Here is a 72,089-nt window from a genome sequence, read left to right on the forward strand (position 1 = left end):
CCTATGAAGGTCAAGTGGCAGTGAATGGAGGTGAAAACAATGTGTTAAGTAGTGATGGTTAACCCAGACCTTCACTTGCTACGTGGAGGCAGGACTTGCCAGAACTACCACTAGAAATAAAGCTCTGAGGTCTCTGCATAAGCTGTGGGTGGAGGCTTGTCTACTTATTCCTCACAGTATCGAACAATCAATGCCTATGAATCAGGAAGCAAGAAATTCAATGTACAAGTACATCAGAAGCAAACCATGGGTCAGATTGTTGCAAATTACACAAGTTACTTAATGGGAGAAGATGAAGCTGCTTATAAGAAGCAATTGTCTCAATACATAAAGAACAATGTAACTCCAGGCATGATGGAAGAGATATCTAAGAAAATGCATGCTGCAATCAGAGAGAAGCCACCCTGTGAGAAGCCTAAGAAAGAAGTTAAAAAGAGGTTGTGGAACCATCCCAGAATGTCTCTTGCCCAGAAGAAAGATCAGGTAGCTCAGAAGACAAGCCTCCTCCAAGCTCAGGAGTGGGCTGCGGAGAACCAACAAACCAACTCATGAGATTTTTCATTAAAGACAATACAATAATAAACTTAGTGACCAAGAAAAAAAAAAGTAATTCCTACAGGAGGTTGATAATCCTGAAAGAATTCCATCCACATAAAAATGAAAATAAGTCCTTACTTAACTCATATACAAAACTTAATTCAAAAAGGACTAAAGACTTGATTAGAAACCTGAAACCATAAAATAGTTAAAAGAAAGCATAGGTGATACACTTCTGGACATCAACTGCAGCGATGCTTTGGGGGTGCATCTTTTAATGGCAAGAGAAACAAAACCAAAAGTAAACAAATAGGACTATTATCAAGCTAAAAAGCTTTTGTATCTCAAAAGAAATCATCACAGGGGCCCTCTCTGGTGGCGCAGCGGGTTAAAGCACAGCACAAAGAAGCTTAAGCCACTTCCTCATGAGTTCGATTCCCGCCTGCCCTGAGGTGACCACATGGCGCTGCAGACCTCTCCTGACCCGCCCTCTGCTCCCCTTAGCAGTGTACTTCGTCGATCTGCCTGTTCTGCTCCCCACTCTGTCTCTGGTGAAGCCTCCCACCACCACTGAGCCTCTGGCCTGTACCCCAGTTCTGTATGCACAAATAATAAGTCTTTAAAAAAAAAAAAGAAATCATCACAAAATCACAAAGGCACTGTACAGATTAGAAGAAGGCATTTTACCTCTATAGAAATGGTATGGTGAACCCTTGGAAAAGTGGAAATGGAAATACCACATGATCCAACATCACTACAGATAGCTATTTACCCAAAGATTATAAAATGTTAATACAAAAGGACAATCACACTTCTATGTTCATAGTTGTATTATTCACAATAGTGGAGTCATGCAACTAACCTAAATTTCCACTGACACATGTGTAACATATACTCAATGGAATATTACTCAGCTATTAAAAAAGATAAGTTAGTGCCTTTGGGAATTAAATAGGTGGGTGATGAGGTGATTTTATCAAGTATTTTAGAAAGTGAAAGACAGATACAAGATGGTTTCACTTATTTGTAGAATATAAATAATGAAGGAATATATACTGGCAGCAAACATAATTCTTAGATTCAAAAACAGACTGGTTACCAGAAGGAATGGAGGGAGGGGAGAGGAGATGGGAGAAAACGGAATTGGTCATTGGCCAGGAGTAATGATAGAGGGTGAGTGAAGCATGTGCATGAATGGAGATGTCAAAATGTACCCTCAGGGTTATAGAGATATGTAAATTATTGACAAATTAATTTTTTAAAAAATGTTAAGGTTGACAGCTGAGAGCCATCTGCCAACAGATGCCTAGCAATGTAAGAGTCCTTATTTACTGAAGGACTGAGTAGTGTATCACACCAGGTATCACATCTTTCTTTACTTCAGAAGTCTCTTGACATTTCTTGGTTCTTTATTTTTATGGATGAGCTTTAGGGTTATCTTGTAAAATCTCAAAAAACTATGTTGGAATTTTTGAGTTAATATAAAGAATTGATATATTTTTAAGATTTATTTATTTATGCATACAGAGCTGGGGTACAGGCCAGAGGTGCAGGGGTGGTGAGAGGCTTCCCCAGAGAAAGAGTGGGGAGCAGAACAGGCAGTTTACGAAGTACACTGCTGAGGGGAGCAGCAGGCTGATCAGGAGAGGTCTGCCACGCCATGTGGGTCAACTTCGGAACGGGGATCGAACTCATGCTGAAGTGGCTTTAGCTTCTTAGTGCTGTGCTTTAACTCACTGTGCCACCAGGGAGGGCCCAAGAATTGATATTTTAAAAATATTGGATCCATTGAAGAATTGGATGGTCTCGTTTCATTCACTTCAATAAAGCTTAACAATTTTTTTTCAGTTCTTCAATCCCTTTCTATTGTGCCTTTCTCTCTTATAACAAAAATTTATTGCATATTTATAACAATGTTCATTGATATATAGAAACGATTAATTTTTGTATTTAATCTTTCATCAAGCAACACTGCTGTATTACTTTAGGAGCTCTAGATTAGAGATTTTCTTGAATTTTTCATGGATATAACCATGTTGTCTATAAATAATGAAAAGTTACTTATTCCTTTCCAATAGCCTTTGTTTTCCTTTTTGTCCTATTTTTTTGGCTGATGCTCTATGTTAGGTAATAAAATCTGGAGTCCTTGACTATTTCTTAACTTCAAAGAGAATATTACTAACATTTCACTATTAGGTATGATATTTATTTAGACTTTAAAATGACCCCTTTATTAATATTCTATAATGAAAGTATTTTCTTTCTTGAGTCACAAGAAATATAACAAAATATTGACACTGGTTAAAACTTGACAGAAGATTGTAACAGGTAAAAAAAAAAAACTGCAGTTTTTTTATACTTCTCCCATAAAGAGTTGGAGTCTAATTCACATTCCCATGAATCTGTGCTGGGTTTACTAACATGCTTGATCCATAAAATGCAGGATAAATGATGTTACAGAAAGCTCTGCAGATACTACCTGGGTCTCTAAGGACATTTGCTCTAGGAATCCTGAGCTGCCACATAAGAAGCTAAGCTACCCTAAATGTGAAGCAGAAAGGCTACAAGAAGTGTTCCACTTTATAGTTTCAAATGAGTCTAATTGTCAAGCTATATTCACGAAGGTGCCAGTGAGTGAGGCCCTATTGAAACATCCAGACCAGCCCTTTGATCTGAAGAGTCACCTCTTTTGACATCAGCAGAGATAATTTGTTGTCCAAATTCCTGAATATCAAAAATTTTGAGATGGCATAGTTGTTTTAAGCCTAAACCCTTTAGTATTTGTTAAGCAGTGATAATCTAGAACTTAGGTACAGAAGCTTTTCTTGTTGTTTGTTTTATATGTTATAATTGAGTCAGCTCCTCATTGTGGAGTTAGGCTATTTTTACACTGGTTAGGGAAAATAATGAAATGTAAGGCGAGTACAGTCTTGAAGAACTCAGAAGATCAGGTCTGCATAACCAGGGCTACTAGTCCGATATGAGTGAATTAGAAAATGGTGGATATCCCACTGCCGGCTCATCATGTAGAAATGGAACCTGCATCTTATACAAATCATAAAAAGGAAAAACTTTCTATAGGCATACACAGCCTGGTCCCATACCTTGATGAGGAAATTACAGGATGGACCCACTTTGAATTTCTTATGTAGGGAACAATAAGATTTTCATAACTTAAAATGCAAGGTAACATTTCTATATTTGCAAATGACACAAATCATTGTGGGTGGCAATGAACTAAGTTAGTGAGGGTGGAAAGATCTTGTAAATCTGTATAAGTGGGCAGAAATGTGGGAAATGAGTGCATTAAGTATATGTATGAGCTATCAGTCACAGCTAAGGAGAAAGAACTAGGGTTACTGTAGGTAGTTTCTGAAGATAAATGCAGAGGCTCCTTCTGACAGAAAAGGAGCAATCACTTGATTGAATCATAAAGTACCATTTCCCCTGAGAAACAAAGTAGTTCCATCCACTCAATTGATGCTTTGATGAAAGTTGAAGAAGGCAGAAAACATCAGAAGAAAGAGTGGAGAAAAATTAATAGCAAGAGGATTCTGAGGAAATAGGGACTTTGATGTTCTATAAGTGGTATAGACAACTAAACAGGTTCCAGCGGAAGTAGCCACAATAGTGTAATTAGGCATGATAATGTTAATGAGAGAAGCAGAGTCTTTCTGGTGTTGGCAGCATTAACAGCAGTTGAGTTGTTATCTCAGTGGCTACCCGTGGCTTTGGACAGCAATGGTGACACCAGATCATTAATGTAGGCAATAGTAATAGAGATAAGAACAGCCCCAGTCAAGAACTTGTTCAACAAACACTTCATTAATCAGTACTGACCATGTGCCAGGCATCATATTGAGTAAGTAAATGAGATAACAAGCATCCATTATTGTCCAGCCTTATGATGGATATGGGAGTACGAAGATGGTTACAGTGTAGTCCCCACTTCTTCAAAGACTCGAATTGAGTATGGATAGCACAGTAAGAACAAGAATTATGTGGTAACTGTAGGGAAGAACTAAAAACTACTGTATGGTCCAATGCAAATGAAAGAAAACATATTTATTTACCTTGACATAGAGATTACAGGAGCACTGTGATAGGCACTGTATAAGATACAAGATAAATTAGACACAGCTTCTGATCTAGGGTGCTGACACATCAGTAGAGGCAGGAAAAGAATAATTCTGTACAATAAGATAGAAGGGTGATATGCTTTAAGACAGTCACAGAAAAAGAATTTGGACAGTTTAGAGAAAAGCCTGCACATTGTAGGCATTCCAATAATGTTTTAAGAAAACAGAAATTCTACCTATATGACCTGAATGCCATTTTTTTCCTTTGACACTTTTAGTACAATGTTCATTTACTTAAAACAATTATTTATTGATTACTCCTATATACTGCTATGGACTGAATGTTCTTAACCTCACCTTCCCCCCAAAATTTTTTTTTATGTTTATTTTTAAATAATTGTGTGCCTTTTTCCATCTCAGTTGTAATCCCCTTGGGTTCCCATCACCAAATTACCCATGTGCCATCACCATAGTCCAGTGTACTAACTCCCCCCACCAGTTTTGATCCCATTCCCCATTTCACCCCCATAAAATATCTCTGGTATATAGTTGTTCATTATTATTATTTTCTCCCCTGGTCCTTTATACTCCTGATATGAGTGAAACCATCTGGTATTTTTCTTTTTCTTTCTGGCTTATTTCACTAAGCATGATCTTTTCCAGCTCCATCTATGTTGCTGCAAAAGACGTGTATTTTTTGATTGCTGAGTAATATTCCATTGTGTATATGTACCACATCTTTTTAATCCAGTGATCTATTTTTGGGCATTTGGGTTGTTTCCAAGTCTACCTGATTGTAAATGAAGCAGCAATAAACATGATCCTCCAAAAATTCTTATACTGAAGGTCTAGCTCCCAATGTGATGTTATTTGAAGATGAGGTCTTTGGGAGATAATTAGCATTAGACGACATCATTAGGATGTGGCCCTGGGCCAGGAATTAGTGTCCTTATAAAAAGAGACACTAAAGAGCTCATTTTCTTTTCCCTATATGAGCATAAAATAGAATTTATGTGAGATTAAAAATGGTAAATCAGAAATAGAGTTCTTAACAAAAACCAAATGGGCTTGAACTTTGATTAGATGAATATCAATACACACACACTTGTAAGCAAAAGTCAGTTGTTATGCATTGTTTTCATGTTTTTCTTTTTATGCCATCTGCCATTTCCCAGTTCAAATATGTGAAAACACAAGTATGTCTAATTTAACAGATACTCATTAAATAATTTCTTCTCTTCCTTTTTTCTCTTTCCCCCATTTTTTTTCATCTTTCCTAAGTGCTAGATTATTCAATAGCTTCCCAGCCCCTTGTACCTCTCCCCTATCTATCACTCTGTACTCATACTTAAAGTTCTAGAGCTATGTTGCCTAACAAGGTATCCATTAGCTATGTAAAGTTATTTTAACCAATTTAAATAAAAAATTTAGTCACACTAGCTGTATTTCAAGTGCTTAATAGTCACATGTGGCTAGTGGCTACATATTGGACATAATGGATATAATTAATTTCCAATATTATAGAGTTTCTGGACAGCATTTATCTGGAAAGTGGTCAGAGAGTAAAAGAACCAGCATAATTTATTCTCCTGAAATCCAAGGTCATTCAAGAAGGGAATGACCAATGTTTTCATATGTTTCAGTAAAGCATATGAAGGCCAGAAACAAACAAGGAAGTTAGTGACTTCAGCAATTTCTGTCTAGCAATAAAGGCATGTATGTATCACCTCAGAAAGGTTGCAGAACTAATGATGTTCTTACTCAGTTCTAACTTTAACCAGAAAATGGAGCAGAAAAAAGGGGAAAGAGTAAGCTTAAGAATGGAAATGAAATGTGTAGCAAAGGATAAAAATAACAAGAACAAACTCATTTACTGATGTCTATCTTAAATATAAAAATCAAATAAAACCAATTATTAAATAAAATGTTTCAAAATCTCTAGCATTGATTGCCTTTGGAGAGGGAATCTAGACGTCTGGCAACAAGATTTGGAGGGAGACTTTTCATAAAAATCCTCTGTAACTTTTAAGTTGTAATCATTAACAGTCTACTACCAATAACAAAATTTTTGTCTATTATTAAATGTTTTAGTTCCTACAGTAGTCTAACTACTAGCACTCTACAATCCTCTGAGGGAATGCAGAAAATTGAGTATCTCAGGAAAGAACGCATCTAACTCTGTTCAAAAAGGCAGGAGAAATATTATGTGAAAGGGCAGAAGACTTGCTTTTGGAGGCTAGAATTCAGGAATGTAGCCAACAGGCTGCAACAATCACTGTTTGATCTACTCAATTCTACTGCTATTATTTTTAGCTTATCTTTTTAGTCTGTTGCTAAGGGAACCTATTACCCCAAAGCAATCTATTAATAGAAACCTCCATGAAGCAATAGAAAAGCAACGATCCTGAAAATTTCAAATTAGGCCATTCTAATTTAGTCTATTTTGGTATCACTTAATGAGCCATCTCCTTTCAATCTTTGTGTTGCCCTACAGTGATGTTGAAAATCCTGGTATACCCAAAACCAAAATGACCAATTTGTAAATGTTTAATACAGGCTGTGCAGACTAGTGTACCTAAAATGGGTGACAGGGAGTTGTGACTCCCTATTAACACTTATCTTCTTGAGGCAAAGACAGTACAAAAACCGTGTGGCAGTGGGTCTATCAGACCGCGGAGGACAGGAGTACTCCAGGGAGCCCGATAAGTGCTGGGGTGTCAAGGTGGAATCTAGTGAGTCACAAATACCTATAAAAAGCTGTAAACGATTTGGAACTCTTAGGGTTCATGTTTGTAGCAACTCAGTTCGAGAACCTCGTAACACAAACTTCATTGCTTTTATATGGCGCAAACAGCGAGCTTCAGAAACTCCAGTGTTCATGTCTTTTCCACCAGAGGCAACCCAGACTTGCCAGTTTCCACTCAATTTGGTTTTTGCCATCTGCCGTCGCCTCCAGTGGCCTCAAACAGCCCAAGTAAAATCTAGCCATGGTAGAAGATCGGTGATACAGGAGGCTATCTTTAGCTTTGGGCTTTTCCTCATACCTCTTTATAAATCCTTCTAATCCGTTGGTTTCCAAGACCCGCGAGCGAACTAAGGCTAACTGCCGCGGAATTGTAAGAAACAACGTGGCGGTAACTAGCAGGGGGCCCAAACTCTACCAATAAACTGGGCCGCTGACCTACGCTCCGCCTCCCGCCCCTGCCAGCCAATGAACTTCACATCTCTTGCACCACTCCCTCCCACCTCTGGGCCCCGCGAGTCATCATCTCCGTGACGATCCGCACAGCGTAAATCCGTCTATACTGGCTGTGCCATTTCGCTAGACAAGAGCCCTCTGTCCCTTCTTTCTGCGGGGAACAAGACACCGGCTACCACCAGAGGCCCAAGACCCCAGAAGTCAGTCTTACAGACAAGCGGAACGAAAGGAGAGGGGCTGCCCAGACGCCCAACCTCCCGCCCAGTTTCCCTGACCCGGAAGTGATTCTTCTCTTCTTCCCCCACCCCCCTTTCGGTTGAAGAAGCTGCGTCGGACGGCAGGTCTGGCCCGGCATGCCCTGGGCTTCCGGTGACCTCTGGCCCTTTCCTGTCGTCCGCTCTGGCTGCTTAGCGTGCTCGCTCTCACACCGCTTCCCCTCGCTCCCTCCCTCCTGTGTCCCTTCGCACGCTGTCTGGTGACTGTGGCGCCCGCGACCGGCAGAAAGGCGGTGGCGGAAGACACTCGTCATGGCCGCCTCTAAGCCTATGGAGGCGGCGGTGGTCGCGGCGGCTGCGCCCGGCTCGGGTAGTGGGGTGGGCGGCGGCGGTGGCGGCGCGACGGCGGGCCCGGGCACTGGGGGCCTGCCGCGATGGCAGCTGGCCCTGGCGGTCGGAGCACCCCTGCTGCTAGGTGCGGGTGCCATGTATTTATGGAGCCGGCAGCGGCGGCGCCGGGAGGCCGGGGGTCGTGGCGACGCCAGTGGCCTGAAGCGCAACAGTGAGCGGAAGACCCCGGAGGGCAGGGCCAGTCCAGCACCGGGCAGCGGACACCCTGAAGGCCCCGGTGCTCACCTGGAAATGGTGAGAAGCAGCCCCGAGCCCTGGAGGCGGAACCTGGCGGGTTCAGTCTTTCCTTGCCGGGTTGTGACGGTCAAGGGGCTCTCCATCAGACAGAAACTGGCAGGCGGCAGCACGTGGGTCTAAGGGAAACTCGTTTCTGGCTTCTTTATAGGGAACGGAGTAGCCCGAGGTCACAAGTTAGAGACGTGCCTTTGACAGCTTCCTTTTGGTTTGAGACAAATTTGCATTTCTTAGTGACACAGCATTTATCTCTCTTGCCTTGTGGATATTGGGGATATCTGCAAATGCCCTTGTGAAGGAAGGCAAATCTGTAACGATTGGTACGATACGATATACATTGCTTTGGTGATTTTTAAGGTTTAGAGTTTAATCGGTAATAACCTTTCAGTAGTGAGTCACTCCCCTTTACCAAGAGTTTCTTAGGGTGGAGGTAGGTAAATGCTGTGGCTGTTAGTTGGTAATGAATAAAATGGTGTTTAAAGGCATCCGTTTTTTCGTCCTTAGGCATAAATAAACATTTGGGGTAGAAGCATCTTTTATTTTTAAATTTCACATGGAAATTTACGTGAACAAGCCTGACATACAGATATAGATTCTCTGATGTAAGGCCAAACCATCTGAGAATGTGGGAAACTGCTTTGTGTTGGCATTGTTGAACTATTAAATCCTTTTGTTATTTAACAGCTGTGGGGATTACTGTCCTAGGCTGAATTAATACAGGGGTGGAGTGAAGGATTTTATCAGCGTTTGGGATTGTACCATGATAGTTCTAGAGTAAATCAGAGTTCAGAGTAACCTTTGGTCAAGTAACTCCCAGTTACAATCATTCAGAAGTCATTTACACTTTGTAAAGATCAAAGAATTCACTAAGTTATCAAATTGGCTTAAAGGAAGTTTTAATGTGGGACTGAACTGCCATAGTTTAGTGCTTGCTATATGTCAGGCCCCATGCTAACCATGACAGAGCCAAACAAATGTTCTCATGGGTAAGAAAACATTGCCTTCTTTTTTTTTAAATACAGGAAAAAATTCATTATCCTAACAGTGGTGGACGGAACACTCAGATTGTGAGAAGATGAGTGTGCTTTATATTGGGCTCTCCAGTATATTTCTTTGGGAAATTCATTTATCTCTCCGACCTAATGTCACCTGAGTAAAAAAGAGGATTAAAATATTAAATCTGTTAGAAAAAAATTACATTTCTTTCATTCCTAAATATTGGTGATTCTAAGTGCTGCTAGTGAGAACAGTAATTAGGAAGGTTTTTTGGGGTTAGTCATCACTTATGTCATTTTCATATGTCTGAAGTTCTTTGATCATTTCCTATTTCATTGTTTCTAAATTTTAATCACAAAGGTAATATGAATGAAAAATAGATAAAAGTTCTATTGATGGAAAAACAGGTAGTAATCACCACAAATAATGATAGTTTCTCTACATGAGTATTTTTGAAGTTTACTGTGATTTCAAATATTACTCCACCTCACCTGTCTGGTATTTGATAGCATTAAAAAAAAAAAAAAGGAAATGTTTTCTCACCCATGAGAATGTCTGTCTCCTTGCAGATTTTATATTTCTTTAAACCCCATTTTCAGTTTTTCAGCTTTGCTGGGTCAACATTGCAATGGTTTTTAAATTTAATGGTATTCTATGACTTTTTGGTGCAACTTTAACTGCTTTAAAATTTTAATATTTTTGACCCAAAATAAAACTGAGCAAAATACCTGAATATACTGTGGTTTATCTTGTGGAATTACTTGTAATCTTATTTTGATTAAGTAGACGATTCTTTAGAATAGACACAATATTAATGTCTTTGCCATTTTTAATGGAAATTTGTCTATTGTTGGTGACCAATAAATACTAAAATACGATTTTTGTCGTTTTTATAGTCATGTCCTTGGGAGTTATTAGACTAAATATAACTGACCACTAATTGTAATTTGTTGTCTGTGGTTGGGGAAACTGCCCTATGTTGAATGGTACCTTTTAATTGGGTACCCTCAGGTTTTGTAAGTAAAGAAGCTTTTGTTTCAGCTGATCGAATAACTGGCAGAATTCTGATGTCTGAACAGTTCTTTTTCCCCTTGAGTAATAACTATACCTTTTAAGAGGATGAAGAATGAGCAGACATTGTTGGTTGAGGATTCACTATCAGTAAATAGAAAATCAAGTTTTGTTTAATGGAGACTTTAGGATTTCACTATAGAAGGATATCTAGCCATAGTTGATTTTAAGGTAAAGTACTATGTCACATAACATTTTGAGCCATAATAAAATTTACCATGCTGTGCTTGTTTTTTTCTGAGAATACTCCATGTCACTCTGCCTCATCTAACTAGTTTCCCAAACCAAAAACTTAAAAATCATTTTCTTTTTTACCTGTATCCTCATGTTCTCCATATTCAATCCAGAAAAAAGCATCTATGTGTTCCATATCCAATGTAGAAAAATTTCCCTCTTAAAGATGACTACTATATTCATCCTCACTGCCATTATTTTTAGATTAACTGCTGCTGTCATTGTCTTCCTCTTAATTCATTTGTCACTACCAAAAAAATTCCAACAATTCATGCTTAAAACTATTATGTGGCATTTTTTATCTGCCCATAACAAAGTTAAAAATCATCTTGATTTAGGACCCTCCATGATTTTGAGCCTGCTTAGCTCTTCAGCATCACCTCTTAACACTTCCTCTTTTCATCTTTAGATGAACTCTTCTCAGTATCCCTCCTTATTCTCAGTTCATGTCTGTCTGTCCTTTCACTTTTACTGAAACCCTTTTCTATCTAAGCACACCTGAATTTACATAACACAGAAACTTTCCATAGCATTTACCAAATAGTACTAGCATTTGCATTTTCATATCTTTCCTACTATACTCTTGAATCCATGTATGCTGGGATTGGCCCAGTCTTTCCCATCATTATATTCTTGGAACTTAATAATACAGTTCCTGGCACATGACAGGTTTTGAATGGAATGAACCAGTGAGACTTCATTCTTTGACATTTCTGTTTGTTTTATTTCTGTTAGTCAAATATTTTTTTGAAAATCTCCAGGTTTTGGGGGCCTCCCTGGTGGTGGCAGGGGTGAAAGAGACAGCCCTGGCAAGCTTATCACCAGACACCAGCATGAGTTTGATCCCTGGCCAGTCAAAGAGCTAATCCACATGGCTCAGCAGACCTGTCTTGCCTCCTGCTCCCTCAGCAGTGTATTTCAGTAGTTCTACCTGTTTTGCTCCCCACTATATCTTTGGTGAGTCCTCTCACCCTCCTCCCTCAACACCTCAGGGCAGGCCTATACCCCAGTTCTTATATGCATAAATAAATAAATCTTTTTTAAAAAAAAAATTAAAATTCCAGGTTTTCATTGTTACTCTACCAATTTTAGTCAATTGGTAGAATAAAATAGGTATAACAGATATAAATATATTTTAGGCATTTTTTTAAAAACGAATCACAATTTTGCATGAACTACCTACAGAAACAGCATTCTTACTAGTAGGTTTTTACATAAAGAGTATTATGATTTAATATGTGTAAAGTATGTTCTAGGTTAATCCTATGTGAACACTAATTTCATAAAAAGTAGCAGTTGGCTGATAAAGATATTGAAAGATTGTTTCTCATGCAGTGTTTCAGAGTTGATTGCTCCTGTAACCTGGGATTCAAATTTAATAACAATACTTTTGGAATTTGGTAAATTTTTAGGTACAAAACCATGTTAAGAGAGACTTTAGATCACTTCTGTATTCTCATGATACAACTATGCAATTATAGTAACAAATTACTGTATTTTCTCTTGTGAATTTCTCATTCTAGCTTACTTTTACAGTGTCTGAATACAATCATCAAGATACTATTTTGTAAAAACTTACTAAGAATTTACAGTGATTCTTTATTACCAAATGTATATCACTGAAAGTCTTCTGGTTAGACATCCCAGGCCTTTTTTAGTGGACTTGTTTTAGAGGTCTCTTTGGACTCCTGAATTTCTGTTTCTCTGCTGATCTGGGTTGTTTTTCCTCTTGGAGTTGTTATCCTGACTGCTTTTCCTTATTCACTTTCCTTCCAGAGCAGATTTTTGTCAGTACCCTGCACTGACTATATTAAATCCTGATTATTTTCTTACTCTGTATTCCACTAAATTTGCTGGAATTTGTCCAGTTATCTATATCTTTGGTTCTTAAGTAGTAACCATGTCTTCCTGAGTAGATTTGCCTCTGCAAGTAGGAGGGGGCAAATTCTTTTATTTTGCCTCATTTCTGACAAATTTTAGCACAGTGTTTGTTGAAGAGAGAGGACATTTAATATGTTTATCATTGTTTCCTTTTAGAGTTACTGCCTGAATTCTTAATTCTTATCCAAGTTTTTTTTATATATATGTTTGTGTATGCAGTAGTTTAATTCAGTTTATTGCATGCTGAATTAATATTTTTCTGGCTACTAGTTGTACAATTTACTAATCACCAAATGTTCACTTTTCTTAAGATTTATTTTTATTTAGTTATGCATATAAAAGTGGGGGTTAAGGCCAGAGGTATGGGGATGAGAAGATTCACTAGTGACAGTGAGCAGAACAAGTGGATCTACTGAAATCCATTGCTAAGGGGAGCAGTTAAGAGAGGTCTGCTGTGCCATGTGTTACTTCACTTCACGTGAAATGTATTTTTAACTAAAATGAATTCAATTATATTTGTTTGCCAAAAAAAAAAAAAAAAATCTGGTGCTAATTCTCTCTTCACTTAATCTTTGCCCTCGAGTTGAGTAGTGATCAAAATAACACCTGAATCTGTTTTCTTTGTTTCAGTTCCAGCATGTTAGCCTGTGTGTGAGTCTAAAGAATAAAGATTCATTTTCTACATAAAACCATGAATGACAGTCCATGAGGTATAATAGAAGTAAAGTTGAGATAAGTTGAAGTCAGTTTCAATGTTGCCTTAGGCAACTTTTTCTGTTTCTGGATTTCAGTTGCTTTAAATGTAAAATGGGTATATTTCTAGTTTAGTGTCCATCTAAAGAATTTTCAAAGTAATTTTGACAATGATTTTTGTTCCATGTATTAGCTTCAGGATTCCCTATTAAGATTTGCTCATAATATTTGTTGACTTCATTTAGCAGAATCACAGTCATGAAGTTGACTTTGCTGGGCAGTTTTTACTATGAAAAAATAAAATTTATTTAAATCTTTACTGAAAAAACTTGAGTCTAGTAAATTAGGTAAGAAATACTTTGTAACATACTAGGCAGAAATGAATGTCCTTCACATAGTTCATCTGGACTCTTACTAGTTTTCATAGATTTGCATTTATACCCAAGTATCAATCCTGGAAATAGAAGAAATAGTTTTTATTCTTTTCAAATTGTTTCCTTTTAGGAAATCATTAGTATATATATTTTTAACTCACCAAGGTTACATGTAAGAATCCAGATGACAGGAATGGATGTGGGAATTTAAAGTCTTGTATGTAGCAATGGTAATAGGAAGTTACTGGAGGGGTTCCAGCAGGGAATGCCATAATCCATCTACTTGTTATATAGAGCTTTCAGATTGATCAAAAATAAAATAGTATGTTAGAAGAAATGCTGAGGAAAGAAGCATTTTTAAAGAATTTTAGCATAAAATGTTATGTGATATTCAAGACCTTAAAAAGACTAAGAAAAACCAAGTGATTTCCAGTATACAAGTTGGCTTTATGATCTTTTAAATCTCCTTTGCTTTTAGATATGTAAACAGGCCATGTAAAAAGATACTAGCATTTCAGAATGTTCCCATTGTGTTTTAGATCTATATGTCCTCATTTTTCATATGTAAAATATGCTTTCAAAAATGTCTTTGGGCTTATTTTCAAATTTCAACCTTTTAAATTTTGTCAAGGTAGACGTGGAAGAGGGATGAATTTAAAGCAGTACTTTCACAGGATTCCTGTGAGATGATAAAAATCTCTTCTATTATAAAGAATACCAGTGCATTTATTTTAATTTGTATCTGGTTTTTCCTGACATAGTAGAAGGTGGTGTTGATTGATAAGTTGGGATTTTGCTAGCCAGTGTTCTTCTGAATTCCATCAGTGAGTTAAAATAGTTTTTCTATACTTCTCTTGTCATAAGCCACCATAATGCCATTCTTTCTCTGCATTTTTATTATTTTTAAAGATTTGATTTATTTATGTATGCAAGAACTGGGGTATAGGGCAAGGTGAGGTGGGGGGAGGTGAGAGGATTCACCAGAAATAGTGGGGAGCAGAATAGGTATATCTAGTGGGGTACACTGCTGAGGGAAGCAGTGAGACGGGAGAGGTCTGCTGCCCCATGTAGATTAGGTCCCTGGCCACCAATCTTAACTCATGCTCCAATGGCTGCATATAGCAGCTAGCTTGATAGCTCTGAGACTTCACTAGTCTAGGAAGGAGCCCCCTGCACTTTTATTAACAAAGGGAAACATTTACCAGGAAAGTTAGGGGATGATGAACAGGAGGTTATCACTGAGGACCTGCCCTCTTGAAAATACAGTTTGGCTGCTTTCTTAACTGGCACTGAAGGAGCAATGGAAGAAAATTTGCTGTTTGGTGCTTTCCCTATGTAATTTGATCCCTTAGTGTCAGTAGGAGCATCATTTTTGCTACAGTATAATAAGGAAAGGAAATTGACCAGAGTCAGATTTGAGCCTAGGGAATTAAAGAATTTGTAATAATATTAAAAAAGGAAGCTGTTTTTAAGCTGCGGGAATGAAGGGTACTGGCTAATTGAAAGATTTCTTTTGGTTGGATTTAGGTTAGTGTTGCTTTGCTAAATAAAAAGAGATATTTTATCTTTTTAAGGAGAGGAATCCTGTGTACCCATCTCACTGAATTCCTCTTTTGTTAGAACTTGTCAGCCCTAGCTGTGTCAGTTATCTCCCTGTGTGTGATATTAGCTTTACATTTCTAAGTTCATTGCCTGTTTATGCTAGTGAAGCAAGGTCACTATTCTGCCTGGAGTATATCCTTTTCAGTTAGCCTGCAAATCTAGTAAAAATAAATCTTCTGGCCCTCCCTGGTGGCACAGCGGGTTAAAGCACAGCACTGAGAATCTAAAGATGCTTCCGCATGAGTTCAATTCCCGCCTGCCCCGGAGGTGACCACATGGCGTGGCAGACCTCTCCTGACCCGCCCGCTGCTCCCCTCAGCAGTGTACTTCGTTGATCTGCCTGTTCTGTTCCCCACTCTGTCTCTGGTGAAGCCTCTCACCGCCCCTGAGCCTCTGGCCTGTACCCCAGTTCTGTATGCACAAATAGATAAATCTTTAAAAAAATAAAATAAAATAAAAAAAAATAAATCTTCAATAAATTGTTAGTCAGGCATTTCTCATACATGATTTCCTGTGTACAGTTTCAAGTGTTTTAGGTTGTATATTGGCCCTGTTCTCAAATGACTTAGAAACATTGTGAAAGAAGAGGAAATGTTTTTCTTTATATTTAATATCAAAAGTAATTAAGCTTCATTATTTTGAAATTTTGTTAGGCACATAAAGCTTGGAGATTATGAAATGCTTTTAGCTTGGAGATTATGTGCTTTGGGCACTATGCTTTTTATCAATAAAGCTGTACTTCCGTGCACCATCCAAGACTTTCGAATGATGTTTTGTCTGATACTGGCTTTTTGTTTTACTATATGCTTTTTGGAGCTTTTTTTTTTTTCCAGGTCATGTTTTATATTATAGGCAGCATGTAGTTTTTTGCCTATTTGAAAATTTAATATCAAATCTGACCTTTTCAAGATTAATAATGACTTTTTTAGTGATTTTTGTCATACGTATTTTGCTTCTTTTCTTATCCTCCCCTTTCTGCATTTTGTCGTATTGACCATTTGTCTCACTTTAGGATTTATTTTTAGTGCTAAGAAAGTTGAATACTTCTATTTCTTATGTTCAATATTAAATGCTAGTTTGGCTAGGTATAAGATTTTAACTTAAAATTATCTTCATTCAGAATTTTTGAAGTTGTTACTTTAATTTACTAGTGTCCAATTCAGTGACAGTCAGATGGTTTGGGGTCCTTCTCTCTCTCTCTCTCTCTCTCTCTCTCTCACACACACACACACACACACACACACCTTTGTAGGTAATCTAAAAACTTTCAGGATTTTTGTTTTGAAATTTTACTGTGATAAGTCCAAAAATGTATCATTTTTCTTTTATCTCGAGGAATTTTTCTAATGTTTTTAGAAGCTCCACTCCATACTTTATATTTATAGTCCATGTCATTTAATTTTTCTTTCAAACTTATTACAATCCTACCCTGTTTTTATTGTATTCAGACTTCCTTGCCGCTACCTTATACTTGTTAATTTGTTCCTCAGTTATACCTATTCTAGTATATAGTCCACCCAACTGAATCATAATAATCCTTTGACATTTTTAAGCTGTCTAATATGTGCCTTTTAAACACACCCTTCTAATGGCATAATACTATGTGTAATAGTATGTAAAACAATATGTAACCCATCCAACTGATATATTGTGTAGTATATGTTAATATATAGAGGTGGGTATGTTATATTGATTCATGTATTTTCATGTGAACATTCTTCAGTTTATTCTTTGATAAATTTTGAGTTTTCTGTTTACTACATTAACATCTTTTTAAAAGCAGGCATTTTTTAAAAGTGAGTTTGATAGCCTTTCATTTAATTCATTTTTGGTTTTATTGGCTTTGTTTATCCTGCTTTCTCAAATATTAGTTTTCTATTTATTTTGACTTCCTCTCTTTTATGCTATTAATACTCCTTTTTGTTTGCAGTTCTTGGCAGTGTGGTTGCCTGGAAGAAACCAAGATATGCTTGTTATTCTTGGGTATTCAAGATATGCTTGTTATTCTTGGTTATTCTCATTCCTTTTGGATGATACAACATTACTCTGTTCTGACTTTGCATCTCTCAGTGGAGTGGGAAGACTGATGAGGTTGCTTCAAATGCAGTTTTCCAGCAATCACTTTGATAGGTTCCCCCCTTCCCACCCAGCCCACAACTACATAAAGATTCCTCTTTGTATTCTACTGTGGAGCTCTTATGCTGAGGATTTTCTGTCACATTCTTAATATGCAGATGTGCAGATTTTTTGTTTTGTATGTTATAGTATCATTTTTTAACAGCCACTGTTTAGTAATCCATAAATGAAGTATTAGGGCTTGCTGAAATTTGATTATTTGTAAATTAACATGGTAAGAGAGGTCAGACATAATTGTTACTTTACTAAAGCGTCTTATTTTTAAAAGCTGCTATTGGGTGTAAGACTGTAGATAACTGGAATTCTTGAAAATTTTGAGAACGAATACACCCTTTATTAACATACAATGAACGTTGTTTTGGTGATAGTTGTGGATATATTTTTGTTATGTTTAAGGCTAATGACAAATATAAGACTTTAAATTCAACTGTTAACTTATTTGTTCTTTGTATCTTTTCACCCTCTACAACCTAGTTTTAAAATATGCATGTTTCTTATTAACAGGCTAGCTAAAACTAGCTGTTAAATTTCTGAATTTAACTTCTTACAAATCCTTAGTATACTATACTTTTTAAAAATAACTATTTGTTGTCAGACTAATGGAGAATGGAAAAAGATAAATAGAATAAAGCTAAAACAAAGAAAAATCAAGCCAGAGTAAAGATGAAAAGGAAGGCTGTTATCTTCTTTTTGAACAGCAATTTGACTTTCATAGCCCCTGTAAGTGATTGGGGGCAGCAATTGCTGCTTTTTTCAAGTTTGGGGTAAAAACATACCACAAAACTCCCAAGCTTGGTAACTGAAATCTGAATAACTGGATTTATCTACAAAGATGCTTCCCAAATGTTAACTGAAATATTTGCAACTGTCCTCAGTGGATATTAATTACCAACTCTTCCTATTTAGGAAATATGTAAGTCACTAAGGAAGCACATTCTGAGACAAATGGAAGGGTGAATTTTACTGATGAACAAACAATAGATACAAGATAATAATTGTAGTAAAAATCTTAGTGTTTTCACTATGTTCCTCAGTGTTAATAGACAGCCTCAAAGAAAAATAATAAAACATTTGAATATGTAGCTTTCAGAATGAGAATGACAAATGGCTAATATGAAAAGAATTTCAAATTTAAAAATAGTGAAGAAACTAAAATATTAGAATATTGCTTTTTAGTACTATTCACATTTCAGATCTAGCAGTTCTTTTTGTGAGGAATGGCCCATGCATTGTTCTGACAGAATGTTTGCATCATGGCTGGTCCCTCCTATTGTGACAATTGAAAATGTCTCTAGATACTGTCTAATGTACTGTAGAGGATAAAACCACTCCTGATTAAGAACCACTGTTTTATATCCACTGAATTAACAAAAACTAAATGCTGTCACCCTGTTGCTGGCAGAATTGGTGGAAAGTGGTACTTTTTAAGGCACTACTGTGTTTTTGAAAATTTCAAGTGTTTGAAATTTAAAATATACAAAGCTTTTAAGCCTAGCAGTCCTGTTAACTAACCTTTGAAGATATTTATTTGAAGTATCTTGCTGTAAACAAGATTCTATTTACCCTTTTTTATCATTTAATTACTGTGATCTGAATCTATTCCTGAGTATTGGTATGTTTAATAATTGTTTCCTTTCATTTCAGAACTCTCTTGATAGAGCCCAAGCAGCCAAGAACAAAGGCAACAAGTATTTCAAAGCAGGAAAATATGAACAAGCTATTCAGTGCTATACTGAGGCTATCAGTTTGTGTCCTACAGAGAAGAACGTTGACCTTTCCACGTTTTATCAAAACAGAGCTGCTGCCTTTGAACAATTGGTATGTATACTGTGTTGTTTTTTGTTCCTTTTTATTTGTATGTTTCAATTAGTGCAACTTTAATACAGCTAATAAATTTTTTGAAGTTGTCTTGAAATTATAGGATTTTTACTTTATTTTTATGTCCTTCAATTACCTAACTTTTTTAAGAAGAAATTTTAGTTTGCTGGGTACAAATCCAATTCAAAGTTACAACTATATATATCAGAGTTTATAGAAATAAGTAAAGTTTAAGTTTCTGGTGATCCCATCCTCAACAGTTTAAGCTTATTTTTTCAAGTTTTTGTCTCCACACATATAATATGTGGGGGGGAAAGACCATAAATGACTTTCTATTATATCTGTTGTTTGTGACATATTTTCTCAGTTGCCACTATATCTTGTACAGCTTTTCATAGCACACACAGATCTGTTTCATTCTTTTTAAAGGATATATGTAGTAGCTGTTGTATGATTGTATAGTGGAAAACATCTCCCTAATGATGAACATTTGGATTGCTTCCTATTTTCCCTGTTGCATACAGTGGTGCAGTAAATATTTTTGTAAGTATTTTTTTTTTTTTGCATACTTTTCAGAGGATAAAATTCTAGAATAAAATTCTAGAAATGAAAATAAATAGTATCAATACTTACTTACACTCATAATATTTGAGCATGCTAGTTTTCCAGTATTCTCACTATTATTACTGATTTTTGCAATTCTGGTAGACTAAAAATACTGTCCTGTCTCATTGTTTTAATTTGCACTTTTTGGGATGTTGCTAAAGTTAACTAGCCTTTTCTTTATTCATTGGGTATTTGTATTTTATTTGTTCAACCAAATTTTACATTTTATTGACTGTCTCATATACAGAAGGTTACAATGGTAGGAACTTTAAGTAGGGGCAGGAACATCATCTTAAATTACTCTTAGTGTAGCCCTCCCTGGTGGCCCAGCGGGTTAAAGCACAGCACTAAGAAGCTAAAGCCACTTCCGTATGAGTTCGATTCCCGCCTGTCCCGGAGGTGACCACATGGCGTGGCAGACCTCTCCTGACCCACCCGCTGCTCCCCTCAACAGTGTACTTCGTCGATCTGCCTGTTCTGCTCCCCACTCTGTCTCTGGTGAAGCCTCTCGCCACCTCTGAGCCTCTGGCCTGTACCCCAGTTCTGTATGTACAAATAAATAAATCTTAAAAAAAAAATTACTCTTAGTGTTCTGTCAAGAATGTAATAGAGAAAAGGAAGGAAGACTAGGTAAAGATCACATAGGCTAGGTAAGACATGGAGGAAAGCTGGAGAATAATGGAACTTAATGTTTTACTGGCTGTGAAGGATAAAGAAAAACATTAATTTTAATGATAGTGAAGTGGATGAGGAGTGAGACAGCTTAAGTAAACAGCTGAGTTGAAAAATATCTCTTAGGAGTCTTAGGAGTAGTCTGGACTATAGAGATAACTTTTAGGATGTTACATACTTTTCACCTACTTTTAGATGTTACATAGTGCCAGCACCATACAGGTGTGATCACCGAGAGAGATAGGTGGAAGGGGAAAGTTCCATGAAAAAAATTGAGTACCGAGTAAGGTAAATAGGAATCAAGGAGAGTGGCAACTCTGCAAGTTTGATATTAAAAAGATGCTGAGAAATGGGGTAGTGGCTGCAGTGAATTATAGAATCAGACAGTTTTTAAAAGAGAAAAAATACTAGAACAACTGTTCTTATGTTCCTTGGAATGACTCAGTAGAGAAGAGGGTTGATGAAGAGCTGAGATAGATAACCATTAAGTACTTGATATGGAAAAGATCCACATCACAGGCCCTCCCTGGTGGTGCAGCTGGTTAAAGCGCAGCGCTGAGAGGCTGAAGCCACTTTCGCATGAGTTCGATTCCCGCCTGCCCCGGAGGTGACCACATGGCATGGCAGACCTCTCCTGACCCACCCGCTGCCCCCCTCAGCAGTGTACTTTGTCGATATGCCTTTTCTGTACCCCACTCTGTCTCTGGTGAATCCTCTCACCCTCCGCATCTCTGGCCTGTACCCCAGTTCTGTACGAATAAATAATAAATAAATCTTTAAAAAAAAAATCCACATCACAAGAGGAAGGTTTGCCTTTAATGAAAAGGGCACTTGTTGGCGTTAACAGGAGGACGATGACATGAACATATAGATGCAGGTAGGTGTGTAGATTTGGTGGTTGGAAGGTGGCCTAAGTATGTCTTTTAACTCCTAAAATTAGGTTTCTTATCATATGTCTTGTTTCTACAGCTAGTGTGGATATTAACTGTATGTGTTGGGAATATTTATTTCTGTGTGGGTCTTTTAATAGTCTTTTAGGCCTGGAACACTGATTTTTATTAAATAGTGCTTTTAGTGTGACTTTTTAAAATACTTTTAATTACAGCAAAAATGGAAAGAGGTGGCACAAGATTGCACAAAGGCTGTTGAACTTAATCCCAAATATGTGAAAGCTCTCTTTAGACGTGCAAAAGCCCACGAGAAGCTAGACAATAAGAAGGAATGTTTAGAAGGTGAGGGTATTTTTGTGTTTATATATGAAAATTATTAAAGGCTTTGTAATCATCGGTAAGGTTAAATGAAACTCTGCCTGTGGTTAAAGAAATCAACTGTATTTAAAATTAGACTTTTCCAATTGAGACTCTCTTTTGGTTTAAATTAAGATTGTAAATACTGAGCGTTGTCTGTGTTCCCAACTGTGGAGTTAAAAGATCTGGAGTCTATCACAGATTTAAACTTGGCAATTAATGAGCTTTGTGTAACTCCATGAATAAGAAATTTAAAAAGAGGTTTCAGCAAAGTGATAGTGTTTCTAAAATTCTACATATCTTATATAAATATGAAATAACTTTAGTATAAAGTTAATATTAAAGTACAAGGTAAAATAATAACAAATCATTAAAGAAAATAGTTTCTGCCCTTGGTATTTTGAAACTTTTTATATTCAGAAACTATGTAACTGATACAAAGCTGTTCTCATTAAATATTATACTTGTTCTGGAACCTCTAACTGACCTTATTTGCTGCTAAAACTTCAGTTAGCCTGTGGACCACTGACTTTAAATGTACATCTTTCTAGGTGATTTGGAGCCAAACCAAAGTGTGATTCCTGCACTATAAAAGTGGTTTCCGTACATGTTTAAATCTGCTTTAAAAGCATCAACAGAAGATTTAGTCATTATTTTTAATAATTTTATTTAAAAGACTTATTATTTTAATTCATATTACCATGTGTGAGTAGTTTAGAGAACATTTTTGAAAACTGGAATTTTGTACTGTCATGTATTTTGGTAATGGATGAAAGGCATATTGCTTTGGAAGACAAGTCAGTTTTGAGCAAACTTTGAAGTTATTATCAGATAATTTGTAAAGAGGTGATTAAAAAGAATTTTAGATAGAAAAAAACTGATGGAAAAAGGTTGCAGCATTGGTACTAGCACAAGATTATCATGGAAATGTAACTTGTTTGAAGAAGGAAGAATTTAGATTAAAGAGAAATTTTAGAGATGGAATGTCTATTGTTTTAGTACTTTCAAAAGGTTTTTTTTTTTGTTTTTCCTTTTCAAACCCTACTGTATCTTGAACTATGACATAATTAGAAGAAAGCATATTTGAGAACTCAGTGGCAAGCTGACCTAAGAGACAAGGAATAACAGACGTATAAAAACACACAGACATGAAAAATCCCCACTCTGTTGATTTGTCCTATCCCCCTTGTTATATTTGCTATTTATATAGAATGTTAAAGAAGTGAAAAACCGCAAATCATGCATTACCTTTCATTTCACAGGTGAGGTAACTGAACTGCAGAAAAATGGAGATTTGAGTTTGATCATGACTATATAAAATTAGTAAAGTATGAGGAAGCAGCCTATTAGAAATGAAATTGATAGCCATGTAAACCAAAATGTAGCTTTCTGTGGTACCACTGTTTCCTTTTGATACTGACAGTCATCATTGCAGTACTATTATTCTTACTCTTTTTCATTCCATCATTTCTAGATGTCACTGCTGTATGTATATTAGAAGGATTCCAAAATCAACAAAGCATGCTGTTAGCCGATAAAGTTCTTAAACTTCTTGGAAAGGAGAAAGCCAAAGAAAAATACAAGGTAAAATAATCTTGAGTTAGCTACTAGAGGGAGTTGTACATTGTGAAAGAACATTTCTCATTTATATCTGCTTAAACCCAGGCATGATGGTCATGGTAACAACTGAGTGTACATTTTGATATTTATTTTTCCTGTAACCTTGGACTTTTATTGAATATCCTTTTTAATACAAATGTAGGTTGTGTCCAATATTGTACCTGTAGAATACTAGAAGAATTTGTCTGTATTGCGAAAGAGTGGTTTATGAGCCAAATCTAGTCTGCTACCTATTTTTATGACGTTTTATGGTAACTCAGTCACTCCCATATTGTTTTAGGTTGCTTTTAAGTAACAACAGTAAAATTGATGGTTGTGATAGAGACTGTATGGCTCTCAAAATCTAAGATATCTACTAACTGGCAATTTTAACAAAATTTGCCACCACCTGTCTGTATCGTGAACATTTTAAAGGTACATTGTATAAACTGGGTGGTGTTTTTATGCAGTTAGTAACAGTTTCAAAAAAACATGTACTGAACAAAGCTCTCTTGTGACTGTTTTAAAAGGATAGGTGCAAAGATGTGTTGCTTGCCCTTAACAGACTTGCAATTTAGCAAAGTGGATCATTAAAAAGTACAAAGGTCACAATATGGTGAAGTGTCACAAGGGGTTATGAGTGCCTTGGACTATAGTACCACTTAGTATTTTCTAAAGATCAATAGAGAATTTATACTAAATTTCAGTAATACGAAGCAATCTTTATCTTTAACAACTTGTTTTCTTAAATTGATTTTACTAGGCTGTATTTTTAATTTTACATCTCTGAATATTAACTAAGGTGAATGGTTAAAACAAGAACATGTCTGGTGGTTCTCAGTCTCTTTAAACTACGGGATTTTTACCCCTCAAGCATTTTGTAGAGGTGTTCCTCAAAACACTTAGGAAATATCATGTTAGAGTTTAACAAACTGAATGTTGAATCCACCTAGTTTTCTCAGGTATATTTAATAGAAAATAGTTGAAAAAGATAAACCTACATTAACATAGGGTCCAAATGAGTTTCCAGATAAGTTTTTTAATGTTTATATGCTACTTTGTAAATACTTTTCATGCTTGATTTTTTTTTTTAAAGATTTATTTATTCATACAGAACTGGGGTACAGGCCAGAGGCTCAGGGGCGGTGAGAGGCTTCACCAGAGACAGAGTGGGGAGTCATGCTTGATTTTTATAACAATCTTATAAGATAAAGAAATATTTTACTGCCATGTAAGAGTTAAGAAAGCTGGAAATCATATGTACAAGGTCACATAGCTAATAAGAAGCAGAGGTAGGATTTGTGTCTTGTTTCTTTGATATTTAAGTTCAGTAGTTGTAACACACTTTGTTAAAAATGTGTGGAAGGCAAAAAGGTGACAGCTTCATTTCTAGGCTGATATAGGAAACTAAGAACATAAATGACTTACCCAACTTTAAATGCTGTTTAAATTTCTATTGATGCTTTTCCCTAAAAGTGATAAATGATTGGCACTGTACAGTCCTACTCAGACTCCTTTGTGAAATATTGAAGTTAGATACATTTGTGCTTGATGGGTGACCATTTGACATAAATATTTGTTAGTTTAATCCTAAAATAATACAGATAGACTCTTACCCAGAAAACAAAACTAGGGGGTTTTCACTTACGATTTCGTGCTTGCTTTTTCTATCCCAACTTGTCCTAATCTAAGTCAGATCCTGTTTTTTTCCCCTCGAATAGAAATAACCAAAAATGATCTTTGTAACACATACTTTTATTGAGGTCACTTGTGTTTATAAATACTGTGCATACTTTAGGGGCATAAGGACATACCTCTTCAGATGAATATTGCCACACAATGCCTACCACCAAATATAATACACACAATTTAAGATGCCATATTTTTATTTTAAAATTATTGGATTGAGAGTCCTTTGCTTAAGTTATTCCCTCATCCCTAGTCTTTTTAAAATTTTATCATCTTAATTGTGCTATAAGGAGAAACAAAATACTGTATAACTATTCATCAGTTTGCTAGGCCAAATAGTAAAAAACAGTGTGATTTCATTTTCACTTTTAATGGAACTTAGTGTAATTGAGATCATCAGATGTAGTACAGCCAGAGAGCAGTGACAAAGTCCATCATAAAGGGACTTCACATTTCAGTATCCAAGAAGACATAGTCTTCAGTAGTAAAATGAGGATGCTCCTAGACCTCCTAGGAGAAGGAGATTACTAATTCAGCAGTTTTTTGCGTTCTGTGTTCTAGATTTCATTTCTTTTTACTTTTAATTTTAGTGGCTGTAAGAGTTCTTGTTACTTTTCATTTTTGGAGAGGAGAAAGACTCATGTAAAACCTGCTTTGAAAAGCTAAACTTACAACTTTACCATTTCCACTCTCTTATGCTATGTTTAGGAGCCTAATAGTCTTTATATTACTTCAAAATGGTATTCCAGTTTTTATAATAGTAATCTCAGTGTTCCACAAATGTACCTGATTCTGGTGTTTTTTCATTTTGATATATTTAAATATGATTATATTTCAGAATCGTGAACCTCTGATGCCATCTCCACAGTTTATCAAATCTTATTTCAGTTCTTTCACGGATGATATAATTTCTCAGCCCATGCTTAAAGGAGAAAAGTCTGATGAAGATAAAGATAAGGAAGGGGAAGCTTTAGAAGTGAAAGAAAAGTAAGTGTGTCAAGCATAGTATCTGCTTAATATTTTGGGAAATGTTTGGGGTTTTGGGGTTTTTTCTTGCTGCCCGAGAGCTGGGGCCCTGAGACATCTCAAAAAAAAATCTATAGAAATAGGTAAAATAGATGTAGATTGATTATTATATATGTCTTGTCAGTCTGCCTAATATTTTGAGAGTTATTTCTCTGGTGATCTCAATCCTGCTACCAGCATTTTGCACCGCATTTGTGGCTAGCTTGCAGTGCTGTGTCCTAACCCGTTGTGCTACCAGGAAGGGCTTGCACCGCTTTTGTGGCCATGAGTGATACTCACTAGGATTCCCAGTGAGTCAAGTGGTTGACTGTACTTGGATAGGGGCATTCATTTGAAATATCATGTAGCTCCAGGTTTTTATGGTATAGGGAAGTTTATAATTTATGAAATATTTAGGAGTGCCTAAACGAGTGACTTTCATCAAGGTTTTGCCTGTTTGCCTAGGAAAATGCCATTTTGTGCTTCTTGTATTTCTTCCTTTAAGCTTTAAGGGAGTTTAAACCAAAGCACAGAATGCAGCTGGAGATCAAATGGACTAATATAGTGTATCAGCTGTCTAAACTGATGACTCATTCATATTTATCAATCCTGTGTTTGCAGTTAAAATTAACTCTCTTAAGAAATGTTATTACCAAAGTCAGATTTTTAAATAGTTTGGGAGAAAAGAGAAATTGCTACTGTAGCACAATTTTTCATTAGTAGCTTACTGGAATGATTGAAAAAACAAACTGTTTAGATTTCTATCACCCAAATTTTCTGCCACCTTTGTTGGCTACCTTTTAAAGGAGGGTACTGTATATTTGTACCATAATGTTCAAAATTCAATAAAAGTCTTTTCAGAAAATTGTGGTTGAGAATAAGTGTTTAAGGATGCTGTGTAGTTTTTGTGTTGATGATGCCAATAATTTCTTTTTCTGGTTAGGAAATAGTCTTTGTTCCAGAAAAAATACAGTAAGTTCATATCATTATTCTATATTGAGAGGTAGGTGGTGGGACACAGCTGCCTCTCAGTAGCACACTTTACTGGAATTGGACCTAAATTGTTTTAATTCCACCTTACTCTAAGCCTTAATATCCATTAGTTTTTAAACACTTTTTTTTTTTTTTTAAGATTTATTTATTTATTCAGACAGAACTGGGGTACAGGCCAGAGATGGGGAGGGTGAGAGGATTCACCAGGGACAGACTGGGGAGCAGAACAGGCAGATCGACGAAGTACACTGCTGAGGGGAGCAGCAGATGGGTCAGGAGAGGTCTGCCATGCCATGTGGGTCACCTCCGGGGCAGGTGGGGATCAAACTCATGCGGAAGTGGCTTAAGCTTCTTAGTGCTATGCTTTAACCCACTGTGCCACCAGGGAGGGCCCAATATCCATTAGTTTTTAAATGGGGCTAATGATACCTCCTACCTTAGAGGGTTATTGTGAGGTGTAAAGTTCTTGTTTTTAGTTTCAGGCACTTAGATTCTCAATAAGTAGGAGCTATTATTACTTCCAATCTGATTTAAGAATTCTATTTTCTTACTATGGTGAGCAGAAGAACAAAATAAGAATGCAGGAAGACATTCAAATGTAGTTAGAAAGGTTAGCATGTCGTTTATAAAATTTTGACCAGTCAGTTGCCAGTTTCCTTTATTCAAAATATGTAACAAAATGAGACATATTTCACGGTTCCTTGCAGTTATAAGACCCATTAAAGGTTATCTAGTGTAAATTCCTTTTTGGTTAAAAAAAAAAAAAATAATCCTCCTACAAGTATTTCCAGTAAGTCATAATCTTAAAGGAATAGTGCTGCCTGAGTTTTAAAAAGAAGGTGGATTTTTAAGTCCTTGATGGAAGTCTCCTCTAAATTTGTTTTGGTATGTCCACCTATTCATTCTAGATCTTTTAAGTGAAATAGTATAATTTCTGGCTGAGAACCTTTGAGATATTTCCTCTCCGGTCGTGGTCCTGTATAGTCTGTCTTCCACATCACAACCAGAGGGATTGAGGATCTTTACAAGTACAGTTCAGGTCACAGTTCCTCCCTTGGTTTCTGTGACCTTAAATTCGCTTCATTATTTCCTATTTTTTCTGTTAGTCATAAAGTAAGTTGTTCAGTGCTATCAGTGTGCCATATAATGCACCTTAATAATGGTAACTTAAGACAGGATCCTTGCCCATGTTTCAGATCACCATCATTAGCTTATCTTTTCACATATCTTTTTACATAACATAAGTGTTGACATTTGGGTGGTATCTTAGGTTTCTGCCATTGACTCTGCAGTGTCCTTTTAAAGACTCCTTTAAAGCATCAGTAAGATTCCAGTCTGCATCAAAAATACTAATCTGTTACCCTGCCTTCCCCAATCTTTACCACACTGGCTTATTGACTTGTTAAAGAAAAATTGTTTAACTCAGTTACACTTACTATGGCAAGTGTTAGCATCTGATCCTTCCTTAGTAAATAATTTGCTGTTTGTTTTTATTTTCAGTTCTGGATATTTAAAGGCCAAACAGTATATGGAAGAAGAAAACTATGATAAAATCATAAGTGAATGCTCAAAAGAAATAGATGCTCAAGGCAAATACATGGCAGAAGCATTATTACTACGTGCCACTTTCTACCTACTTATTGGCAATGCCAATGCAGCCAAGCCAGATTTAGATAAGGTCATCAGTTTGAAAGAAGCTAATGTGAAGGTACATTTTAAAATGTGTACATTGGAAAAAAATAATTTGAAAATGAGACTTGTCAAAAATGTCTTGACACATTTTTGACTTCTCAGTTACCATTCTCCAAAAACACTACTTTTGTTTTTGAAAGTAATTCCAGACAGTGGTGATCACTGGTGCAGTGACTATAATATAAAAATGAGACTTACTTAGGAAACGGGGGGCACGGTATCTGGTAGCTTCAGAATACACGTAGGTTCAAACATAGTAAAAACATAGCTGTACATTTTAAAAGGTTGAACTTTGTGGTATATAAATTCTCTCTCAAAAAAACTGTTAATTAAAAAATTAATTGGAATAAAAAGTACTAATGTTGAACCTCTTCTCATTTGGGGTATGTAGCTTCGAGCAAATGCACTCATCAAAAGAGGCAGCATGTACATGCAGCAGCAGCAGCCTTTGCTGTCTACTCAGGATTTTAACATGGCTGCTGACATTGATCCTCAGAATGCAGATGTTTATCACCACCGAGGACAGGTAAACCTATTTTAAAGACTTTCACCTTTGGATAGAGGGATTTGATAATTATTTTTTAAGAATGTTTTAAAGTTTTGTATTACCAATGGAACAAAGTACCACTGGAAATTATGGTTTAAGTTGACATTTAGGTCCGTCTTGAACATTTGTCCTTGTAATTTTTGGTATAGTCGTATTAGAGGAAAAATAGAAAATTGTTGGCTTGCAAGTTCAGATGTTTTGCTGGCTCATAGATTTTCAGCGGGTAAAAATATTAAAAATATTTTGTGATTATGGTGAGTTAAATTACAATCAACAGAATGATTTTTGTTGAACTTCTTGTTACAAGGAAATACTAATTCCTAATCAAACCACAATAAAAAATCCTCTGGATTGAGTTTTATAAAATGTATATTTTTTTCACTAAAAATATACAATGGAAAAAACCAATTTGCAATTTCAGCCTCGTTGAGGAAACATTGCTGCTTGGAATGCATTATGATAGGAAATATGGGTTATTCAAATAATAGGAAAGCTAAGTACCTAGTGGAGAAACCCAAAAATTTAGTGAAAACTAGATGTATATTAAGTGTTGAGATAACCTTTAAAATTCTTGACATTTTAAAATCCTTATTAGTAACACATTATTTGTTGCATGATCTGCTTTGAAACTGGAAATTACTCCAGAAGGGGGTTCTTGCTTAATAATGATCGTAATTATAGTGCAAAAATGGGGTTTGGGGCCTTCCCTGGTTGTGCAAGGGTTTAAAGTGCGGCACTTTTACACTATTCACAGCCACTGGAGCACAGGAGTTTGATCCCTGGCCAGGGGTGTGACCCACATGGCACGGCAGACCTCTCGTCTTGCCTGCTGCTCCTCTCAGTCCACCTATTCTGTTACCCACTCTGTCTCTAGTGAATCTTCCAACCCCCACGCCCCTGACCTGTACCCCCAGTTCTTACATATGAACAAATCTTTAAGGGAAAAAAAGGTGGTTTTAGAATGCTTCTTACGTAAAGTTTTAGAATATTTCCTATAGAATTGTAAGATTTTTCTATTCTAGTTCACTGTTCTAGAAATCCTATATTGAATAATTATTTTGTATATTTAACATTATGCTATGCTATAATTATAGGTGTATTTAACTGGTTTACTTTCTATTTTGAATTGAGATTATGTATTGTTTTTTTCATTAGCTGAAAATATTGCTTGATCAAGTTGAAGAAGCAGTGGCAGACTTTGACGAATGTATTAGATTAAGACCTGAATCTGCTCTGGCACAGGCTCAGAAATGTTTTGCACTGGTAAGTTCTAATTTTTAAATATTTGCCTAAATATTACTGCACATTGCTAACAAAAATGATTATTTTGTCTACAAAAAAAACCTCTTATTTTCTTCCTGAATGGATAGCTATAGGAAGAAAATGTGTTTAGGAAAATAGAATTGTAAATGTGTATGTTAAATGAGTTCCTACTCCTTTATTTCTCTGGATGTTTTTATTTTGAGTTTATCTTGACACAAATGTTTGTCCCTGACTTAATGCTCCCTTAGACATCACTGTTCTCCCTGAGCTTCTACCATAACCCAGTATAAAAGAACAAACATTTTGAGGGAATGATTTCAATCATAACACTAAAGAATTCCTCTCACCTTACCTTTAAAGAGCTATTTCTTAATATTCAGGTACACAAGGCTGTAAATCAGGTAAAATAAGTGCTTATCTGGTGAAACACTGAGGTACTTTCAGTTTGCCCTAGTATTTAGTTTTAAAAGAATTTCCTTCATATAATTTAGTTGTGATGGATATAAAACCTTAGTTTCAGGTGTACAATATAATAAGAATTTTCTTTTTAAAGGAGGAAACACTTTTAGATGAAAAGACTTTATAAGTCCTTTGTAAAGTCATAATAGATTTAAATTTTAAATTTAAAATTCCATCTATATGGAAAAGTTAACTTGTAACAAGTTAGTATGCCCTCTTTTAAAATATTGAATACCTTGAAATTGTATAGTGGCAATGAGATTGTACATAGCTTTTTTGGGACCCTTTTAGATGCAGTCAGTTATGTTATCATATTTGCATAGTGTCAAATGATTTTTATAAAATTAACATTTCATGAGTTTTTGAATTCTTGACAGCTTGTTTTGATTTCTCTTGAATAGTATCGTCAGGCATATACAGGAAACAATTCTTCACAAATCCAAGCAGCTATGAAAGGTTTTGAAGAAGTCATAAAGAAATTTCCAAGGTGTGCTGAGGGATATGCACTGTATGCTCAGGTAAGTGTGATTTTTCAGGTAAGATTGATTTTTAGTCAATTTTGGTGTTTTTGGTTTTTTTTTCTTTTCTTTTCTTTTTTAAGATTATTACATGTGTGTGCTGAGCCCTACGTAGAAATCAGAAACATTGCTACCTTGGTTGCAGCTTTTGTGGAAGTGGATGGTTTTGTTCCTGCTTTGATTCTTTTAACCAACCAGAACGGTTCTAAATCAGGTTCATGAGGGACCTCTTAACACAATTTGAAAATTAAGACCCTAACTTAAAATGTAGAGAAACTTAAGCAGATCATTTTTCTCATGTTTGACTGAATTTACAAAATTTAATTCTTGTAGGAAATTTTACTAAATGCAGTTGATATGGAAAATACCCATAGAAGTTCAGAAGGGATTTTATGGTGTAGATTCTATAAGTAGCTCAAAGAGCAAAAGCAAATAACTATTAAGGAATCCAATGCTAAAAATTTATTTGTAGAACTTTTCCTAGTGGCACGTTTCTGTCATGTGCTACCTTCAGAGTAGCTTTGACTTAACTTGAACTGTTGAATCAGCACTAGTATTATAGTCTGCACTAAAATTTCTGCCCTTTGTTCCCTCTTCTGATTTTTGTTTAACTAGAAATAGAACTTTCTTCTTTTAACTCTCAATGACCTGGTATTCATAGAACTAAACCTTCCATTTCTTCCACTGAATGTGCCTTGAAATAGTTAATGGCAACAATTTTTTTCATTTGTCAAAAATTTTTGAAAATGACTGATAACAATTAACTCACATATTTTACTTTCTCCTCCAAATGAGTATGGTCTTTCAGGTAATTTCCTTAGGAGGTATTATGGTAAATTATAAGTGACATGATTCTATCTATTAGAATTGATGCCATGAGTGAAATTTATATATATGCTATTGCATGAATATAAGTTTATATCCCCAAAACATCATAATTTGGTAATAAATGAATGAATGAAGTAAATTTTGATAGTTAATAAGCAACATACATTTAATTGCTTACATTAGTAGTTACATTAATATAACTGACATGTCTCCTCACATAGGCATTAACAGATCAACAGCAGTTTGGTAAAGCTGATGAAATGTATGATAAATGTATTGATTTGGAACCAGATAATGCTACAACTTATGTTCATAAAGGGTATGTATTTTGGGGGCTCTGTTGCAGTAAAAAACTAAATTCTTGTATGTAGTAGTAAGATGAATTTCATCTGGTCATTGGGGAAGCAGCTGGTAGAGAGCTAAAAGTTAACAGTGAACTGGCAACTTCTTAGTTCTGTAGATATTTCACTATTCTTAAAATTTTACTTACATTTCATGTTTATATAGCAATTAGTAAATACACTATTTTCACTTGTTTCAGTTCTAAACAGCTTGTCAAATATTTGTTCCTTGTATCAAAATAGAAATACATTAAGTTTTTCCTATCCTTATGTACTTGAATTAAAAATTATAAAATTTCATTTAAATTTATACAGAGTAACTATGCAAGTAGTTAGTAATAGAGCCTAAGCTATTTTTCTCATAATAAGGAATGTAGACTACAAAACCAATATACATTGAAAAAAAAGTGTTCCTGATTATATACTGTTTTAGATTGTGGGATTCCTTACAAATTCATTAAGGGCAGAAATTGAGCCTCATACTGATCTAGGGCCATGCTCCCATCTGATTATCTTTTTATTTACAGTTTACTTCAACTTCAGTGGAAGCAAGATCTGGATAGAGGTTTGGAGCTTATCAGCAAGGCAATTGAGATCGACAATAAATGTGATTTTGCCTATGAAACCATGGGAACTATTGAAGTACAAAGGTAACTTCTAGAGTCTCTTTTTATTAAAATTAAGGCAATTTTATAGATACTTATTTTTTCATTCAAGTCAGTATTATTAACATTTTAGTCTTAATATGTCAGACATTTTGAGGAAAATTTCCCACAAAACTACACAATTTTCATTTGCCTTATTTCTTACTCTTGTAATTTAAAATTTTATTTTCAAAAGTTTGTATCAAGCATGAATAAGAAAAGAACATTCAATCTTGTTTGTTCTTTATTCTTTCACCTGCATTATTCCTGTCTGCACCTATAGTGTGCTTAAGTGTTGCAGTGTAGCATGAGTATTGGTAGCCAAGTTGCCAAAGACGTAGGTAGATCTTGTTATCCAAAAGCAAAGAGCCAAGCACCTACAAGTCAGAACATAGTCTGACTTGAGCTTTAAAACAAGGAGGTCAGGTAATAGATTTTTTGCAACTCTTGTTTTCTATGCTTTTGAGATCTAGCATCAGTAGGTGACAGCTGTTTATGCCATGGAATTTAGTATTGTATACTGTCTTAACAGTGGCATTCCCATCATTTGAGAACCTACTCTAGGCCAGGCACTGAACGTTAGGTGTTTTTCCAACTATTGTTTCAATTGAGCTTTACCACAATCTTTGTAAAGATGGAGATTGTATGATTGAAGAGTATAAAAACTGATGGCAGACTGGTTAAATTAAAGTTATACAGAGAGCCAATAGTAGAAACAGATCATAAGCCCATTTTCATGATACCAAAATAACATTTTACTATTATCACTTGTCTGCAACCAGTGGTGGTTGTGTTAATTCCATCACTGGGTTTTTTGCCCCAGTGAAGCAGAACATACCTATAAAACTGATGAAAAGTTTTTTAAAACCACTTTATACTGGCAGTTGCATATAAATTTAAATTATTACTTAATTGCCAATTTGTTATTATGAATAAAATATTCTCTACTAGAAAAGGGATAATGGTTCTTAATCCTTTTTGAGTCAAATTGAATTTTTCATAGAATAGTGAATACACTTGCAAAAACACATGACACTTGGCCCTCCCTGGTGGTGCAGCGGGTTAAAGCACAGCACTGAGAATCTAAAGCCACTTCCGTATGAGTTCGATTCCCGCCTGCCCCGAGGTGACCACATGGCATGACAGACCTCTCCTGACCCGCCCGCTGCTCCCCTCAGCAGTGTACTTCATCAATCTGCCTGTTCTGTTCCCCATTCTGTCTCTGGTGAAGCCTCTTGCCGCCCCTGAGCCTCTGGCCTGTACCCCAGTTCTGTATGCACAAATAAATAAATCTTTAAAAAAAAAGCACATGACACTTAAAGTGTTCTTATAAAGACTGGGTTAAGAACCCAGTTTGTGGTATTTCATGCATTTTGTTCATATGTTAATTGTATTTTAAGAAGTCTAAATTGCTTATCCTAGGATTTAGCAAATCCCCATCCTACCTAACTGAACGTGGAACTAAATTTAGTTGTTAATATCACGTTGCCCTGTATACTGTACAGTCACCCCAGAGATACATTCTACTTCCTAGAGTCTAAATGGCATGTAATGGAGAATTAATACACATTTGTCCTAAGACTACATACATACATGCATCACTAATACTAGCTACTTAAAACAGCTCTTGGTTCTTGGCAAATATATAAACCTGACTACACTTGGACTTTAAGAGATCAGATAAGGGGCCCTCCCTGGTGGCGCAACAGGTGAAAGCACACCCTATGAAACTAAAGCCACTTCAGCACGAGTTCAATCTCCTGCCCCAGAGGTGACCCATATAGCACAGCAGACCTGTCCTGTCTGACCTGCTGCTCCCCTCAGCAGTGCTCCTCAGTGGATCTGCCTGTTCTACTCCCCATTCTGTGTCTGGTGAATCCTCTCACCCTCCACACCTCTGTCCTGTACCCCAGTTCTTGCATGCAAAAAATGAATACATCTTAAAAAAAAAAAAAAAGAGATCAGATCATTTTTTTTTTAGATAGGCAAGTAATCCATTTACCCAAAACACACGCACAAATTACCAAGTATTATACTGGATTCTGGGAATTGAGAAATGTTTAATAAAAAATCTAGTTAGTTTGTGGTATAAACAAATAAAATTTGGGAACTATGGGGAGGGAAATACTACTGGGTATTTATTGTATTTGAACTGGGCCTTATTAGAAAGATATGGATTTGAATAGAGTCTGGCAGAGAGGCAGTAAATAAAGTGAGTATTATGTGCAGGTTTGAGTATGTGGCACAATCAAGGAACTTAGGGAAACCTGTGTGCCAGGAGTAAGGATGGGATGGAAGAATGGGGTGGGAGGTAGAAGTGGGGGGCTCGAACAGAATTTGTGAATGAAAGGCCTCTGAATACCAGTAATACTCTCTTGAGACTATGTTACTGTTGTTCAAATTAGAAAGTTCACTATATAATGTAAACACACAGTCTTTAGGAACTAGATTAGGATTTTCAAAGGCATTTATTTAGTTATCTGAAAACAACAGAGAGGTATAATGAGCACATAACATTTGTAATAGTAGCTAACATTCACTGAATGGTTTCTATGTGCAAGGCACTATTTTGTTATAAACATTTTAGTTGAAATTTAGTGATGAGACTGTGCGTAGCACTGCTTATCAACTTAATTGCATACCATGAAGTGCTTATTAAATCTAAGACACAAAATTTTTGTTATTTTAGAGGAAACATGGAGAAAGCCATTGACATGTTCAACAAGGCTATTAACCTGGCCAAATCGGAAATGGAGATGGCTCATCTGTACTCACTCTGTGATGCTGCCCATGCCCAGACAGAAGTTGCAAAGAAATACGGATTAAAACCACCAACATTATAAAACAGGGGTGGAGTGGGGAGGAAAATGACCCTCTTTTTAGAAGAAATTAACCCCCCTCTTCAGCAGAACCCTAAAGACACTGTCATGGACTGTGTTGAATGGTGGAACTTAGTATTTCGTTTGTGCTGTTGTCACTTGTTACATCTGTTTCATGTTTAGGTGTGTGGGAGTGGCTGTTGAAGGAAATTTTAAGTATGGCAGCTTTTATTCTTTGGACAACAAAAGCATAGAACCTTAAAGGGATATTAAAGTTGCAATGAGTACAAATGAAAGTCAGCCATGCAAATAAAAACTTTGATTTGTTGATCTGGCTTTTATTATTATTTTTTTTTTTTGATGGAAATGGGTAAATTATATTCTGGATAAATCTGTATATGTGTGGGGATATTTTACAGTATGTTGTTTTTAAATTAACATAATAAGTGCTGTAAAACAGGTGTCTTTTAGATTCAGTTAATCCCTTTTAGGGTGGTTTTTTTTTTTTTTTTTTTGATAAAAACAAAGCTTAAAGGGGCAGATTTTAAGGCAGAAAAATTGAGGGCCCCTCTAAACCACTGTCAACATGGATAGTGCCTCTGATTCTGTAGAATGTTAGAAACTCAGTGGCAACTGTTTAATCTTTTGATCCCTTCAACTCTAATGGATAATGTCCATCATTCTTAGTCTTAGTCATCATTCTTAGTCTACAACAGCTGGTTTTTCATACAGTAAATTATGCAGAAGCAAGCAAAATATTAAAATTGACCTATGTGCTGGAAGAGTATGAATGGAAGAATGAACTAGGCAAAGAGGTAAGATGAAATAGATGTATTTATAATTGCTGATGGCTATTTTCTTTAATAAGTACTGCTATCAAATAGTGTACTTTTTAGAGAACAGGCAAGCTGATTGTATATATAAATGTGGAGTGTGATATGTGGGTGTATTGGCTTAAAATTTCTAATGAAAAAAATGTGAGTAAAGGTTCAAAGGATCTTAATTGTTGGAGCCAGAAACATAGTATTTCCTGAAATGACAAGTTTAGTGCTCCAACTACAGCTACATGTATTGCAGGAGCTTTGAGTCAGTATTTTCAGACTGGGGATATGTGGAATGCTTTTATAAGTTTTGAATTTATCTGTTTCTATGGCATGGCCTGACTGCCCCATCCATGTCTTCACTAGCAATATTAACAACTGATTTTTGTTTAGTTTTATTCATTTTATCTTTACCTCACCTTCCTTAGAAAACATTAGGGTTTTTTCCCCCCCAGTTGTCACTGTCTAGACCACTCTTAACACATATTTGTAAGTCAAAGTATGATAAAAGAGCAGTTATATTTCTGAAATGAATAATTAGAGTTTACATTGCTGGGAGTAAAGAAGCTTTTTACCCCTCTTTAAAAGGGTGCTTTATCCTACTGAAACCAAAAAGATTTTGACTACAAATGCTATCTTTTTAGAAACTGTTAGAAATAACTAGCCCCTGCAAGGTCATTCTAAAAAATACTGAGAAAACTGCTAATTATTGGGGCAATTAACATAATTTAAAATGACTTAGATAATGGGAAGCTTGAGAGCTCTGCGTTTTAGTTTATTTTGTGCACCTACTATAATAACCCCAATACAAAAGTGTTCTGCATCTCTGAATAATCTTTGACTTAACAAAAAGGTTTATTTGCATGGCTGTATTTACATGAACACTGATAATTTTCTTCTACTCTTCCTTCCCCTTGGATTGGGTAGAAACACACATAAGGGAAACTGAAGCATGTGCCATTCAATATCATTCCAGATCCTCGTGGACTATTGCCTGTTCTGAAAAATATTTGAAACTGCACTGAGAGCTGCATCTGTCTGTATCTTTTCTTTTGTAAATGACTTCACATGTAAATTCACCAAATAAATATTACATTCGAGCTTTTCTATTTGTTCTTTAAGTAGGAAAATAGGTTATTTGTTCATGATCAGTTAAATTCATATTCTCTTTTAGTCTCAAACTTCAAAAATAGGGAATACTGGACATAATATAGGAATAAGTTTTGCAGATATGATTCAGGTAAGGATCTTCAGATGCAAAAATTATTCCTGATTACCTGGGTGAACTCCAAAGGTAATCACAAATGTCCTTGCAAAAGTGGGTTTCTGACAGAAAAGGCACTGTAACCACTGGCAGAAACTGGATATGGACACAAGCCAGAGAATCTGACCAGACTGGAATCTCTTAGAGTAAGAATATCATTTCAGAATAAGTGAAAGTTACAGTCAGGAAACTTGGCATCTGTACAACTGCAACCTTTGGGAATCCATTCATGCCCAGCATTTACTGAGGACCTGGAATAGCCATGAAAAGATGAAGAGAAAGGCCTCAAAAACTGCAAACTAGGATCATAGCTTTGGTGCCATAATCAAAAGTTATATGCCACAAGAATTGAAACACATGAGTAATAAATTCAACTAGGATTTTAGAGATAAATGGGCTGTAGGTAAGGAGTTTTCTTAGAAGATAGGTGAACTATTAAAGGAAACTACATGCAGGAATATTGAGTGAGCAGAAAACAAGCCATTCAAGTGAGGGTCTAGTGGATGAAGTTTTTTTTCTTAACCAGTGAGAAGACAGATGCCAGTAACTTGAGAAGTAGCATATATATAAGACTGTGCCTGTACTGGGATTACCTAAATTCAATATATAAAATTAGAAAGGATTAAACACTATGGGAAACATCAACATCTAAGAAGCAGGTAGTGAAGAAAGATAAGACCAAAGTCACATTAATGTTGTAGAGCAGTCTGCAAACACATCAGTAGTAAACGCAATTTCCAGAGAAGTGTCATGGAATGCTGAAGGCATATCTGGCTATAAGAATCTGAAAACTGACTGAAAAACTAAGTGGAAAAAATGAGGTTCAACAGGATGACACGTGTGGCTTTTGTTTCAACAAACTTTGAGAATAATAAAAGTTGAGTGCAAAGAAATGTATTTGGAGGTCTTATATTCCAGGAAGAACCAGAGTATAAACAGATTATTACTGTATCTTGCCAATCATGCTCCATCTTTGTTCAGTTGGTGAATATGAACCAGCTGTTAAGTAGTCACTGAACAAGCACTGTCCTTGTATGTTTTACCTGACTAGATCTGGGGCTTAACTTTTTTTTTAAGATTTATTTATGCATACCAAACTGGGTTACAGGCCAGAGGTGCAGGGTGGTGAGAGGCTTCACCAGAGACAGAGTGGGGAGCAGAACAGGCCGACTGAAAAAGTACACTGCTGAGGAGAGCGAGGGTGAGGAGGGATCAGGAGAGGTCTGTTGCACCTTGCGGGTCACCTCCGGGGTGGGGATCGAAATCATGCTGAAGTGGCTATAGCTTCTTAGTGCTGTGCTTTAACAAGCTGCGCCACCGAGGAGGTGTGGCTTAACTTTTTAACTTATTTATAGGAAGGCCATTTAATACTAAAGTTCATTATCTTCCAACAGCTTGCTTTTACTTAGCTTCCAGTCTTTACTCGAGATAAAATTAATATAATACACGAAGTAGGAAATTGAAACACAGGTTGGATACAGGGCATTAAGGAGAAGAGCCCATGTTAAGCCAGCCACAGTGGCAGTGTTTGGTTAGTGCAGACCTGAGACTACACTTTACCATCTGCTCACTTCATCATACCTACTCTCCAACAAAATCTTCTAGTAGTGCTTTAAGTAGCATAAAATTTAAAGCTAGTGCCACCAAAGCAGAACTTTCATCTTGAGACCTAAATTCTTGTCTAATCCCCTTTTCCTTTGGTCTACTTCACATAGACCTAACTTCTGGTAACAGGAAATTCCTTAAATACTCACTTCACGTCACAATCTTATTACTGTTCAGTCTTCAAACCCCGTAATGTTAATCTGTTCATTGCAACAAATGTTAGCACCCATTATCTGTTAGCACTCAACCTGAAATAGCAAGGTCAAAGTCAGCGCTTTCATGACCACGCATTGTGGCTTATTCTATGCAGAGATTGAATCTCTTGTTAATTAAGTGTGTTATCTTATATAAACTTCAGGTGGAGATGCCCAACATGCGACAAAAACTTAAAAGATAGTAAGCCAAAGCGCATCTGCCTAACTCATTACAAAGTAGACAATAGGGATAGGGCAGTAATCTGAGAATTTACCAGTGAGAGGTAACTGGTATAAAACAGGGCTGGAGGTGTCAGGACACCAAAAGGTCACCAGTGTACATCAAAAATTCAAGCTCTCGGGTCCTACCTGGTGGCACAGTGGGTTAAAGCACAGCACTAAAAAGCTAAAGCCCCTTCAGCATGAATTCGATCCTCGCCTGCCCCAGAGGTGACCACATGGCGCAGCAGACCTCTCCTGACCCGCCCACTGCTCCTCTCATCAGTGTACTTCATCAGTTGGCCTGTTCTGCCCCCCCTCTGTCTCTGGTGAAGCCTCTCACCACCCCTGCACCTCTGGCCTGTCCCCCAGTTCTGTATGAATAAATAAGTAGATCTTAAAAAAAAAAAATTCAAGCCTCTACTATGCTATCACTATCAAGAGTTGTGTGGGAGGGGTCTATGCTGGTCCCCTCTTCTAGGCCAGCTCCTTGGTCTTAGCGTCTCTTAGAGTCCCATGTCTGCTTCCCCCATGCTATTTTTGAGCGTTGGATGCAGTGCACACACCCCTTACCAAGTGCGGTGCCAAATCTGAAGAGTTCCCATATTGGCTTGTACACAAGTCAGCAATTGTAAGGGGCTCAGCACAGCAGCAGTCCCTCCTTTGTGTGGGTTGTGCTGCCCTAGTATCACTGAGTTTTTCCTATCCCTTCCGGCCAAACCATTGTTTCTGGTGTATGCTGTGGTTATACAATTTTCTCCCCCAGGATATTTTTGGTCTTTATCCTACTCTTTGGAGATGAACCCTGGTCTTCATTCTGCTACCATCCTTTCGGATTCCTCTACTGTTATTCTTTTGATTTTTCTATGTAATGTTTTTTCTTTTCTCCTTTTAAGATTTTATCACTACTTTTACCTAATTTGATTACATTCTTAGTGTAGTTTTGTGCATGTTTCTTGTACTTGCCAGTCCTTGTAATCTTGAATGCTTAGGTCTTGGGTTTAAAGTTTTCACCAAATTTAGAACATTATCAGTCATTATTTCTTAAAGTACTTTTTATTAATCCCTCCTTTGGTTGTTAATGTTAACCAGCCCATCAGTAACTATTACATAAAAGCTCATTTGAATTCTTAATTTTTAATTATGCAAAAGGATTCTGAAAACCACTAGACTGAAAACCTGCCTTTACCAAACTAGAAAGTGTTTCTCAGGAGAAAAGAAAAAAGAAAAAGGCTTTCAGACACCCCTATTTAAAAAAAAAAAAAAAAACTTGCAAAGATTCACACTTTAGTTACCTTGACCAAATGTCCACCCACTGCCATTTCCCTACGTGGCACATCACTGGTACAGTCTTTCCCCTAACTCTAAAGGGTCTAAAGCTGAAACATCTCTCTCATCAATTTGAAAACCGTAAGTCGTGAGGAGGGTAGGGCTGTCATCTCCTTTTGCAAACACCAAAGATCTATCACCATGCTTCCCCATACTACTCATAGACCAAACATCTAACTTTAAGCTACTGCTTGAAAAAGACTAGCACCAGACTAAGTTTTCTACATAAGGAGTTCCAGCTGCAGCAATGAGATAAGAAGTTCATGGTACAAACAGTTATATTAGGTTAAAGAATTACCAGGATACCAAGACCTGCTACGTTTACCAACTTCTTGAAGCAACTTAACTTCAAGAGGTTTAGAGCTGTCCCTCCACCCCACTCAATGCCACCTAAAACCATTTAACGTGATGTTGACACACTCAGTGTGCTGACACCCTATCATCTCAATAGAGAACTCCCAGGAAGGGGAAAGGCTGAAATTTTAAAAAGAAGAAAAAAAATCTCCATTAAACAATTTAACAGGGAGGCGGTGATTATGTTGTAGAATCATTATCTTCCTATTTCATGACATGTTGGAAACTTAAACCCTAGGGCTTTTTTGCTTCTACTGCATAGAGGTCTGAGCGCTTCTGGTTATAAATGGGTATTTGTTGGCGTATTTCAGCCAACTTCTTCAGGTCTGCAAAGACAGAAAAGTGCTCTATTAATAAGATGTAATACTGGCTTTCTAGGATAAAGTCTATGCCAGCAACTTGGAATTCTTTGAATTGATGATCAATGCTTTTCCAGCAGAAAGATTTCAATGAAAAGGGCCAAATGACAAGAAATTTAAGTATAATATTTTGGAGTCTTTTGAGCGTGTGTAAATAAAATAGAGCTGGAGGCTGTTGAGGGCCCAGCCCTAAACACATCCAGGTTCCCTAGCATGTTTCGCCATGCCCAGGCTACTCCTGAGAAGTTGAACCACCGCTTACATTTGAAGAACTATCTGACTGAAAATATCATTTGCATAGAGCATACCAAAGTGTGAATTAGTCCACCTTTTTTGCACATATAACAACTCCCAACTTGGGCAATATGGTTCCACCTAGGCTGTAGTCTTAATATTAACTCCCAAATAAATATTTGTGTTTCTCTTCAATCAATCATAACTGGGGATTTTTTCCCCCAAACGGTATTAAAAAACACTATTGCTTCAGCAAGTAATTCAGCAATACAGCCCTTGTTTAGACACACACAGATGGCCAAACATTGCACCAGGAGTCATGTCAAAGAAAACTGGACAAGTTAGGGGTGAGACTGGGGTGGGAGAATAAAAGGAATCCCTCCAGGTGACATGGATGTCACAAGTATGCAACCTAGCCTCAAGGCAAAGGGTACACCAGAGGCCTAAATGGAGCCAGTGAAATCTTACCTATGTCTGAATACAGGATGGTTTCTTCAGTGCCAGCTTTGGCAAGGACCTCCCCCCTGCAAAAGATTTTGAAGATGAGTGGATCACTAAATGTGTGCTGATATTCAAGATACCTCTTTTTTCCTGTCCACTGCACAGACCAGAGGGAAAAGAATCTAACCTTTAAAATAAGAGATGTAATTTTCTGTTCTAGTTTTTAAGTAATTCTTGGCCCTATGGCAAATCATCTGTCATCTCCATTTCCTAAACTACAAAGTGAAAATAAGAATTCTGTGAGAAGTTAGTGAGAAAATTATGGAGTACGTTTTATAAACTGAAAACTGCTAGGAAATGGTAACTATTCTGTGTAAACATTCTGTGTAAACATCTGAGAATAGAGTAATCTATAATCAACAGAATTTCCATCCTGGCCCTAAAGGAGTGCAAGTCAGCAAGGCCCTTTACAAGAGTGGTTTGGTTCTGCTTCTTTATCACCTGGAGATGGCAAGGCCAGGCATGGGAAGGACTGTGCGACCTCTGGTCTTTTGCTGATGATACCATGTTAGTGGGTCTCAGTTTTTGAGGGCAAGATTTCAACCTCTGGGGCTGGATAGAAGTGGTAAGAGGAGCTCAGCTCCTCTGGCATAAGCCCTTCACTCAGAAACAGAAATGCCCCTTCATAAATTTATAGAAAGGCTGATCTACAAAACTTTCCAGTGTTGAATCATGTGGGCTTAAAGCAGGGCTTTAAAATTAAAACCGAAATTTTTCCAAGGAATAAAATAAATTAATATGACATAATAACTGGTTCCTTTCCCTGCTGGCCACAGATTTTTGGCACAAATAAGCTACAAACACTATCACTGATGCAATTTAACTGACCCCTTTTCGATTCTTTACTATTTCTTTCCCATTTGCCCTATCATTCAAAGATCTCTCTCTGTGTTAACCTCAGACATCAATCCCAGTAAAGTCAGTTAAGCTAGAGGGTTCCCAAACCCTACAGATGGAATTCTAAATAGGAAGAAATTAAGTAAATTTTACACAACTACTTCACATAAGCAACAGCCAGCTTGATCAGTGAGAAAGATTTCATCAGAACTAGTGAGGGAGTAGGGCTGCTCAAAAGGCCAGAAAGTCATCATTAGCATCTAAACAGAGAAAGTTCAAGTTTGAAAAATTTCTCAAGCCAACTTAATCCTCCAATGCCCCCAAACCTTATGCATAGGAAGCTCACTAGGCATATCTACTACTGATTGTATTTTCTAAGGCTTCCCCTATCACACACTTTAATCTTTGGAATCTCTAAAGTCACAACTTTTAGGGACCCAACAGTGACATTTAACCATTTTCAGTCTTGTTATTGATATATTTATCATGAAATTATATCAGTGTGTGTGTGTGTGTGTGTGTAAAATCATACGAATGTTGAAGTAGTATGGAATGAATGTTAAATTTCCAAGTCAAAGTCTTTGTTGACTACAAGTTCATTTTGGCTTCTTTATCCTGAAGTCCACCACTATCAACTGGGCTTAAATAGAAAAAAATCTCTGAGAGTTTAAACTGATATCATGTATGTGCTGCGTACACTCTACAAATTCAGTAGATCAAAGACAGTAAATCAACATGACTCTAAGTGTATATGAAATTGAGACTTTCATGTTAGTTTCACTGAACAATAAAATGCTCAGCCCTCTCACAAAGGACTCGTTTCACAGGTTTCTTCAACTGAACTCAACTCCCCCTCGCCCTCCAACTTTAATCATGTGTGGGGGGCAAAATCCTCACCCTGTAACTCCTGGAGTTACTCCCCGTTTAAAGTTTAAATTTTAACCTGAAGCTAAGAGGAGTTTGGGAGCCTCTTTTAATAATCCACCCTCCCCCCAACCCCCATCACTGCTGTGTGATCCACATCTGCTTAACAGTAAAAGTACTTAAAAACCCAGAAGAGGGCTAAGATCAAACAGCTAATCCAAAGAGCAAGATAATTTCTTTCTCCAGAAATTTCTTTCTCCAGAGTTTCAAGTAGAAGCTTCTCCAGCAAAACGTAGAGGCCTGGGAGGGGAGGGAGGTGGAGTGGAAGAGCAGAGCTGTTCAGGAAACAACAGCCTGCCTGCCTAAGCACCATCTCTCTGGAGGTCCTAGTGAGCCTAAACCCACAAAGTCAAACTCACCAAGGAGACACCACGGTGCTGTGTCCCCAGGCAACATAGGAAGCTTTGTCATCCCGGGCAGGAGATACCGTGGCCACGTATACCTGATTATCAACAGCACTACACGAAGGACAGAAAAGAGGTAAATCATACATTAGAGATCTGCAGCACTTTTCTATCCCATGAACATATCATTCTTTTATGCGGAAGACAACATCCAAAGGCATGGAACCCTCTCTTCAAAAACTATCTTACTGCATTAAGTCAGTTCTTAACTAGGACCAATTTTACCCAACAGAAGGCATTTGCTGTTATCTGGAGAACTTTCTAACTCTCCAGGACATACTTTATTTTACCTGGTGGGTAGAGACCAGGGAAACTGCTAAACACAATGATTTTGTCCAAAACATCAATATTTCCACAGTTGGGAGACTCAGGCCTAAGCCAACCTTTAACATGTAAAGGAGCCAAAGTTTTCCGGTTAGGCTTGTTAGGGAGGCCAGAGGGCTGACCTCAATGGGGCAATATACCTTGCAGGGTGGCATGGCACTGCCAAGCCAGTGGTGGCAGTCCCATTATCTCAAATCAGGTAAGAATTTCAGGTGGCACCCCAGGTACACCACGCCACCTCACCTGGAGTTCTTGGGGCCCAACAAGATGTATGCTACATCATCCTAGTGCCTTCTAACCACCTCTTGCTTTTGAAAAGACTGCATTTATTAATATTCATGATATCATATACCCTAGCCCACTTTTCCCCTCACAAAGAAAAGCCTCTACTTTCTGCTCCAATAAAAATCACCATCAAGTGCACGGGACTGTGGTGATGGCACATGGGTGACTTGGTGATGGGAAACCCACGAGGATCACAATTGAGATTAAAAAAAAAAAAAAAAGTACAAAATGATGTAAAAATAAACTATTATATAATTTTTTTAAAATCACCATCATCTTACATCTGAGATGAAAAAATGCACAAAATGATGTAAAAATAAACTATTATAAAAAAAAATCACCATCATCTTTAGTGGCTCTGGGTGGCAAGAAAAAGTACTGAGTGGGAAGAGGAAAAAAGGAGCTTCTAGGCAGTATAAACTTCTTTTATGTAGATCTTGGTTGTAGGTAAATGCATATCTAAAATTTCACTGACTTCTGACTTAAAACTTGTGTGCTTTTTTTGTAAATATATTATACCTCAAGTGAAAAAGATTTAATGAAGAAAACCATGATCACTGATGAATATTTCACGGTTTGCCAGGCACTTTACACACACTCACACTCTTTTCCTTCCTGCTTTCATCACTCCTCAGTCATAGGGAACTAAGAAAACCACAACTCTGACAAGCCAATGATTCCTATACAGTGTCCAGGGCTTATAGGTTAGAAAAACAAGGGATTACAAAGAGTTTCTTGACAAAGTATCTCCATGCAGAATGATGTGGAGGACAGGGTAGTGCAAGAAACACAATCTGAGCAGCACAGAATCAGCTGAGTGATAATTCATCTTTTCCAAATCAATTTTAATGTCAGGGCACCCGGAGCTAGGGCATGTCAAGAAGATTGGTACTGCCAATAAATTGGAAATTCTGCCACAAAGAAGCACTGAAATACTTGAAGATATGCTTGAGATGCTTTCTTACCGGCCTCGCTGAAGCAACTCCCAGTGAGCTGGTCCAGTGGTCATATTAAAGGCTCCAGGATACACCAATAACTGGCAGTCTTATGGAGAGAAAAGCCGAGGAGTGGAGAGAATGAATACCCAGCCACGCTAGACCCTCCCTTTGTTCTGTAGCTAGTGCGGACCAAACTCAAACTTTCCCAAGCATAAAAAGACATCAGTCAAGTCACTATGTCAGCAGCATTATATTACAGCTCTGAATTTTTATAAGAACACACTTGAGGGCCCTCCCTGGTGGTGCAGCGGGTTAAAGCACAGCACTAAGAAGCTAAAGCCACTTCAGCATGAGTTCAATACCCGCCCGGGAGGTGATGCACATGGTGCGGCAGACCTCTCCTGACCCGCCCGCTGGTCCCCTCAGCAGTGTACTTCATCGATCTGCCTGTTCTGCACCCCACTCTGTCTCTGGTGAATCCTCTCACCACCCCTGAACCTCTGGCCTGTACCCCAGTTCTGTAAGCATAAATAAATTTTAAACACACACACACACTTGAATTACATACAGACATACAAGATTTGACCAAAATCACAATATGTAGTTCACTTTTAAAAAGTGTAATACTATCATTCAAATTTCTTTCAGCAATATAGTCCACTCCACACAGCCAAGGACCAAGATTATAATGCTCTTAAACTGACCTGGGGCAGAACAGGTGCTCTAATACTTACGATAAAACTCAACAGAAATTGCTGACCCAGGGATCATCCCCACCCCCTCCCCTTCTGCTGAAGGGACAGTGAAGCCATTAGCATACACTTTAAGCGAAAGTCAAATAAAAATCAGAAGTAGCTTCAGCAATAGGGATAATAATAATTGCTGAGTACCACTTGAGGGGCTTTACAAGTTCTCTCTCCTTGATCCTTGAACCATTACTATAAGAAAACTGAAATATACACTGCACGAGAGATTAAATGATTCACCCAAAGTGTGCCACGTAAGTGGAAGATTTGGAATCGGAATGCAGATTTTCTGACTTGGCTCTTTGGCAGCCAGAACAGTAGCATAGGACTGCTCTAGACCAAAATGTCACTGGCTTCACATGTACTGAACTCCACAACTAGGACTACAGATGGTGGAATTCCTGAGGGGTAGACCATGTCTTCATGTTTATTGGGCTCAGAGTGACTCTTTCCTACACTGTAGCATGAAGGCCTTGAAGGACAGAGCAGACACTTGGCACACAGCTCCTGCCTCGGCTGACTGGTGTGTTGACTACAACCCTAATACACAATCAAAGTCTGAGAAGCTAGATGGAGGTAGGAATATTGAGCCCTCTTCCAGTTCTTCTCTATCCCAGCCTGAGCGGCTCAGAACCCAACCTCCATGGACTTATACAATGCAAAGGCAGTGCTCACCTCTCTGTGCGTAGACTTGTGCAAGTTCCGCAAAGCGAATGTCGTAGCAGATGCCTAGGCCCACTCTGCAGTAAGCTGTTGTCACAACAAAAAATGCACAAGTGAAAAGCTAACCATCTGCTGCATGGTGTGGCAGGGAAGAACCTCCCTGATTTAACACAAAACACTGATAGGGATACATTAACATATGGATGGAGACAATTTATAAGCTTAGTATTCATATTTGGACTCCACCTCATAAATGTATCCTTTACATCAGAAGAAATGAAAAATTCATTCTAACTGAATTCTCATTACCTAAATGAGAGGTGTTCAGTCACAGTCTAACAGTCTAACAGCCTAAACTATCATATTAATAAGAGCCTGTAATCAAATGGAAGAGGAAAATTATGTCATGGTCTACCTGTCCACCCAGCCCACCCTTTCTAGATCTCTGACAAATTCTCTGCCCTTCTTACCGCTGGCCTTTTAGTCAATTTATGTAAAGAATGAAGTAAAGACATAAGAGGAAAACAAAGGAATACCTAATCCTTTTCTATTGGCTCTGCTAAAAGAGCTGAATTTATATGGTACATACGAGTATTAAATGTGGAGAAACTATCACCAGGACTCAGTATTTTAGATTCTTGAAATGTAATTTTTCCAGGAACATCAATGTCAAACAGATGGATCTGCATCACAAAAAAAAAAAAAAAAAATCTGCTTATCTGTTTTCCAGAAGTGTTCATGCATTAGTAATAGACAATTCTCCATGGCCAAACCTGGAGATGCTCTAAGATAAACAGAAACAACCAGCACCCTCAACCTGTCCACAACCTATCCCACAAGTTGACTGGCATCTTATTAAAATGATTTCTAGTACAGGAAACTGAAAAAAAAAAAAATGCTGTACATTTAATGACCCTTCTTTTCTAGCTGGTATGCAAATCAGTGTTCAGGGGCCTGCCTCAAGGGCAAGAAGTTTTTCTCAATATACTCAATGTAAATGCTAACAAGAGACTTCTCAGAACCACATTCACACTCAATCATTGGCAGGAAAGGTAGAAAATAGGTGATTAAAAATAGGTAAAAGATCTTACAAAACAAAAGCAGCAATACATGAAAAAAAAATACATCACTTGCAAATTGAATTTATTCAAGGAAAACAAATGTTACTTAACATCAGAAAAATCAATCAATGCAACTCACCATACTAATAAAAAATACTCATATTAAGAGATGGACAGAAAGCATGTCCTAAACTTCTACATCAATTCTTATTTTAAAAAACAAGGAAATTCTCTTTAACCTGCTCTCCCTGGTGGTGCAGCAGGTTAAAGCACAGCACTAAGAAGCTAAAACCACTTTAGCATGAGTTCGATCCCGGACCGGGAGGTGATCCACATGGCACAGCAGATCGCTTCTGACCCACCGCTGTTCCCCTCAGCAGTATACTTTGTCAGTTGGCCTGTTCTACTCCCCACTCCTTCTCTGGTGAGTTCTCTTACCACCCCTGCACCTCTGGCCTGTACCCCAGTTCTGTATGCACAAATACATAAATCTTTAAAAGAAAAAAAAAAAAACCAACAAGGAAATTCTAGGAAGGGAAGCCTTTTATTTTCATAAGGACCATTTGCAAAATATCTAAACAAATATTGTACCTAACTGTGAAATTCTGAAAGCCTTCTCTCTGATATCAAGAACAGTGCTATTCAGTACTGTATCAAAGGTCCTTACCAAAGCAACTACGTAAAAGAAATAAATGAAAAGTGTAAGGATCAAAAAAAAAAAATAAATCTGCATTAGTCTCAGATAATATAACTGAGTGCCTGAAACTCTAAAGAAAGAATACATTTTTAGAATTAATGAATTTAGAAAGATTGTTATATATAAGATCAATATATTTAAATGGTTGTGGCTTACTTTATAGTACCAAGAAACAGAAAATGGAAGGTTATCAAAACCATCACTTAAGAATAAAGTAATCGTAAAAATAATATGAGAAAAGTTAAAAAAGAGAGTCTAAATAAACACAGGAGTATATCATATTTATGAACTTGAAAATGCAATACTTGAAAAAGTTGGGTTAGTAAGCCCAGTGTGGCTCTTCTTCCAGCAATGGGCCAAGTATTTTCTACCAGACCAGCTTCCTCATGGATAACTATGAATTCTGGACAAAATTAGAAGCACAACTCCTTAAATAAGAAATGGCTAAATCAGGCAAAAACTGAAGGGAAGTCAACACTTGGAACGGAAGTCAACACTAAGGGAGTTTCCTATTTGTTTACAGCTTTTTGTCTGAATCAAGGTCTAATTGCTGCTATGAGTGTAGTGAAAGTAATCCCTAATGATCCCAGCTTGCAGAACTAGAGGATAAGAGCTCCAAAGCAACTTGAAAGCCATGGGGGAAATCCTGAAAAGAAGAAAGCCAAAGAGGAAGAACCCTAAATTACACATACAACTCTGTCTAACTGCCCAACTCTAATCTCTGAATTAAAGATGGGTAAGGCAGACTCTAAACAGCCCAGTTAAAGCTAATCAACTTCAGATAAAAGAAATAGCTAGTTACTGATAAAGGAGAAAGGACATCAAGTAAACAACCTATTAAAACAAAAAATTTCAACGCTCTTCAGAAGCAAGTACTAGAAGTTAGAATCTCAATGATGCATAATCTAATATGTATTCAAAACACCATCCTAGACACAAAAACAAATAGGAAAATGTGGCCCAAACTCCAAAGAAAAGGCAATCAATAGAATAGACCCCCAGGAACCAAGAAAAACCACTACCTACTCAACTGTCACGTGTATAATAATGATTGAGGGATAAGAAACATCACAGTAAATTTTCAAGAGGCAATGAGACATACCACATTCCCTACTTACCTTTCTGTGCTTTACCAGTAAAGTTCCATCAGGCCCAAACACAGCACAAGTGTTATAGAGTTTTCCAGCATCCTCTTCAGGAATGGAGCCTTCATTGAGAAGAAAAACAGACAAACATTCTGAGTAAGTAGTCCTTTCTAATAACTTGACAAAGGCTTGATACATTTTCACTCAGGTCCACCAATAAAGTTTACAATCTTCCAATTATTTAATGATTATTCTTCTTGACTATAATCTTTAAAAGACAAATTCCAGAATGAAGATGAAATATAATTAGGTCAGGTATCAAAGAGAGGTTCTAAAACAACCAAATCATTTCTACATTCAGTTTTAATCTTGAGCAACACTTAAATCTTTAACACTGGAGCAACATGGATAATTCACTGTTCCTCAATTTAAATTCCCAGGTCCTGTAACAGAACCTTATTCAACAAGGCCTCAAGATGGAAATATAAGCTGTAAGTTTTTCCATCACAGAGGGTGTTCCAAGAAGTTCTATTTCTGCTTCTTTTCTCTACCTCTTACTTATTTCTAAGTCATAAATAGATGGATGACAATATAGAAGTAATTCTGTGTTCTAGATTTTTAAGCTAACAGAACATTCTAAAATTCATTTCAAAACTATATAAAGCTACCTTTAAGCATGTGCTTGCTTTATGGAAAAAAATTCTGCAACTCTGATATGGTTTTTCTTGCCACAGTTCCACCTGCTCCTGTACTCCCACACTTCTCTAGGGGAAAAAAAAAATCATCACTATCAGCTTGGCATGTGTCCTACACTATTTACTATGTCTTTATGTACATAACTGTATCTAAAAATACATAGCTCTCTTTGTGTTGAATAAGCACATCACACTGAACTTGTTTTTACCCCAGTTAATGGGATCTTAAAGATCTTTCTACATTTTTGCAGATAGAGCTACCTCATTCTTTTCAATGTCTAAAACACAGTTTACATTTTATTTGTAACAACAAAAATTATTCAGATGTTGTAATACTTAATTTAGGCCATTATACCTTGAGAGTAGGAAGTTACCTCCAATGAGATATATGCTGCATTCCTTTGCTACGTCAGAAAGCTTCTGTGTGGATTCACCAGGAATTTTCTCTGCATATTCAGGAAAATAAGTCGTACCATATGGAGAATTAAAGCATTCCTAGAACAATGTTGGCAGAGAAAAGGGGGGGGGGGGAAACATTAAAATACCCTGCCCGTTTTACAGTTCTGCTGCAAGAAGGCACAGTTGGTTTTTTCATCTCTGTTCTCAAAGGAGTAAAAACATAGGTGATAAGAAAACCAGTGACACCCACCAACTAAATAGTGCCTGTGACCACAGGCAGGTCTCAGCAGCTGAGCCAGGGTGGGCTAGAGCAGACAGGTCAAATTAGCTCACTTAGATCCTGCGCACCCAAGCAGAGGCTGGACCTGTCTCTGCCTCTAGTCTGCAAGAGAACAAATCTCCAACCTTGGGCACCCAGGATGCACCAGAGATGAGCTTACATACAGGACTTTGCCCATTTGGATGAACCCATGAGATCAATAAAACCTAAACCTGGAAAAATTCAGAAGCTTTGAAGGCCACAGAAGATATTTCATTTTTTCCCCAATGTTGACCACTTTCAAGCCTAAGGTGTTAAGAAATGTCCTTGTTATAGAATGCAGTTTCTCAGCTTCCTTTCTGCATTCATTCTGATGCTATAAAATCTTATTCCCCAGGGCTTATCTGTCTTCAACAGCATGGCGATCTATTAGGAAAACAAAACTGCTACTTGCTGACAATCAAAGATGGTCCAACCTTCAGCTGGTTTTGTTCTAAAAGAAATCCCTTAGAAAAGTGACCCAGCGTTGTTCTATTGACTTTATGATACAACAGGCTTCTGATACAAGCTATGCAGACGCTGTTTTGCACCTCTGAAGCTCTTGCTCCCCTGCTGTGTTGAGGCCAGTCCCTAACAGGCTTCCTGAGTGTTTCTAGCCATTTCCAGTTTTCAATAATTAAAAAAAAAAAATATTAGTGCTACAATCAGTGTTCTAGTCCTGCAAAGACTTAATAGACTTAAGTGGGTAAGAAATGAAGGCAAATACCCAAAGCACTGAATATTTTAGCTTTAGATTAATCCCTTGACCTACTAACATCCTAAACAGAGCAGATGATTCTAAACTTAAAGACCTATAATCATGTTAGTATATCCTACTGAAATGATAGGGCCATCTTCCAGATAAACATGGAACAGTGCTGCGGCCCCAAAGGACTTGCTGGATCTCAGGACAAAAAGGGACAACCAAAGCTAGCAGACGTTACTGTGCAGGGTCATATGTTCCAGAATTGGGTGACTGCCTCCAAACTTACCGGCAGGGAAACTATTTTGGCTCCTTGCTTTGCTGCCTCCCTGACGAGGCCACAAGCTCGAATGAGGTTATCTGATTTGATAGAAGAAACCTGAAGCTGAATTAGGGCCAAGCGGAAGTCTGAGAAAAATAAAACAACTGTTAGAAAATCTTGACAACGGAATCAAAAAAGCCAAAGGGGGGGGCCTCCCTGGTAGCCCAAGGGGTTAGAGTGTGGCCCTATGAAGCTATCTGCAGCCACTGCAGCACAACTTCTATCCCCAGCCAAACTGACCCACATGGCACAGCAGACCTCTCCTGTCTTGCTTGCTGCTCTTCTCAGGAGTGTATTTCAGTCAATGCACCTGTTCTGCTCCCCACTCTGTCTCTGGTGAATCCTCTCACGCCTCACACCTTTGGCCTATACCCCAGTTCTTGAATGCATTAATAAATCTTTAAAAAAATGCCAAAGGACACTTTTGTTCCCCAGGACATTTGTTAATGTCTAGAGACATTTTTGATTGTCACAATGGGGGTGGAGCTACTGGTATCTAATAGGTAGAGGCTAGGGATGCTACTGAACATCCTAAAATGCTTACTTAGCCCCCCACAACAGAGAATTATCCAGTCCAACATGTCAATAATGTTGATAAATCAGCATCTGAGATAAATCAGCATCTCTGAGCAAAATCTCATGCCAGGCACAAGAATCTGAAGTGAAATAAACAGAATCAGCTTCTTACTTATGAATGAGAACATGGCTTGAAATGACTGGTTTTGAACATAAAATACCTCTTTCTATTTGATCTTGAGCTTCCTGTCTCAAATCCAGGTACAGCACAGATGTTCCCTATCCCCAGCACAGAAGGTATGATTTCCTTCAGAAATCATACATCCACCACGAATGGGGACAGTGAGCCTGAGAGAACGGGAGATGCCTGTCTCAACTTTCCCATCACCAGCTGGGGCACAGTGCGTTGATCCAGCTGTTGACAGGATGGGGAGTCTGGTAGCTGGTGGGCTACACTTCTGTCTCTAGGGCAGGGGCACTGGGCAACTGTGAGGGTTTACACATCAAAGGAACACAACAGTAAGTGGCAAAAAAATGACAGTTTGAGAGACACTGCAGAAGGAAAAGTTAACCATACTTAACTGCTATCTTTCAGAAGGGGTTCCACACTGCCATTGGGGGCTAGGACCCACATACTTTTTATGTAAGATTTTCAGTGTAGTTTCTGTGACTTGCCTGGGCCCTGACTGACACACAGCTTTTGCTCATGGCCTGACAGGGGTCATGAAAATCCAAAAAGAATCCAAAGCTCATTATTACCTCAAAAGCTTGACAAAAAAAATCAGGTAGTGGCCCCTCTAGCTTCCCTACTACACCTCTGCTCTGGAGTCTGAAAATTCTGTAAGGGCACTGTCTCTTTCTGGGTGTCTCCTGAAGATATCCCTCAAATAACAAATATCTCTGAAAAGTCAATGTTCATAAACAGGCTTCTGAAGAAAGCCTGTTTAGCTCTGAGTAACCCTAAAAGTAGGAACATTTAAAAGTTCCATTTCTTGGTTTATTTAAATATAGTAAGAATTGCTAAATTCATCCTGATTGTTGTTGTGAAATAGTTCCAGAATCTGTATGAAAACAAAGGAAACTAAAATAGAAAGCAAAAGCAAAGGTTACTTTGGGGCAAACAAATACCTTGAGTGGGTACAAGTCACAAAGACCTGTTAAAAGTCTTAGAAACTGGGCTTTGACTGCGACCCAGGGAGGAAAGATGAAGTCCAATAGGACTATTCTAATGGGGTCTCCCTCAACTCACCTCACCCCACCCTGAACCAGACTTGGGGCTGCCTGGCATTCTGCGGATCACCCACTCAACAGAGGGGCTACATGAAGGAAACTCCACCACTAGGGAGTTCCTTGATTCTGAGGATGAGACACTAGTCACTCCATCTTCTCAGCTATAAAATGAATCAATGACTTGCTAGCTCCTGCTTGCCCTCATAGTCACCATCATCACTAACAATGAAGGACTTAGCAAAGTAAAAAAAGTAATAATAATGACGATGATGTGAATGAAGGAACCAACAAGGGAATAACAAAGAACATGCCATGTTTTACACATGTAAGCAGCTGTGGGGTACCACTAACATGTTGTAGGTGAGTAAACAAGACGCTTGCAGGGTAAAAACTGCACAGTCAATAACAAAGGGGCACAACAACAATCCAATCCAAAACTTGGAACTGTAAACAGGATGGGCATCCTATTAGTTGCTTGGGGAGTGTAACCTGAAAACACTCCTGGGGGAGTCCAATGCCATCCTCAATCCCATCAAGAACCACAGCTCTCAAGTGCATCTGCCCCTGTCACAAAGACCTGCCTCTTCCAGACAGCAGTCACAGCCAGAGGAGGTGGGTGAAAGAACTTCCACAGTTCCAGCACAAATACAGAGTCTGGGTGTAAATAAGAGAGAGTACTTCTACAAACCTTTCCAGCTCAGGAGAGCCTCACCAAACCCTCATGGGCAGTTTATGTGCATTTTAAAGGGCAGGCAACGGGGTCTAACGATTAAATGACTTGTTGACAAGGGAAGCTGTTGGCTGTGGCAAGATTTATAATAATTCTTATCTCTACGCTGAGTCCGAAGTCCTCCACTGCCTGTAAAATTACCTAATGGTACAACGTGGGGGACAAACAAGACTAGAAACTCACCCTGTGGGCTGGGCGAAGAGGGACTGAGTTACCAGAAATATCTAATCTAGAAGTGCAGAGACACCTGGTCCTCAGCCTCGCGCTCAGCAGGGCCTGCTGCGCCATGGGTGTGGGGGAGGTGCCGTGTGGACAAAGTCTCCAGACCTTACTGTGCAGCCCAACCCAAGAAAACAGGTGCTTTTTTTTCACGTAACGGGTTCAAATCACAATTGAGGACTGAAGCCAAAAAGCAATCCCAGGTGAGCAGTGAAAACAACCCCGTTGGTTTTTCCTGCTTTTACGCAAATTTAACAGTCTCAACGCAGGTGAACTGGAGGTGTCCCCGGAACTCAACCAGAAGCAGCGCCTCAAGCGACGCGTGAGGCGGACACAAGGGAAGAGGCGGTGCTCCCAGCCCCGCATGGCTCCCCCATCCCCCGCCCAAATCTGGACGACCAACGAGGGCACCCGCCCGCTCCCCCGCCTCCCCTTCCCGCCGCCCGCGCCCTGCGGACACTGTGTCAAGGAAGGCCACACACACGGTGAGGGGTTCAGGGCGAAGGCAAGAGGTAGGCCGGCCGGACGTTCCGGCAGCACCTCACCCGAAGCTTCCCTCAGGCCCGAGCTCCAGCCGCCGCGCCACTTACTGGCCATGGCTCTCCCGAGCAGCACCATGGGCGCGCCGCAGCCTGAGAGACGTCTGGGAAAATTGCTGGGCTCCGCGAAGGGCGGGGTAAAGCCGCGCGCAGGAGGGGGCGGGGCGACCGCGGCTGGGGCGCTCCCACAGCCCAATTCCCTCCCTTATTCGCTTGTTTTTACGCTCTGACCCGGGAGGTTATTTGCATTCCGGGTCTTCAAGTCGCTTCCTCATTGCTTGGGCTAGGAAGAATTTAGGAGTAACGGTTAATCACAATACAATCCTGAAAAAGGACTGCTCCCAGGCATCGGGAGGAAAGGGGGCGGCCCCAAACGGTATGGCGTGTTGATAGAGGTTTAACCGGCCTCTCAGGTTCGGCAAAAAAATCCAACCTCTTGTTGGCTAGATCACCTTGTAAGATGAAAGGTAATACCAAATGCTTTCGGCTGTTTGTTGATTGGGTTGGAATTAGCCAAGTTGATGCAGGCACTCAAATACCAGTGGATTCAACTGCAAGGCACCTAAATAATGGGGTGGGGGAAACAGAAGAACTGAGGGTTCAAACAATACAGGAGTTCCTCCAATAATGTTGCTGAGGTCAATGTGGTTTCCTTTTAACGGTGAAGAAAAAAATAAAGACCTTGCCACCATGGAATGAAATTGGAGGACCTCCTTAATTTACACATCTATTTAAAGTCACAGTCTCCACTAATGTATACATATTACTGTATCCTTAAGAACAAATCAACCTGGAATTTATTTGTAGCATTTTTAATTGTAGTTGTTTATATTTGTTTTGTGCTTGTCAGATTTGGGGATGAAAATCATAAAATGAATAAAAACTTGCTATTGTTTGAATACTGTAATAATTACATTGAAATTCCCTAGCATTTAAAAGATAGAGCCATTTTGTGGATTACTAGACTGAAATATGAGCTGTATATCTGCGAATTCTGTGCGATAATAGTATTGTTTATGCCAGTGTCTTTCTTCTGTGAAGATTCATGATGATTTAGGGGTGACATGTCACGTTGTCTTATTGACTTGAAAGTGGCCAGCAAAAAGAAAGTATGTGCTTAACTAAAAAATCAAGATAAAACAAGTACAACAAAATGTTCTTCAGTCTATGAAGATACATAATTGCTCACGGTATTATTCTAAGACTTTTTTTGTGTGTGTGTGTGACTTAGAATAAGTTGAGGGGGAATACATAATTGAGTTTTTTGTAGGTTCTTTTTATTTATAATTGAGGTAACTTTGGGTTATCCCCACTTACATATTTATTACTGACGCAGCCTACTTACAGCAGAAGTATACAAAGAGGAAGCATCCATAAAACATAGTGATGCTTTCATTGTGGTATGTTAAGACACTACTGATCTTGATACAGCGTTAACGTGTGCCATCACACATGTGATCCTTTACATCTTGGTTCTTCAGTGTATCCTCTTGGAATTGCACCTGATTTTCTTACCAGTTTTCATCAGAATCCACTGGGATGGATAATTCTTTTGTTTCTTAGCCAGGAATTGCTTGATTCTGGAAGTCTGACCAGATATAGCAAGGAAAAGTCAAGAGCACACAACCCAATGGCGAAGAAAAGGGAGGTTTAACAGACTACCTGAACCTGGCTTTTTGACAGTAAGACCCTTAATACCCTTTTGATTTTTACTATGCTTATTTAGCCAATTGAGGTTCTTGAACCAATTATTAATCACTTACGTTTTAAAACATCATTTTATCTAGATTTACAAGATTACTGGCATATACTTGTATCAAACAAAGCAGGTATGTTATTGGAACATCCAGATGGAAATGCCCACTAGGCAGTAGGACATTAACCTCAAACTTGGGTGTCCAGGCTGGAGGAGATTCAGGAGTTGTAAGCAGTTTAAGCTAAAATGAAGCTCTGAATGTGGATTAAAACACACAAATGGACTGTGAGAGGCACAGGCTAAAGGGGCCTGTGGAACCTGGGAAGGAGCCATCCAAAAGGCAGGAGATCCAGGAGAGGACCATTTAAGAACCAGAGCCAGTGTGTGCTGTGATCCCTACATTGGACGTAAACAAGCTGCTGATACAAAGAAAGTAATAGGAATATAAGGGATCAGAAAGAAAGAACCAATTGTAATAAAGTAAAAACAAAAATCAACAAGCGACTATACACCAGAGACATTTTATGGGGGTGATGAAAGGAACAGGATCAAAACTAGGGTGGGAAGAGCATACAAGACTATAGTGAAGGCACATGGATAAATTGGTAGTGGGAAGTCTAAAGGGATGACAACCAAGATGAAAAAATATACAAAATGAAAAATGATGCAAATATTCTTATATACACATATATAGAATAAATATTTCAAAATGAATTGTGATTATTATGTTAGAATTTTCTGAACATAAAAGGGCAAATTATGTTCTAGTTCTGTTACTAATTTGATCTAAGTCCTAGAGCAAATCACCTGACTGAGGACCTTTGCATCACTTGTAACATGAAAAGACTTAGAGCTGAGAAGGAAAAAGGAGTTGGAAAACTAAATTTGTCCACCACTCAACTCCCTGCTCAATTGCAGCAGCTCTGCATTTGTGTTTTCAGGTTCCCTTTCATCTTGTATTTAAAAATTAAGAGAATAAAACTTCTAAACTAAATGATACTCTACACCATCTAAAAATCTGGTACTATCAATGATGTCTCACAGCTTTAATGACCATTTCCAGGCTGGTACTAGTCAAGAGTTACACCATTGTCCCAGAGGAGCTATCTCCACATCTCAGCTGCTTGTTCGCCATCTCTGTTCATGTCAGCTCAAACTCAGCTGTCTGAAATCATCTCTAGAGAGCTTCTCCTTATAGCTTTATTTTTTACATAAGCACCACTATTTATGCTATTTTCCAATTGTCTTGGTCTCTATCAGCTCCCTCCCCAAATCTTAGTCCCTTTTTTCTTACTCTCCTGAAACACTGATTTTTTCCCCCTCCTCTTCTGCCCATGATCACCATCCATTGCAAAGTTTTACTCATTTTGGAGTGACCACTTTGGGGGCAACTCAAAATTGGACTCCTTTCATCAGCATATTATCCTACACTTATCACTCCCCCATAGAATTAAGGAACTTAGTCTGAGGGAACATGAGTTCAGTTCTGGGGATGAGTAATTATGCAAATGACTAAGACCAGTCAGTAATGAAATGCTGAAAATTAGAAAAAAATGGTGCATTTTGCGCAGAGTAAGAACAGTATCTCTTGTAACAAGAGTTGCTGACAGGTCCTCAATAAAGTGTAGAATTACAAAAAGGAGATCAAACTTTGGAGTTTAATTTAGACCTTTGCACAAGTAGGAGAGTTCAAAAGGGTATGTAGGCATGTAAATATACACATACACACATAGATATATACACAAATTTCTCTATTTCTGATGCGATTTTCTACAAATCAGAAGATGTGAATTCAGAACTTCCCTTGATTACTGAAAGGTCATGTCACATAGTACACAAGAGTTAAAAAACCACTGCATATACATTTTTATCAAGTGCACATGAAACATACCAAGATTAGGTCATATATTAGGACACAAGTCAATCACCAATGAAACTATGAAGTTTGAAATTAATATTGACTACTTTTCTGATATGACATAAAGCTAGAATCAACTATTGTAACAAAAACTATTACAAGAAGCTAAACAACATGCTGCTAAACAGCTACTAAAGAGGAAATTAAAACAGGAATCAAAAAATTGTGAGATTAATTATGAGATTATGAAACTTCATAGAGTCACAATATCTATAATACTGGAGAGTTCATGACAGGTAGCTATCCCACAGTGAATTCTAGTTCTGTGGTTAGTAAACCATTAAAGGAGTATGAGCCAACAATCAATGAAATATATTTTGACTTAGTATTCATGACCAATAACTGGTGTTATTTCAGGTGAGAAAACAGATTCAGATAAATTCGTAGTAGTAATTTACTACATGTAGATTTTAGTGTCAGTAGTTTTAATTACCTCTTTCCCCTCCCCATCTACGTAAGAAATAATTATGAATCTAATATCCTCAGACGTGCAATCTGATCATCTAAATTCTACTAGTAGGACAGCCCTCAATTTTTTTTTTTTTACTCTATAGACATTTACAAATGAGGGGTTGGAAGAGAGAGAAAAAGACATCATTAAGAACAAAGTTTCAGCAAACTGTACTGGTTTATTTACAATTGTAATTTATAAACTGTAACACAAACATCTTTACATTAATATTATGAAAAAGAGTCCCATAACTGAGATGGGTAAAGAGAGAGAGACTTCAGGACATTTTCTAAAGCGGATGCTAAGAAAAGGAAAAACACAATACAAGAGGTGTAGAGGAGAGTTATAAATAACAAGTACTGCACCAGGTGCAATTCCATGCAAATGTCTTCAACCACTCAAGTAAACTTTTTATTTAGGTATTATAATAAATTTAGATATTAGAATAAAATATCCTTAACTATGTTGCTTTTTGTTCACTTGATTTTCATTAAGTATATTAAAAGAATTGCCTGTAAATAAGATAAATCTAAATATTTCTTCTATCAACCCCTTAAGAGAAAATCCATTACATTTTCGGACATGGCAGAGAGTGAGGATTTGCAATTTCCCAAATAAAATTTTACAAGAAGTCATCCAATGGCCCCAAATGTATTCCCAAATTTCTTTTATGAAGTATGTGTAATACAGAATTCTCAATTAAGCTGAGAAAATGCAAAAGAAAGATTACTTTTGAGAATAAAAATAGTTTCAAGTCAATGGAACTTTAGAAGACAAAAATCAAGAGAGAATTTTCAGAAAGTAGTGATAGAAACAATTAGTTTATATAGCTAATTATTTGGTTTTTATTTAAGTGGATATCAGTGTGCTCACAGACCATAATCTCAAGGTCTGGATACATAAATATGTGCTCAACACTTGTTCTGAAATATCCTAAGTCAAATATTTCACTTATAATAAAGACCAATGATGTTTTTACGAATTCAATTCTGTCCCCAAAATAATCATTTTACTCTCATGCCCACCTACTTACTATAATGCTTTTAACTACTCTTTAGGAACAATTATGATGAAGGTTAGTAGTGAAAGCACTCAATGCTTAAATTATTATTAGTATATGTTGCAAAAATGAGTTAGAAATTCATGTTCACCATTTCATTAGTTGGGTACATTCTGAGTTTGTTGGAATCTTCATCCATTTTATTAAAATGATTTTACTTTTTAAAAACAGCTAATCGTTAATCTATGTAATACTTTTTAGTTTCTGATACTGCTGAGTGTGTAAAACTTAATATAGCAATCAAAGGGGTCTCTTCAACTAATTCTATGTTTCAGTGAAGACATTGCAAAAATATAAGTATATGGTTGTTTTTTTAAATCTGAAAGTGATGCATATGCCCTTAAAACAGCTCTTCAAAACAGAACTGCATTCTGTACCCTTAGTTCATAAGGGCACAAGGTCAGTTACTTTAAAGTTATTTAATAACTGACCTTTATAGTAAATCATTATATAAAACCAAAAATGCAAAAAAAAAAATTTTTTTAAAAAATTTAACTGTCCAGAGATTGATTATAATAATTTACACCTTCTTAGACCTGCTATTCAAGCACCCCCCATAAGCAAATGAAAGGTCTCCAGTTAGTATTCAGTCAGGAAAATATGTCCATGTTTCTTCTCTTGTTTTCCTTAATTACTTTTAAAATAATTTTCTTTTATATTAACTCTCCAAAGCATCCAAAACTTTCATGATCTGTTGTTTTATGGCTTTGGTTGCATCTCCTGCATTTGGAATCAAATACCTATGGAGGGAAAATATATAGATATATATTAATACCATGCTTTTTCTTCAAGACTCAGGTTAGAGATCAAATCATCTACGGGAAGTTTTCCCTGACGCATGAAGGCAGCAAAGACGTCTTCTTCGGTACTCCCCATATACTCAACAATATATACAACATTATATTTTGAGTATACATATACTCAATACAACATATACTCAGAAATATATTTTGAATGGAAGAAAACTGAGAAATAAAAGCCAGGTAATTTTGCACATAGTATAGAGCTAAAGTTCTCTGAACCATTATTTCTGTTTAAATTAGAATACACAAAAAACCTATGACATTTAACTAGCTGTTAATGTATAATGTAAACATATATATATGTAGAAAGATTCTGAAAAAACATTCACCAAAGTGTTAACAAAGTGGGGCTTGGGTGACAAATCTTTCTGTTACCCTTCATTACTCAAGTATTTTCATAATTAAAATATATTACTTAAAATGATGCAATTTTTTAAAATATACAGATATTACTTTTTTCTACTGAGTACTTATAACAGTACTGATTCATGACTTTTGCTAGCTGTCAGTACAAGGTGAAAGAATTAATTTTTCTTTTTTTTTAAGATTTATTTTTTTATACACAAAGAACTGGGGTACAGGCCAGAGGTGCAGGGCGTGGTAAGAGGATTCACCAAAGAGAGTGGGGAGCAGAACAGGCAGATCAACAAAGTACACTTCTGAGGGAAGCAGCAGGGGGGACAGGAGAGGTCTGCTGCCCCATGTGGGTCACCTCTGGGGTCTGGGATTGAACCTACACTTAAGTGGCTGCGGCCAGCTTGCCAAGTGCTACACCCCAACCCATTGCGCTACCAGGGAGGGCCTTTTTCTTTGGATTTATTTGTGCATACAGAATACTTCTTAGGAGCAGGCCAGACGTGCAAGGACAGTGAAAGGATTGACCAGAGACAGAGTGGGGAGCAGAACAGGAAGATCGATGAAGTACACTGTTGAGGGGAGCATCAGTAAGGAGAGGTCTCCACACTCCCAGGGTCACCTCCCTGGCTGGGGATTGAACTCCTGTTGAAGAGACTGTGGCTAGCTTTGTAGTGTTGTGCTTTAACCCCTTGTGCCACCAGGGAGGGTCTAATTTTTCATTCAAATGATGTTGATTTCAAAGTGCTAAGACATTATCTTAAGCTTACTTTTTATTCAAACACACCTGTAAATGAATAAGAATTACAATCCCAAATCTTACCAGGAGGAAAACCTGAATTAATATAAGGTAAAATGAACCTCAAACCAGGAGCAAGGAGGGCTTTTTTTTGTTTGTTTCTATCATATACTAGGCGTGAAGATTTGGGAAGTGATCCAACACCTCAAGGCTTCACATATTTTCCTCTGTGAAATTATCTGTAAGATTAAAGATACTTTGGCCCTCCCTGGTGTCGCAGCAGGTTAAAGCACAGCACTGAGAAGCTAAAGCCACTTCCGCTGAGTTTGATTCCCGCCTGCCCTGGAGGTGACCACATCGCGTGGCAGACCTCTCCTGACCCGCCCGCTGCTCTCCTCAGCAGTGTACTTCGTCGATCTGCCTGTTCTGCTCCCCACTCTGCCTCTGGTGAAGCCTCTCGCTGCCCCTAAGCCTCCAGCCTGTACCCCAGTTCTGTATGCACAAATAAATAAATCTTAAAAAAAAAAAAAAGTTTAAAGACACTTAGTTTCAAGTGTGTTCTATGGCCCTTGTACCAGATCCATGAACCTTTTGTCACTGGTTCATTATGAGATAAGGAGGAGCTTGTATCAGACTGACAAATACATCACTAAGCACAATGCTTAGTTCACTGACACTTCCAAAACAAGAATTTTTTAATAAATAAAATAAAAACATCGACTTACATTCTGAGACAAGCTCCTTATTTGATTGCAAACCAGCATTTAGTGCAGCACCAGAACAGATTAGTCTTAAATACGCTCTGTCAAAAAGCTTATGAAATTAGGGGCTTGCCTTAGGGGTTAAGTCCCAGCACTATCACCACTGCTCAGGCAAGGAGCTAACCCAAACATAACTGCAGCAGACCTCTCCTGTCTCACCCACTGCTCCCCTCAGTGTATTTCAATAGATTTGCCTGTTCTGCTCCCTACTCTGTCTCTGATGAGCCCTTTCACACCCATGCACAGTTCTATGCAAAAAAAAAAAAAGTTTATGAAATTAGCTATGGTTCTTACTGAAATCATGCATAAATATTAGCTAAACTAAACATGACTAAGCATCTGGAATAAAAGATGTAACAAACACTAATAAAAGTGATTCAAATATACTACTCCACAATATATTACCCCAAATAGAGAAAATATTTAATAATGTACTAAAGTCAAAAATCATTTACCAGACTAAGAAATCTTACCTTTCGATTGCCAAGATTTCTATTCCTGAAGCACTGCTGTTTCCATACTTGAAGGTAATTAGCTCAGGATGTTTTTTTTTGGATGTAATTTTAACTACAGAATTTAGGGCTTGTCGAGACTGTATATAAGCCAAGCCTTTCCGTGAAAGAATCTCCCTTAAACAATACATGTGTGTTGCTGTAACCAATAGATGACTTGAAAGAGAAAAAAGTATTTAAAAATAAAATGAATTTTAAACATAATGAATTCAAAACAGGTGTTATTTCAATAGCCCCAATTATAAAAAAAAGTTCAACTCCAGATAAAATTACTTTTGAGTTTAAAAAAAAAATAGCTTATCTATAAACAAACTACTTAATAAAAGCTTTTAATTTTCTTTTTGTTGTATACAAGACTGTTTTATTAACAAATAGCATTGTAAGTGCTGTAAGAGCAAAGATACAATGTTCTATAATAAACCGCATGTGCAATTAGAAATCTTAAAAATAATATTTTAGGATCTATTTTATATGGTACAGGTAACATACTTCCTTTCAAATTTTTTATAGTTACTACCTATATTCATTAACTACTCTCATTCAACACACCACAGCATATATTTAATTTAATATAATATACCACTAAACAGCAGCTAAGCTGTCACACATATTTTACAGTATCTGTAACTGAATCTTGAAGGCAAAATAGGCACAGGATTAACATCTCTCCTGTGTCTAAACTGACTTTTTAAAAAGTGTAAAAAGTGGCAATATATGTAAGTAATATCAGATGAGTCAAAATACAGGACATTCTGCAGAACAATTGACTTAAGGGATTCAAGCATCATAAAGATTATGTGGAAGGAGTGGTGAGGATAGTTCTGTTACATGTTGACTGAGACTAAAGAGAAGTACAGTCAAATATAATGTGTGAGCCATTACTATACTCTTGATTAGAAAGAAAAAAACAAATACTATGAAAGTTACTTTAGTATGTGTGTTGAAATGATGTTCTTAAGGTTTTTAAAATGTGATGATAATCTGGAGTTATGTAGAAGAATGCTCATATTCTGGTGAGATTTACACTGGAACATTCAGGGTGAAAGTCTTTTCTTCAAGCTGTTTCTGCATGGTGTGACAAAACATTCATACATATCTATGTGTATATATACATGTGTATATATAGAAATAGACAAATGGGGTGTATAGAAATAAATTAAAAGTTGGTAAATCTAAAAAGGTATTTAATGTACTGTTTAACTCTGTTGAAATATTTCAGAATGAAAAAATTACATTAGAACTAGTTTTAAGTATCAAACTGGCAAAGTGAAATTATCTTATTGTACTTGGGTTTAAAAAGTTTAGTCTGTGTTTCACCTTTATATTATTAACTCCCCTAAAATCAGTTTTACTTCTGAGAAAGACATTTTAAAATGTACCTGGGAAACATGTGTCCACTTTCTTTCACTTCTTTACAGGGAAAATGATGTTTGATGTCTGGCTTGTTTATCCAAGTCTGAATATTTACAACCTCTTTTCTATCATCATCTGACATTGAAGAACTGTCAATTTCATCTATAAAAAATTTAAAGTGCTACTAGCAACTTTAAAAATAATGCACTTCTTAAAAGTGAAAAAAAATGCTATATATATATTTTTTAAATAATATAATAGTTTATTTTTACATCATTTTGTGCCCTTTTCCATCTCAATTGTGGGCTTTCCATCACCAAAGCACCCTATGGTGATACACCATCACCACAGACCAGTGTACTCCCCCATCCCCCCCACCCCGCCCAATATTTGATCCTATTCCCCACTCCACCACTGTAAAATGTCTCTAATATATAGTTGTTCATTATTTTTATCCCCCCCCCCCTGTCCTTTATGCTCCTGCTATGAGTGAAACCATCCGGTATAAAAAATGCTCTCCTTTAAACACACAGGTGAAAGAAACCAATTCTGTTCTATATTTCCTTGTTTCACTGGTGCTAATACATGAATATGGTAAAACATAACTCTATACGGTAAGAAAGTCAAGTGAAAATTTCTTAAAAGATTAAATTGAGGAGTCTGAACTTCTTTTGATTTACAATAACTGAACTGTCAAATAATAAGCACCCATCTTAAGGCAAAGATGGCAGTTCTTTTGTGCTTGCTAAGTTGATTTTGAGGAAAATAAAACACAATCATACTGAGAAAATTATAAACATGTATATATATATATAGTAGGTATTTTTGAGAAATATTCTAATTATGTAACTTAAGAAAGGGTAGAATTATATAATCACTAGTGTTAAATAATTGTTTTTCCTTCTGCTTTTTAAGAAAAACTTCAGGTATAATGAAATATCATAATAAAAAAACCCTCATGTACCTATGTACTTCCAGCTTAAATTAAAAAGTGAAGCCCTCACACTCCCCAATTATAGCCTCCCAACTCACCCACTAAGAAAAAACTACCTGAATTTGGTATTATCTATGTATGTCTTTAACAATATGTGAATATCCCTAAATAATGTACAACCAGCATTTTACATTTTAAAATTTATGTAAATGGCCGACTATTCAATTTTATTATTCTGCAATTGCTACCTCACTCCAACATTCTAAAATTTATCCACACTATTAAACATAACTCATTTTCACATTTTCATTACTTTGCAATTACCTGTTGTAAATATATACATATGACATACATAAACATGCCATAATTTACCTCTCCCCTTTGTTAGTGGAAAGAGCTGAGATATTCAGAGGGGAGCTAGAAAGTGATATGTAATGGAAAATGGCAACAGAGAGGAGGCTAAAAATCAATTAGAAATACCACACAGAAAATAGTTTTTACCTCAATGCAATTTTCCTAAAAGGTGATTTTGTAACATCTATTACAAATGTCCAGTATGGTTCCCTATAATGTAACAATCTTATTGTTAAGAATTTACCTGTGGATATACTTACAAAAGTCAGTTAAGATACATATATAAAAATACTCATTGCTATTTGAAACTGAAACAGAAGTGGAAAACTGTCAGTGTCTACTGGGAGAAGACTAATTATTTATAAATAAATTATAGTATATGGTATGTTTATATGATAAGAGAATTGAGAAGGTATATGCACTGAGATGGAAAATATAAAATATATTACTAAGCAGAAGAAAAATAAGGTTAAGATTTGGGGGTATTCTCTTTTCATTTTGTATATTTATAACTACAAAATATTATTTTTTCTAATTCAGTGCATATATTACCAATAATTATGGTTTCCTAACAGGATATTCTGGGTAGTGTGATTATGAACCAAAGTAATAATATATATTTTTGAAATATAAAGAACCACACAGTGAATGACAAGTTCCCTGTTAAAATATCTCCATCTTGTGGTCCTTTACGATATTGCCTCCAGTTTCAAAAGGTTCTTAATCAGATATCTCAATTCTGGAATTGCCTGTACTTAAGTGCAACTCTCCATCTTTTAGATGTGTAGATCAAGTAGAGTTAAATGTAACCCCAGGGATTTAAATATTAGTTCTATACTTGTAATTCCTAGCTCACCAACAGCTTAGCTCTCTCTCCTCAGCTATAAAGGCACTTATAATCAACTACCCACTCAATTTTCTGCTTGGATTTCTAATAAGCATAACCCAAGATGCCTAAAACAAAATTCTTAACAGAAAAACTACAGAATCTCCAATTTCATCTATGAAATTTCAGTATGTTTTGTTTTTAAAATGATCTTTTTGTTAGTCCCAGAAGGCTCTCTCTAGTCACACACAGTGTCCAAGGAAAGCAATCTGTAGATAAATGTATTACTATACCTGTATCATATTCTTCTTCATCTCCAATGCTAAAAACAGGCTTTACACCACGGTAAGGTTTGCCCACTCTGTCACTGCTGCTCACATGCCTATATTCAAAGAATTTTAAGGGAGAAATTATCACTTCAGAAGTTAGCAAAGATTTACCAAGTACCATTTGAATATTAAAGCAAAATGTAATTGTTCTTAGTTGCCCCAGGTACTACCCAGTTTCAGGACAGCTGTGTTAAGGAAATTGAAATAAGGAAATTATGTTAGTGGCCTAAGAACTTAATAGTGACTGAATATTTCAAATCTGTAAAAGTTAAATTTTAAACAATTTTAATAGTCATATTAAAACCTCTATTATATTTGTGTGGCTTTAGGGAAAATTACTTCACCTCTCTAAGCTCATCTGTAAAATTATGACATTTTCTATCCTTTCTGATTAATATGAGAATTAAGTTAGTTACTACTTTATAATAATGCCTACTCTGTATATAATCTGTTAAACAAAATTGATTATGAAACCAAGTACTCAAATTCTGGAAGGAGGGTGTTACACTTTTCATAAGCATCTTAAGATTTTTCCACCCATTTTTTATTACTATTATTTTTGTTTCAACAGAGACTAAGATTCTACTTATTTTACATAAATATGAATAATGAAAATGAATCTGTCTTTCAAGTGACTAATGCATAAATATGACAACTGAAAATTTAGTTAGTTGTAGGACATAAGATCTCTCTTTTCAGTAACCTCATTATTTTTTAGGTCATCTCAAATAAACCAAGACATAATGGTAAAAACAAAGTGTTTCTGGGGGCAAAGGCATCATATTATATGTAGAATAAGGTTCAATTAAGGAAAACTGGCTTTACTTTTGGTCAAGAAACTGTTCAATATGGGGAAAAAAATCGTCATATAGATATCAGTATGGTATTTTAAATAGTTTCAAAATAAAAATCAATAAAATATTACATCCTAATTTTGTTGAAATAGTTTTAAATCTTTACTTTTCCCACATCAACATTCTTCAAGAGAAAAATAGTAAGAGTTGAGAGTGTAAGCATGTAAATGATATTCTTAGAAATCATAAGTTAACCGTAAATAAAAATTATAAAGTCCTTTGATTTTGCTAAAACATATCTAACATAATATTACCCTGTAAATGACTGAATTATGCTCATTAGTGATAAAAAATGAAAAATAATTCAAACATATGAAACTCTGATTCAGCTTTCTCATAAAAAGCAAAGACAAAGATTAATAAATACAATTTTACCTAAAAATACTTTGTGGCTTCTACATCATAAAAAGTGTAAAATTAAATTATTATTTCTCTAATATCACAAACATTATTAAGCACTAGTGCAAAAAAGTAACAAAGATTGTGCTTATATTAAATGCCATATTTAGCCAGAATGCAAGTATGAGTAAAGTAACAATCCAACAAAACTTTTCATTACTGATCTAGACAAATATGTCAAATATGTAGTTTTGTTTTATATTTTTAAGATTTATTGATTTATGCATACAGAACTGGTACACTGCTGAGGGAGCAGTGGACAAGACAGGAGATGTCTGCTGCACTATGTGGGTCACCCCCCTGGTTGGGGATCAAACTCACGCTGCAGTGGTGACTAGCTTTATAGTGCTACTCTTTAACCTGCTGCACCACCAGGGAAGGTCCGACAAATACGTCGTTTTTACAAACAAAATTGATAAAGATTACTGAGATAGTTCTTAAAAGAAATACAATTAATGAAATTCAATGCTAGATATCTTTTTAAAAGCAGAATATCTATATAATTTAAGTCAAAGTAATAATAGAGGCACCTATAAAGTAGTTAGACCAGGCTTTACTTTTCTAAGCACAGGAAAAATGCAATTCATTCTAACTTTTCAATTAATTATTTTTTCAAAATAGATACATCTGTCTGTGGACCACAGATGATAATTTCAGTTTTTTAAATTTAGAATTTGAGAGAAAAATGACCCTTTCAGCCTGAGAGTATCATCAAGAGAGAGAAATGAAGTCTTTCATGCTGGGCCCTCACCCAGATTTAATAAGCAATTAGTGACTTAAAAAAAAACAGCCATCATTTTACATCTCTTTCAAAGGGTTATGTGAAAGAGGAATTTGGCAAAGTCTAAGTAGAGATAGTCTACCTAAGGGTAGAATTCTATGGCAGGGATCAAGCAAGTGTGTTTGGAATCAACATGAGGGTTAGTGGAATAGTTCTTGGATGGGGCTGGTCTGTCTCTGTCCATCTACCTCTCAATAGGATCTCAAAGCCTCAAAAAATTTTTGTGAGAAAACTTGGGAATTAAATCAAATCAGGCTAATTCAATGATCCTATAACAAGAGAAAAAAAGAATCAGATTGCTTTAAAAATAGTCTAAGATAAAATTACAATAGAAGTTCTGTAATTGGCATTATGCAGGGATAATCACATAAAAATTCTTATCAGGAAGTTAGGCTATTCTTTAAAAATGCTACTTCTAGTCCTTGAAAGTATTAAAATGACCTGAGAAAAAGTTAACTGCATTATTTTAAAGTTTAACTTAGATTCAAAGGATGACAATTTCTTTTAACATGGATATTTTTATAATTGACATTCTAATTTAAACTGCAGAAAAATTCTAAGTGTAAAAACTACAACGTCATATAGGAACATTAGTAAAGCTGTTCTCTTCTAACTTGCTTGAAGTTCCAAGCTTTTTAAGCTTTAAACTTGTCTAATGACAAGTACCCCAACTTATTAAGAGCAGGGTAAAAATGGATTATACATTATAGTGGTCACTATATTGAAATTTCTTTCAAGGAAAACCAATGGTAGAATTCCCAAATTGTTGTTCTTTGGATCTGAATATACGTTAACTTATCAGAATAAAGACATATATTTGTAAATATTATAAAATTATATAATGAACATGAATTATCAAAAGTTATGAACCATAAACTCTGCCTTTTTCACTTGTTATAATTTCTCAATGGTTAGGGCAGAAGATAGAAGGGGTAAATAATCTCCACGACTAATATTCTGCCTATTCTGAGATTATGTATTTTCTTTGTTTCACCTTCCTTTGTCTCCAAATAAAAACTGAAAATTTATGAAGTTCTTACATTTGAATGCATTTGATTTTCACCTAAG

The 72,089-nt window shown here is 36.8% G+C and overlaps 3 protein-coding genes and 1 pseudogene across 4 annotated transcripts in view; 2 read left to right on the forward strand and 2 right to left on the reverse strand.

Moving 5' to 3' along the window:
- Positions 1–552, forward strand: part of LOC101634522 — a 10,591-nt pseudogene extending 10,039 nt beyond the window's left edge.
- A 7,353-nt stretch (positions 553–7,905) lies between these two features.
- On the forward strand, positions 7,906–38,323 carry TOMM70A (translocase of outer mitochondrial membrane 70 homolog A (S. cerevisiae)). Its single transcript, XM_004675250.2, has 12 exons — positions 7,906–8,675; positions 19,307–19,480; positions 21,864–21,990; positions 23,480–23,589; positions 26,132–26,280; positions 28,792–28,999; positions 29,375–29,509; positions 30,686–30,793; positions 31,654–31,770; positions 32,820–32,917; positions 33,467–33,589; positions 36,273–38,323. The coding sequence occupies exons 1-12, from the start codon at positions 8,343–8,345 to the stop codon at positions 36,424–36,426; spliced, it is 1,836 nt and encodes a 611-aa protein (XP_004675307.1). The 5' UTR covers positions 7,906–8,342; the 3' UTR covers positions 36,427–38,323.
- Positions 38,324–42,339: 4,016 nt separating this feature from the next.
- NIT2 (nitrilase family, member 2) lies at positions 42,340–57,007 on the reverse strand. Its single transcript, XM_004675251.2, has 10 exons — positions 56,949–57,007; positions 53,631–53,749; positions 52,316–52,436; positions 51,280–51,368; positions 48,993–49,086; positions 48,416–48,490; positions 47,022–47,100; positions 45,403–45,501; positions 43,250–43,305; positions 42,340–42,514 (listed from the first exon to the last, which is right to left on the reverse strand). The coding sequence occupies exons 1-10, from the start codon at positions 56,974–56,976 to the stop codon at positions 42,423–42,425; spliced, it is 852 nt and encodes a 283-aa protein (XP_004675308.1). The 5' UTR covers positions 56,977–57,007; the 3' UTR covers positions 42,340–42,422.
- Positions 57,008–61,108: 4,101 nt separating this feature from the next.
- Positions 61,109–72,089, reverse strand: part of TBC1D23 (TBC1 domain family, member 23) — a 52,109-nt gene continuing 41,128 nt past the window's right edge. Inside the window, exons 15-18 of one of the 2 annotated variants that reach the window (XM_004675253.1) lie at positions 68,952–69,040; positions 66,571–66,706; positions 65,153–65,347; positions 61,109–62,762 (exon numbers count right to left, since the gene is read on the reverse strand). In XM_004675253.1, the coding sequence (XP_004675310.1) occupies positions 62,681–62,762; positions 65,153–65,347; positions 66,571–66,706; positions 68,952–69,040 (502 nt within the window). In that variant the 3' untranslated portion in view covers positions 61,109–62,680. The remainder of the gene's footprint in view (positions 62,763–65,152; positions 65,348–66,570; positions 66,707–68,951; positions 69,041–72,089) is intronic. The other variant, XM_004675252.2, reaches the window with a different exon arrangement.

The sequence above is a fragment of the Condylura cristata genome, unplaced genomic scaffold, assembly GCF_000260355.1.
Source record: "Condylura cristata isolate star-nosed mole 26May11 unplaced genomic scaffold, ConCri1.0 scaffold00003, whole genome shotgun sequence".
In the NCBI taxonomy this organism is placed as follows: Eukaryota; Metazoa; Chordata; class Mammalia; order Eulipotyphla; family Talpidae; genus Condylura; species Condylura cristata.

What these genes read in the sequence shown, in the direction of transcription:
- NIT2 (XM_004675251.2), bottom strand. Translation starts at nt 56,976, where the DNA reads ATGGTGCTGCTCGGGAGAGCCATGGCCA. An exon ending in CAGCATATATCTCATTGGAG is followed by an intron (nt 51,369 to 52,315) that starts GTAACTTCCTAC and finishes TTCTCAATGAAG; the next exon opens with GCTCCATTCCTGAAGAGGAT. An exon ending in GAGTTGCTTCAGCGAGGCCG is followed by an intron (nt 45,502 to 47,021) that starts GTAAGAAAGCAT and finishes TCCTTCGTGTAG; the next exon opens with TGCTGTTGATAATCAGGTAT.
- TOMM70A (XM_004675250.2), top strand. Translation starts at nt 8,343, where the DNA reads ATGGCCGCCTCTAAGCCTATGGAGGCGGCGGTGGTCGCGGCGGCTGCG. An exon ending in TAAGAAGGAATGTTTAGAAG is followed by an intron (nt 21,991 to 23,479) that starts GTGAGGGTATTT and finishes CATCATTTCTAG; the next exon opens with ATGTCACTGCTGTATGTATA. An exon ending in CTCAGAAATGTTTTGCACTG is followed by an intron (nt 30,794 to 31,653) that starts GTAAGTTCTAAT and finishes TCTCTTGAATAG; the next exon opens with TATCGTCAGGCATATACAGG.